Below are 72,089 nucleotides of genomic sequence, written 5' to 3' on the forward strand. Positions count from 1 at the left end.
ACCCAAAATCCTCAACCGCGACTCTTGCAGCTAGCAAGGCTTGTTTGCGGTCTTTCTGTGTGGAAACAACTCTGCATCCTCCAGCACACCGTGGGACATATTCAGACCAAAGGATAAGTTCCTGGCACCTTCCGTTGTTGCACAATCTTTGGCTTCTTCCACCCAGAGACAGCCCTTTTGCACCTTCATCCGGGGTTTAGTGGGCTCCTACCCCCCCTGCACACTTGCATGACTCTTGGACTTGGTCCCCTTCCTTTACAGATCCTCAGGTCCAGGAATCCATCTTCAGTGTTTTGCTGGCAGTTGTTGTTCTTGCAGAATCCACTATCTCAACTTGACTGTCCTTCTGGGGTAGTAGGGTAACTACTTGGACACCCTTAGTGTTTTCTAACAGTCCCAACGACCCTCTACAACCTACACTAGGCCTGGGGTCCATTTGTGGTTCGCATTCCACTTTTGGAGTATATGGTTTGTGTTGCCCCAAGGCCTATTTCTACCTATTGCATCCTATTGTGATTCTACATTGTTTGCACTACTTTTCTTACTGTTACTTACCTGATTTTGGTCTGTGTACATATAATTTGTGTATATTACTTACCTCCTAAGGGAGTGTATCCTCTGAGATACTTTTGCCATATTGTCACTAAAATAAAGTACCTTTATTTTTAGGAACTCTGAGTATTGTGTTTTCTTGTGATATAGTGCTATATGATATAAGTGGTATAGTAGGAGCTTTGCATGTCTCCTAGTTCAGCCTAAACTGCTCTGCTATAGCTACCTCTATCAGCCTAAGCTGCTAGAACACCTCTATTCTACTAATAAGGGATAACTGGACCTGGCACAAGGTGTAAGTACCACAATGTACCCACTATAAGCCAGGCCAGCCTCCTACACAGTGCAAACATAGAAATGTCACACATGCATACAAAACACTGTGTGAATCTACTGGCTATAAAGCAACTTCTGCTTATGTGAAGTAGTGTCTGCTCCACTGAAGGCTAAAACAGTTCATACATACACAAGTCATGTCGAAACTGTTGTGTTTCCCTGAGTAACTTGGGGCCAGGAGCCTTGGCTTTGTTTCTTGTACCACCAGGCCAAAATGAAAACAGTAAACCTTGGATGAACTCAGCATCTGTCTGTAAAGGGCCTCATCAGCTCCCACTTTAGCAGCTTGTATGGGAGGGGTGTTGCCACTGAGCAGTCCTGATTAACAAGAAACGTTTACCCTTTTGTTCATGTGTCCTTAGAAGGATGATCAGGGGGCTGCTATCTCTGAACAGAAGCCCGTAAATAACACAGCAGGACGATGGTATGGTGGAGCGGCAGGGATACACAACAGACAAATGGAAGGAAGAGAAGGAGGGATGAAAGAATGAATGGGGAAATGGATGGGGATGGAGGGATGCAGAGATAGATGGCGAGAAGATGAGGGATGAAGAGAAAGAAGGATGGAGAAAATGAATGAGAGTCGGGTGGGTGGATTAAGAGAAGAATGGATGGAAGAGGGAAGGATGAATGAAGAGATTGATAGGTTGAAGGATTTGAGGAAAGAATGGATAGATTGGGTGAAGGGAGGACAGAAGCATGAATGTATGGATGGCTAGAAAAGGAAGACAAGAGACAGAAAGAATGAGTGAAGGATGAATGATAAAGGAAGAATGACGAGAATGAACGTTGTGTGGGTGAATGGAAACAGAATAGAAAGAAAGAGAGGGAAAAAGACCGAAATAAGGATCGAGAAGTGGAGGTAAGAAAGGAAAAATCAAAGAAGGATGCCGGACTACAAATACATTACGAAACTCCATCGGTGAGAACTCTGCCTTGAATGCCTTCGAGCTCCTAATCCTCACTGACTGACAGCCATTGGAAATATGGGGTGGTGGGGGGAGGGGTGTGTGTGTGTGTTTTTTTTTGTTTTTTTTGGGTGGTGGGGGTGTGGGGGAGAGGGGACTACAGAACTCTATGATGACCCAAGGGAACATTTGCCCACAAAAAGAGTATGTGAATATTGTCCGGCACATGACACACAAAAGAAACCTATAGCCGTGAGGTTTTCAACATGCTCTGTGGCCGACGCGCCCTTGGTTAGCGCCGCTTCCTGTTGCCGTAACAAGTTTCAGTTTCTCTTTGCAGACAGCAGGAGCGGAGACCCGGCGGAGACCCGGCGGAGGAGCGGACGCTTCAGCAGCTGGAGGGGTCCGTCGTGGCGGAAGAATGGACCATCTCGTGGAAACATTTGGGAGGTTATGGAGGACGCTGATGGGGCGAAACGGACCGGAGAATGTTTCACCCGGAGATGTAAGTGCCCCGGCAAGACCTGGGTCCGCAGGGCAGGGGGTGGCACTTCTGCCCAGATGCCACCGGTCCTTTACCCCCTCTGCCACCCTTATATGCTGCCGGGTTCCGGTGCCGGTTGCGCTGTTTCAGACGTACATCCTTATTGCACACGGTTTGCAAAAGGGATGGCTGGAGCTGCCAATGATACGAGGTTTGTTTTTGCTTTCTAATAGCAACAGCAACCACAAGGGGTTCCCAAATGTTGCAGACAATTACTGATTTTCTTGGCGGTTTTCACGTGCCGAGTTGACCAGAAGGGAAGAAGTTTGTTTTGAATGGCTTCCAAGGAATCCCCATGTCATTCATAACATATCGGCCATTACTGGCATCTTAGTCAAGATAGCTTTGCATTCTGGGACTTGTCGTTTCGAAGCTAACATGGCAGCTATTGGGTATAAGTGTCCCGCAATGCCACTGCAGGCCGAAAAATCAGGGCTGGTTGAGAGTTTCATTTTATTAGTAAATTAATGTGAGAGCTACAGTGGAAATCACAATTAGGACAGAATAACCATGACAATTAGTGAAAAGTGGAAATCTTCATTCGTTGCCTTCGTAACCAGTGCGGTATATCCATGTCCTTTATGGAAGGTGACAGTAATAATTATAAAGGGGAATCGGAGCAGACTGGGCTTCGTGATGGGAGCTCTGTGGCTACTGAAATCAGCGCAGAGTGGCCCACACATGCAGCCACTTTAGGAGTACGATTGCAGCTCTCTGCCTCTCTCAGAACAAAAAGTTCTTATCCTTGTTGAAGGGCAACGCTGTGAGTTTCGACCCCGATTGGTCAAGATTTTGTTTTTTCATCAGGCCAGGAACCCAAAGTGGTCTGTGTGAAAAATCAAGTGGTTTTTGCAGCTTATGCTTCACAAGTGGGCTTGTATGAAAACACATGGTGGGACTCCACAGATATCCGTGCAGCTCGATACGTGCAGGCTGTTCAAAAATCAAACAAACATTTGAAGTGTTTTTGTATTGCTTTATTTGCTAAGATTTTGGGACCACATCTAAGTCTCATTGAAACATGTGCAGAGTGGTTTACCTAGACAGGAAATGTATAGGATTGTCAGTGGTTTTAAAAATGATGTATTAGTGCGTGGGTCTCCAACAAATAGTTCGAGAGCTACTGGTAGCTCGCCAATACCTTGAAGTGGGTCTTGAAAGTGAAGATTATCCCAGTACAACATTTAGAGGGTTTATGCACATTAGAGAAGACAGCATTGCTAGTCTCAAGAACCTTCGAGGGGCAGCCAGCCAAACCACTGTGTGGGCCCACAGGACCTGAGGCATGACCATACTTTTCCACTCTGAATCTAAAGGAGTTTGGACGTGCTCTAGGCCCCACTCTATCAGTCACACTATGCATGCATGCATGTATGTATGCATGCATGTTTGTATACAGTATTTCTATAGGGTGAACCTAGCCAAATGGCAGCAGAGTGATGTACAAGGTCTAAGAGAAGCATAAATTAATTGAGCAAGAGAAGAGGAAGCTAGGTTGTGGGTGGTTAATGCATTGTGATGTAGTGTTCTTTAAAGAGGTGAGTCTACAGCGCTTTCAAAAATTGGTGCAACGTTGGGGCGGTCCTGGTGGATACAGGGATGTTGTTCCAGATCTTGGATGCACAGGTTGAAAAGGTCTTCTGTCTTGTTTATTCACTTCTTACACTTCTTAGTCTGCAGTCTGATGGTGTTCTGGCTGCTGGTGTGCCGAGATCCACCAGTTGGTGAGCTCATCGCTATATCTTTGTAAATGATGCAGCTGTTTTTGAAGATGGTGCAGGTCAGCAAGGGATGCCAATGGAGGGCCATCTGTATGGGGGCGGTGTTATCATATTCCTTCAGGCCCTGGATAAGACATGCTGTGCCATTTAGGATGTCCGCAAGGGGGTGACAATGTGAAGTCTGGGAGGCTATGGAGTAGGGCATTACCACCATCCATGTGTACTCCTTCTTGTTGGTTGTTGTCTTCAACATGTACATGGAACATTTGTGAGAACTGCTGGTTGGCTGCGGCACATCCATTTACAAGTATGCTGATTGTGGCCAGTTGTGTCTTGGAGTGGATTCCCGGGCCAACGTCCACAACCTGAAGAGTTGCTTCTCTAAATGTAAGGCTTGGGTGAAAGCTACCGCATTAAAATTTAACTCTGCAAAAAGTTAGCATCTGCTGGTCTTTAAGAAACCAGTTCTACACTCAGGCTTTACTGATGAAACATAAGATTGTGCCATCTGCAGTCTGTCGTTCTAGTCACCGCCAGACTCGTAATGACCCCCATGGTTTATTATTTCCAAATTGCTGAAAGTCCAGAATTATTCTCTAGCTTTTATCTGGCTCCTCAGTGTTGAAATGCCGTACCTTTCCCTCCATGTGTACACTTCTGTATTGCACTCTAGAATACAAAAACATTTTTACTCTATATTTTAGTTGCATCATTTTCTTTGTGGTGTTTTTCTAACTCTTGTAACTATTTCTGTACAGTTTTATTGTTCAGGTTAATTTTAATACTGTTCTGTAATCGTACTGTTTTATCGTTTGGCAAAGTTCATACTATATAAAGAAACTGTAAATAAATAAATGAAGTAAAAGTCTGATGTATCCGTGGGGTTCCTACTTGCTCAAAGGGAAGTATGGTGATACTTTATAAAACACTGACCCGATCTGTACATTTATAAATACTTAGGAGAATTGGGGAGTAAAACACATGAGGGGCAGTTGAGAACTGTGGGCAACTTGCCCCTGAAACGATACATAACGTCTTTAAAACCATTTGCTTGAACCACTTTACTTCAGTTCAACCTTAGAAAGGAGAGAAATGGGTAGAAAAAACTATGACCAGAGTGATTACCAATTGTTATGTTTATTTAAAATATTCCATTTATGAATGTTTGTTTTTGTGAAAAGTGATACTGTCATGCTCAGTTATTGGTCCCAAGGCTCACTGTGACATGGGGACTGTAGCTCCATTTCACTTAAACGTGTCTGGGGATGATCGTGTTCATGGTTGTGGTCCTTGTTAAAGAAGATGTAATCTAGCAGTCTGGCTAGTTTGACCCGGTTGGGGTGGTGCCAAGAGTGATTTACCTAATGATGGTCCCTAACATTGCAGAGTGAGCAAAATAGAGGGAATATAATGCAGCCCAGAAAGAGATTACAGGTCAGTAAGAGTAATTAAAACATTCCATCCATCACCCTTTGTTTTTTTCATCTCTTGAAACTGGCCCCTTAGACATATTTCCCAGGACAATGTATGGTTTGCTGTTGAACGCCTATACCCTGCTGCAGGGTCTGTCTTATGAGCCTCATGGTGCCCAGGACTAAAAGTTAATGGAATGAAGAGAGCCTACTGCACTTGTGGGATCATTTCTATGGCAACTGTGAAAAGCACTGGGTTTGTTGGGACCTTTGGAGGAGATGGAAAAATGATGTGAAAACCTGCCTTCAGTTCCTTTTTACAATTTGAGAAAACGTTCACTTTTGCATCTAAAATGTTACCTATTATGGAAAAAGTAAATTTAGGACAAATACATTAGATTATGTGAACACTTGTTATTTGCAGTGCTTAGAAGCAAATTCACTTTGTCATTTGAGTAAAATTGTTTGGTGCAAGATATGAAAAGCTTCTTCACATATTGGTTGCAGGTTATTTGTAGAACTGAACAGTGAATCTTTTTTGCTGTATGGTTTAGATGTGACCAAATCATAAGGGTTAGGTGACGGTGTTATTTTACACAAAAAATAGTCTACTCTATTGAATGCACTGTATTGTTTGCTGACTGTTATGTTTTTGCTACATTTGAAGGGGATGTTCGTAACCCAAGAGGAGCAACCACCCCAATCACCCCAGGAGGAATCCATTTTGGGTAAGAGACCACCATCTCAACCATTTTTACAAATCAGAGTAGGTAATGTTCCTCAATTTAGGCATGAATGGGTTTTTCTATATTTATGTTAGGTAAGTATTTTTTATATGTTATGTTATTTGATGTATTTTCATATGGGGTGGATGCGTGTGGTTTTGAGATGCAACTGCTTTTTGTGCCTATCTTGATTTCTTTAAAAACGATGTACATTACTTTATAAGCAATGCAAAACAGTAGAGATTGTTAGGTACTGCAAGAGTTTTAAACTTGGGTTTGAAGCATCTTCTGGTGTAGATTTCTGACACGCATCCTGTTGTCTTTACTGTCAGCTGTGGGGTTTAATCCAGTCAAATACAGATTTTGTTTTGGTAAAAAACTCAAACGTCTTGGTAAAACGGTGATACTGTCTGAGATTTCCAAATAGTAGTATTTTACTCTATAATCCTATTTCAAGCAGTACTTGAAGAAGTGTATCTCATTTTCTTCTTGGCTCATGGCGCATTGTTTGGCATATGTTTTCTGGCTTTGCCCGAGTTGCTGATTTTGTACGAGGAAATTAGTTGCCCGTAGTATGAAGCTCCTTTCATGAGCACACCCATTGTGCCATGGCTTAATTCCTGTCCCATAGTTTTTGGCACCTTTTTGTATTTTGTCTGGCTTTCACTGTCCCATCTTGCTATATGTTGTTCAACTTCTTTCAGTGGTTTAGCTAGGATGTTTCCAGCATTCAGTATGTTTTTGAGGCAGTGACCGCCGTTGCATCTGTTGTAGGAAGACCATCTCTTGCAGCAGTATGACTTTTTCGTTTTGTTGATTCTTTTGTGTGCTAGAAGCTGAAATCCTAGTGCTTGTATATAGAATTTGTAGATCCATTTTTCTAGACTAAGCAGTAATTAATATCCTAGTTCTGCTCAACAAGCATTGTTAAGGAAATAGTCTAATTATCTTCTTTGCTTGCGTACAAAATGGCAGGTGCATCTCTTAGTGTCCCACTTGCTCTTGTCCTACATGTTGACAGAGTCAACAGGTGTATTGGTTTACCAATCTTCTTGATAACTGGTTCCACAGTTTTACTGCTGTATTCCCTCATAGGTACATCACACTCCTAACTCAACATTTGACTGCCTAATTACTTCTGGCACAACCGACTTCTGGATGGTGGTGATGCTTCTATCTGTACCTTGGTTACAGTGAATTAGGAGATGCCCCATAAAGTTGAAAAAATGTACCCGATTGATCCATTGAACACTTTCAAATTATTCTTCCCTCCTTAGAGCAGAGTTAAACATAGCATAGCTTCTTTTTGAATGAGAAGGCAGCACACTGCAGTAGATAAGCAGTACCTTTATTTGTATGCGTAGTAGACACAGCACGCAAATGTCACAAATAAAAATTATTTTTAAGAGATAAACAATGGAAAAATGTAGAGTGAGACACAAGCATATGTCTCTAGCTGGAAAGGAGGCACAGGCTATGAAGCCTGGCTAATAATGAAGAAAATAATATAGCATTATATTAACATTAAAGGGAAAATAAGTCAAACACATCTTCTTCCTTTAAAAAATAACAAAGTCTTTCAACCCATGCGGTTCACTTCTAATTCTTCTAGTGAGCTTCACACAAGAAGCAATCGAATCAGTAGCAGAATTGTTATTGAAAACACTGGAGATCTCAGTTACATTACTAAAAACCGAATTTGATTCATCAGGTCTCACCATGGTGTTATCGCATACCAAATTGTCCTGAATACAAATGTTAATCGAACATCCAGAATCAACAGTGAGATCACCTGATTCTTAAGATGGTAACCACAAGCTGCCTTCTTCGGAATGGCACGTTGCCACCCTTGCCTTACTTCACACTACTTTGATGGGCTACAATAGGTAGACTCTCCTTTCTGCGCATGGCAAGGTTTAAGTATGCGGACATTATCACCCACCATCGCGTCAGTCTTGCTCACTTTGTGCTTTTGGCCATGGCAAGCCTTGATAGCTGACTACTTCATTTCCACTCGTATCACAATTTTTTCAAGCAAAAGTTTTAACACCCCAACCACATTTCTTCTTCTGGTTCTAATTTTAAACTACCAAACCCCCAAAGAAATGAATTAACAGCATTTGAGACAAACTGAACACCGTTGTCGATATTTAAGGTGTCAGGTTAACCTTCCCTATGAGAAAGTTCTTTCAAAAACTCAATTACAACTTTAGTAGTAGCATGATTAACAAATGTGACCTCTGGCTATCTTGAGCAATAATTAATAGCTACTAATGCAAATTTCCAGTCTGACTGTAACTGATAAAATGGTCCTGAAATATCAAAAGCTAACTTCTACCAGACGTGTTCAGGGCACAAGACAGGTGCAAGGGGTGCCCTTTTAATCCTTAAGAATGGATCTGTCCTTGTTATAGCACTCCTCACATTTTGTAACCCATCTGTGAGCTAATGTATCAATTTTAGGCCACCAGAAAAAATCCTCAATAGTTTCTCATAGATGACATGCCAGGGTGACCGTAATGGGCCAAATCAAATAGCATTTTCCTTAAGAAAAGGGTAATCTTGCACCCAAACATGTTCTTGAACTTTTCTGCATCCTATATTGACAATTATTTGATCCCTTATCCTCTCGTCTGACATAATTTCAAAATTGCGGGACATAGATAGAGCTCCCAAACTCGATAGGAACTTATCAAAGGATTTGCCCTTTCTTTGAACACAGGTGTAAAAATTGTATCTTTCTGGTAGTTGGCATGAATCTCGTTTCCATTCTTATCATGGCTTCATCAAATTCATTTAGTTCACATTGGCCATCACCTGGCACAATGGGAAGTAAAATCCTCAATACCTCCTGCCCTTAAGAGCCTAAACAATGTTCAAGGATGTTTTTACAACTGTCTACCTTGTCACCTTGTGTTGCATTCTGATATGTCATAAATTCCTTCCTCCATTTGTTCCAGTGGTCTTAGTGGTTCTCCTTATTGCTGTAAGTACGTTGGTGGAGAATCAAATTGCATTGTAGAGTGTGTACAGCACAACATTTACAACCTACAATATACAGATAATACTGCACTATGCAATAATATAGTATTAAGGTGCAAGGATTCTCCTTAGTGTGTGCACTTCACAGTGGTTTTAAAATATTGATATATGTGCATGCATTTTACAGAGAACATGCAGAATGCTTTGTGTACACATCACAGAAGGTCCCATTAATATGGCTTCTATGTGCATATCACAGAATAGGACAACCAAACAGTATTTACACCTTAACTTGAGCGATCGGAGCATGCACCTCTATATCTCAACAATTAATGAAGAGCCAACAGATAATGTTAAGACAACTTATTAAGACATCCACAATTGAATCAATACATTTGATACAATAAATGTGTCCTGTTATTTGGAACACGCACCAGGAAGTCCCTCTTCAATATGTGTGTGTAATTTACTCAGCTCAGCAAAACAACAAATCTCACAATTAAATGGACCTGAAACGTAACACACTAGTGTAGAGGAGATCAAGTGTGAGTCAATCGAGTAACACCCATAGTTGGCGCGCAAGTGTGCATTTTTCCTCTGTTTTCCTCAAGAGAGGAAGTGGTAATTGGTAGAGGAGGCATCTGATGGCCACGCAGACGGATGAAAACGCGGTTGCTGGTAGGTTCGAGTAGACTAAATCGTACACTGGTCAACACACTCCCATCCTTGCTTCGTAGTGTCTATGGTAAGGGGTAGACCAGCCGGCTCGTTCCAAATTTTGAATGAGAAGGCAGTAAACATCAGTACATGAAAGAGACTTTTATTTATTTTGGGTGGCAGACACAGCACCTGAAACCAATTGACATAAATAGAATGCAGGTATAAGAGCTGCAGTGATTAACAACAGAAAAGAGTAACCAATCAGGCACAAGCAGGTCTCTCGAGCCATAATAATAATGAAGAAAAGACTATAGCTTCACACGAATATTAAAGGAAAGACACATGTAACACTTGTGTATCTTGCTAAGCACATCATTCCATCAAATGGGCCCAAGCACCTCTATGTGTCTCCCAGCCATTTAAGAGCATAAAACATACAGTACAGAGTCTGATATTGCATGAGCACAATGTTCTCCTGCCTACTACAAATACTAATACAGGGCAATGACTTGTCAGATAATCCCAGGTGTATTATATATCCAAGCGCCAGGCTCCATCTGGAGGTCAGTTGATCACATGAGAGCACCTTTCACCTATGATCATACTGTAGTATTCACTGATAGAAGGGTCCTGCCCTTACAAATCTTGAGATGCAAAGGATGTAGTCACCTCTCCCCCTTCTGTGTTTGGCCTCACACCATCCTAAAGGCGTGAATTCTGGTATCGGAAGTGTCAGTTATTAGGCACTTACTGTAAAATGTGTGATTTTGGTATACATTTCCTTAGCTGCCCAAATGCCTTATAACATTTCACATTCCATACAAACGTACTATGCTTTTTCACTAAATCCCTTATGGCAGTAATCCTCTAAGAAAAGTTGGGTACCTTTTGGTTCTATATTATTGAACTAAAATTATAACTGCTCTTTATCTTTCAGTGGTAACAAACCTATGATAGTTTCAACCTAGAGTCTGTCTGGCTTTCGTATCCTTTTTGTAGTGATTCCCTTCCTCCAACTTCCTCAAAACCATGAATGTTACGGGTCGTGTTCTTCTATTGTGGTTCCATCTTACAAATATACCAGAAATAACATGTACCTGTCAATTATCAGTTGCATTTATTGAGCTTTGATTTTATTCAGTTACATCCAATTCATATAACCCATCCAGTTCCTTTCTGAGTACCTCTCCGGCACTTACCAGCCTTCCTGTCTTTGTGTACTACCAATTTAGCCCCCTTCCCAGTATGCGTTTGAGACAAAACCTTCTAAAATTGTTAGGTCCTTTCTGTGAAAACATTGGGAAATAGTCCTGCCATGCTCTGTCCATCCATCTTTTGATAAATGAACAAAAGGTGCTCTGTTGCCTCAGTACCTAGGTCTATAATAAGCCAACACAAGGCTCCTGCTCCAATAAGTTTGATTTTCCTAGACCTCATACCTAGTTATAAAAGGCTTTTGAGTAAACTGTATGTTTTTATTAATGCGAATCCCTGGTGATAATTAAGCCCATCTTTACTCCCACACCAGCGTCTGTATGTGGCAGTAATAACTCTAAGAGAATCCTTTACCATTGCTGCCCATAATGAGTGACGACTGTTGAACTTTCTAAGTGTTGGAGTGTCACCGAAATGGACCAAGCAAGAACATTCCCACAGGCATTTAGGTGGTGGTGATACAACTGGTACCTTTTATTCTGAGGTAAATTGGCTACATCTTCTTGGGTTTTACTGATGATGGGGGTTGTATGAAATAGTGGAAATATTTTTATGGCCTGAAACTCCCTAGAGGTTTTTGTGCTGTTGACCCACTAAGAAAACTTTGAACAGACTGGGACAAACTGCATTTTTCAAGACAGTGAAAAGTCAAGAGTTTTTATAGACCGGTAAATGATATGTCCTCTTTTGTGCTGTGACTGATTACTTCATCAACTGCACCGCAAAATAAAGATGAAGTCACACACCAGTTGTCTGCAAAAACACAGATTAGCTAGTAACGTCTTCCTAGTATATTATCAACTAGTAAATACCCATGCTCCTTGTCCGGGCCTCCAAGCTAAACCACCTGGATATTCATTTGAAGATGCACTTTGATAACATCTTTGATCTATTTTAGTTCTGTCCAGATGTGAATGATGGAGATTTAGCTTTTCCAGCTTCTCTTGCAGGATCATTCTGTTTCTGGGTAGCTGGCACCCAGCTTAGTTAGAATCAACACCTTATTAGCATGCTTATGCATATAACACAAAGGATTCACTTTGTGTTGTATGCATGTTAATAACGGCTGTTTACCTTATGTCTGTCTTACATGTGCTCATTTATGTGTTTGCATTCTTGAGTCCTTTGTGTTTTTGTTAGATATGCTTATTGGTAGCTGGATTTTTGGTGAGATTTTCCTTTGCGTATTAACTCCGAACCTTGACCAGATGTACAAAGTATTTTTATAGTCACAAACATTCCGACTCAGAGTATGCAATGACAAAAGTGTTTTTTAATGCACTAATCTCATTTTAGGAGTCAATAAACATTTACCAACTCCAAAAATGGAACTGTGACCCCCATATCATTTAGGTATTTGGAATCGATGCATATTAGGGGTCCATTCAAAATACCGCATTGGTATGACATGTATTAATGTTTCACAACCAAAATCCGGTCGTAAAACATTGAAAAATTACCTCTGAGTTAGGGTGGTAAGCCTTTTGCAGAATGGAAGGGCCCCACTTGGGATCTCTTCCTCTTTGTGAATATTGGGGAAAAAAAAGTTTATTGTGGAGTAGAACTCTAGTACCAGCAACCTGGCCATCAAGAAGCCGCAGGTGGTTTGGATTGTGGATCTTCTTGCATGCCACCCTTTCCATCAAAACACTGTATGATAATACGGGCAATAGTGCTGCTTTGCTATCACCACATGTGCCTTCATGTTAGATTTATTTCCAGAGTATAATGAGGGTTAGAAATGGGGTCTGTAGTTGGCAATCGGTTTGAACCCTGTCCAAGTAAGGACCCTCATTCTAGTCAGGATAATGGAGATACCCGCTTGGATAACCCCTGCTCTCCCCCATGGTAGCTTGGCACGAGCAGTCAGGCTTATCTCAGAAGCAATGTGTAAAGCATCTGCACATAACACACAGTAATACAGTGAAAACACTACAACAGGACACCACACCAGTTTTAGAAAAATAGCCAATATTTAACTGTGTAAAACAAGACCAAAACTATAAAAATCTAACATACAGTGCTAAAGATATGAATTTTGTAAGAGTTATCTTAAAAATACAGTCCCTTGAAGTCGATAGCTTCACCTGGGGCTATCACGGCGTAGTGATCAACAAAACCAACAGTTCAGGCCGGTCGTGGCATTGCGGGACAGCTACGGTGTCGGGAAGACCCACAAACAGTACCTTTGGATTTGCAGGGCGTCGTAATCCTCGTGGTAAGCTCCGGAGAACGGCATCGCTGATGTTGCTGTGTCGGTTCCGGAGTTGGTGCGGGGGTCGTCGGGCCCTTGACATCACACGCGTTACAGATTGAACTCCAGGCTGAGGAAGTCAGGAGTGCTGGCGTGGGTGGTGTCAGGACCGCGGTGTGAACCGGGACAGTGCAACGTGCGGTGCCCACAGGTCACGGTGCAGGTAGCGGCTCGGTGACGGTCATCCAGCGGCATCGGTGAGACCAGGGCTGCGGTGTAAAGCGGGGTGGTGCGACGTGCGGTGTCCACAGGTCACGGTGCAGGCAGCGGCATCGTCGTATCTCAACCGCTGTAGTCGGTAGGCCCAAGCCAGTGGTGCGGGACGGGACGGTGCTTCGTGACCCTCACGAGCGGTGTCCACAGGCCACAGTGCAGGCAGGGATGCCTGGTGACTACACTGGAGTCGATGGGGCTTGCGATGGTGGACTGGGGCTGCGGTGCGGGACAGGATGGTGCTTCATGCTCCTCACGAGCGGTGTCCACAGGCCCGGGGGAGGCAGCAGCACCAGTGTCAGCAGTAGCGTCGTCGTCGGGGAGGCCCAGGCTCCGGTGTGAGCAGGCGATGTCAGCGTGCGGGACCCACAGGTCGCGGTGTGAGCAGTGGCTCGGTGAAGTCGTCCGATGACGGCGTGGGTAAGACCAGGGTCACAGTGCGAAGCTGGGCAGTGCGGCTCTGTGCAGCGTCGGCAGGTCACGGTGCTGGCCGCCGGCTTCGTTGCGGCGTCGCAGTGGTTTTTCCTCTAGAACAGCACAAAACGCACAGTTCCCAGTGTTGCAGGTCAAGGAAACTGAAGTCTTTGGGGTCCCTGAGACTTCCAACAGGAGGCAAGCTGTACACCAAGCCCTTGGAGAACTCTCTCAAGCAGTATACACAGCAAAGTTTACCCTTTGCACTCTTTTCAGGCAGAAGCGGCAAATGCAGGCCAGTCCAGCAAAGCAACACAGCAAAGGGACAGTACTCCTCCTCCAGCTCTTCAGCTCTTCCCCTTGCAGAGGTTCCTCTTGATTCCAGAAAGATTGTACAAGTCTGGGGTTTTGGGTCTTCCCTCTTGTACCCCTTTCTGCCTTTGAAGTTGGCAGACTTCAAAGCAAAGTCTCAAGTGTTTGTGAGATAATTCCTTGTCCAGGCCAGGCCCCAGACACACACCAGGGGGTTCGAGACTGCATTGTGTGAGGACAGGCACACTCCTTTCAGGTGTGAACGACCACTCCTCCCTCCCCTCTAGCTCAGATGGCTCATCAGGATATGCAGGCTACATCCCAGCCCCCTTTGTGTCACTGTCTAGAGAGAGGTGCAAAACAGCCCAACTGTCAAACTGACCCAGACAGACAATCCACAAATAGGCAGTCACAGAATGGTTAAAGCAAGAAAATGCCTGCTTTCTAAAAGTGGCATTTTTTAACAGACAATTTAAAAACCAACTTCACTAAAGGATGCATTTTTAAATTGTGAGTTCACAGACCCTAAACTCCACATTTGTATCTGCTGTCAAAGGGAATCTGCGCGTTAAGGCTATTTAAAGGCAGTCCCCGTGTTAACCTATGAGAGAGATACGCCTTGCACAGTGAAAACCGAATTTGGCAGTATTCACTGTTAGGACATATAAAACACACTAGTATATGTCCTACCTTAAACATACACTGCACCCTGCCCAGGTGGCTACCTAGGGCCTACCTTAGGGGTGCCTTACATGTAGTAAAAGGGAAGGTTTAGGCCTGGCAAGTGGGAACACTTGCCAAGTCGAATTGGCAGTTTAAAACTGCACACACAGACACTGCAGTGGCAGGTCTGAGCCCTTTTTACTGGGCTACTAATGTGGGTGTCACAACCAGTGCTGCAGGCCTACTAGTAGCATTTGATTTACAGGCCACCTCTAGTGCACTTTACTAGGGACTTACTAGAAAATCAAACATGTCAATTATGGATAAACCAATCCACAGTACAATTTACAGAGAGCAAATGCACTTTAGCACTGGTTAGCAGAGGTAAAGTGCCCAGAGTCCTAAAGCCAAACAAAACTGGCCAGAAAAGTTAGGAGGAAGGAGGCAAAAAGATTGTGGATGTCCCTGCAAAAAGGGCCAGGTGCAACAGTGAGCACTTATGCTAACGTGGCCAGGACTGCGATAGGTCGCCAGGCAATTGCCTGGCTCAGGCCTCACAAACGATACTAATGGAGTATCGTTGTATGAAAGCACACACAGGATCTGGAACAACCTCCCCTTATACATCAGGGCGTCTTTTACCCTTCTTTAATTAAGGAAACAGTGGAAGCTATTTCTGAGGGCACAGAGGAAGGTACATCACTTTAAAGAACACTACTCCCGACGCAGTAAATAGTACAAGTGCCTTCCAGATCCCAGCAGCCCCTGTGTAAAATCACTTCATATCTACCTTCCACCCGGTACAGTGCTCCACTGCCTTTTGCCCAGATTTGATTTATACAAATATCGCAAATATACCTACATAATTCTAAAGGTTTTAAGGACAAATTTCTGTAAATTGAGCACTGTTTTCAAAATAAATAGGTCAGAGAGGAGTGTGAACAGTTAAAAGCAGGGGTTATTTTAGGAACACTCAAAATCCTAGGTCAGTGTGTCCTCCAGAGTGCAAAAAGGAGCGCTCATATCAAATTAGGGTGCCTTGGGCTTCGACATGATGTCAGCTCTCTATTTATTTATTTAGTTGCTATTTTATTTTTTCATTATGCATATTTGTATATAGTGCAACATTACCCAAAGGTGTTAGAGCGATTTACAATACAACAGGTTTCACTACAAGATATACAGAGTTACAAAGAGTTGCTAATTATGATCATTACAAAGCACAAAGTGGCGGGTCGAAGCCTAGGCATACTGGTGCTAGATCGCCCATCTGATCAGACAGCTTCTCCTGGCCGCCACCTGGCTGCAGGCACAAGGCTGTGATTGCTGATAAATCAAAGTAAGCTGACTAGGCATCCTCCATCGAAAACACTACAGCTCGATTTACTCTCTTCTGGCACCAGCACGTCTGCAGCTCAAATACCTCCTTGGGAGGCGTTGGGTCTGTTGCTTACCTGAACTGCTGCTTCAGCCCCTTCATGCTTGTGCATCCTATTTAAGACATTGATGTGCCATACATAAAGTTCCAGTTGAAAGTGTTTATCCGACTGACCCATAGTTTCCATATTTTTGAGGTGCCGGGGGGTCACCATCGCCGTGGCTACTGTACTAATCCTCCATTACAGCTTTTTCTACAGCATCATCTTCTGTCTTGTCAGGTCCAGTGCACCCTGGTCACTATGTTGGATTCAGCTCAGTGCCACGTGAAAGAACTGTGTTTGTGAAACTGTTTCCACGTGCAGACATGCTTCACCACTAAGGCACCATCCAGAGTCAGTTTTGTGAGAAAGAAGGGTTTATTGTTTAGGGCTCACTTCATCATTGTGAGACTTTTGTCCCAGGAGCCAAGAAGTCTCATTGCTACATGCCTCTCAGAAGTCTTCCCCACTGAGTTTCTTACTTCTCATGCCACCTTTTCCATTTTCTTTTATGTTCCAGTAGAATAATTCTTTTTTCCATAACGATGATATTGAGTTTTCATTTCAGGACTCTAGTCTAACCTTTGATGAGAATATCAGAATGTATTCTGTGCTTATCTTCTCCATATATATAGATTGCAAAGAAGACAAACATTTTCAATGCAACGGGTCTCGCATTTGCTCGAGTTAAAGCAATTAGCGTTGCAAACTCCTAACCGGACTTTACTTGCCACACAAATTAAAAGGAAAAAAAACACAGTGTGATCGCACTATGTAAAATGCAGCGCGATCGTGCTGAAATTGAAAATTGAAAACCTGTGCGCTTTCGCGCGATGTAAACCCCAGCTCAATCGCGCTGCGTGGAAAATAAACAGATAAAGTAGTCTGGAAACCATGCTGAAAACATCAAGCCTCGTATGTTTTCAGTAGTTTACCGGTGCTGTGTAGGTGGGCTAAACACCAGAAAAGGCATGACGTATGCATGCCTTTCACAAATGAAACAAAGCGGATTTTAAAAGGCAAGCCCACAAGCCAGTGAAATCGACTGACGAGACATGGGCGTGGTTGGAAGCCTATAGAGAGATTACTACAGAGGACGGAGTGCTTTGCGCTCACCCCTGAAAAACTGTGACAGACTAGCTCTAAGTTGGGTGATGGGGCAGGATCCCAATCGTATTTTAGGGCCAGTAAGCGTCCACCTTACATAATAATATTGAAAGCATCAGTTGCCATAAGATACGCCCCAGAGAGTGGTTACGTTATTACCTTATTATTTGTTCTGTAACATGGACTGGATTTGCATTAATATTACCCCTCTTCCGTCCACATCAACATACTGTTTACCTGACCCAGCATGCTTTGCCCCTCCCTAACATAGACAACCCTCCACTGGCCACACCCCATTAGTTACCTAGTTTGGCTGAAAGTGAAGACTCATAAGACTGGCTAGAGGGTTGGGACCAGAGGAAGCACCAAGCAGAAGAAGAGGCATCAGACACTTTGTGACTGGAGAGGCAAGGTTGGGTGAATCTGAGTGGAGGAATGGAGTACCATCGGAATGGGATCCTTTCTGAGCAGCAAGGGACGGACGAAGCATCAGCTAGCCTCGGAAAAATGGGCCAGGAGGAGGACAGGCATGCGATATCCGAAACACCATGATGGTCAAGACACCTTCGAAGACTGGCGGAGAATGAGAGCACATCACTTGAGGATCTCCGTGGCTGCAGGAGATGAACAAGCCATGGCTTCAGGAGAGGAACAAGTGGGTGTGGGGATAACAGGTCACAATAGAGAAAGTATTGTTAAAAACGCTGAAGGAAGGGGGTTGCTAGAGGGTTGTTAGCAGTACTCAAGGATGCTCTGAGCAGGACCATAACGCTGGAAGTCAGGATGGCGTGGCTGGAGACAGCACTGTGTTTATATTCGGAATTACCTAATGCCTGAAGTCCAGAATCTTATAAATGATGATTTGCGTCATAGTCCTATCACACTCCACTTCGCTCATTCTTCAAATATCTGTATAGTTTGGCATACGCCTTCAGGTACAGTGGACATTCCAAAATGATGGCAGCAGGACATTTGACTCATTGACTGTGATGATTACACATTTGTATGATGACTCCCTAAGTTTTAGGCATGATACTTGGCATTTGCAAACTTTTGTTTTGAAAGATGCTCAGTCCCATGATCAATTGTGGACTATCCTATGGAGAAGTGGGAAGATCCTCAGGCAGATCTATGCCACTGAGTAGCAGGAAGGAATGGTCCGGGCAAATCATTTGTCTAATATACCTGACTCATCAACAGCCTGTCAGAAGCATCATTGTGCTTCCAAAAACCAAACTTCCTTAGTGGCTTCCAGCGCTGACTAATTGAAAAGGCATCTACCTTAAGTGCATCTCTCATTGGGAGATGGAGCTGGGTGACAGTGGATCCACTTCTGCAAGCAATCCTAATCCACTAAAAAAGTGGACTGTGACCCCTAGACATAATGAGGGTCTCTGTTTCTCAGGGGCTTTGCTTTTGTTCTTGAATGCTTCAGGTCACCATACACAGTTCTAAACCAATTATACGCATGGTATTTTATAGGAAAATTGTCTGGCTTCATAGCTCATGCCAACCTGCACACTAAAAATATTTTGGGGCAGAATAAGAAGGGAAGCAAATGGAGGAAGTGATCTCTTTGGGTATGAAGAATGAAGTCCATCCTTTCCTCTTCTCCTCCGCTACTCCCAAAATCCTCTTTTCCTATTTGCTCTTTGCTGTGTCCCCTTATGAATATGTGAGACTGATTTGCCTCTTCCACATTGTAAATACTACTGTTCTCATTCTTGCACTCTCGTTATAGGCTGATGTCTACTAGCCAGCTCACTGTAATTGTATTATCTGCTTTAATGAATGCCTCTTCCCTATGTTTCTCAATATAGGCCTCATTCCAACTGCTGTTGTTTTGTAGGGCTTTATTCAGTGTATAAATCAATAAATGTTCTACATTTTCTTTTTTGTCACTGTTCACTCTCTCTATCATGTATGTTGTTCCCTTGGCTATTTTCTAACATATCGTACATCCCACACTAGCTCACTGAATCTATTTCTCCTTCAATAAAACACTTTAAATAATACAAAAAAATGGAGCAAATCTATGTTAAGATAATCATCCATGTCAGAGATGCACATTGAGCCACACAGCTACAAATGCTGTTTGCATTTTTTTATCACAATATAGTATGGAGATGGCTTGTTTACTTTAATGTCAGAAGTTCTGCTTGAATAGAAACTAGACCGATATTGACGAAATGGAGTGGCCGCCCAACATCACAGTAGTTATGCCACACTCTGCACTTCTAAATAAGACTGTTCAGTCTACTAGAATCTCATAGAGCCTATATTTGGCTAGTTCTTTCATTCTTCCCATTACTGATACCCTTGCTGATTTTACACCAGGAACTAGTGGGGCACTGGAAGCTGCACTCAGTCTGTCAAACGTAGAGAGACCTCAGTCTCACTTGGCCAGGGACTCCCGCTCAAGGGTCTCCAACCTTTTTTGTAGTAAAAGCTACTAATGGTGGTGAAAATCATCCAGAGGTACGAATATTATTAGAATTTTAATACTGAATACATCAGAGAAGCTGATATGTTTGTTTTAAATATAAACTTTTCCGTTTTTGTAGGCTGGGCTATACACAGGAGAGCTACTTATGGGTAGTTTGAGAGCTACTAGTAGCTCACGAGCTACCCATTGCAGAAGATAGTAACTTCTTATGCCAGCACTTTAGTTATTTGATAATATCATTTATCAGTGCCTTCCCTGGGAGAAACATAAACTAATAGAAAACTGGAATGAGCAAGTGATTATACTGTCCTTAGAGCCGTAGATCTGTGATCAGTATGGATGGAATATGCATGCTGCATCCCACAATTGCCTTCAGTGGTGAAAGCTTGGAGAGGCAGGCCGCCCGGCTGCCACCGACCCAGACTGGAGGAGAATTAGGCGGAATGCACTGAGGCTTTCAGAGAAAGCATGGCAGAGTATGGGGCTGCCACTGCTTCCAGGCTGAGAATTGCACTGGCCACAAACACCCAATAGCCTGTGGCTAAACAAAAAAAAAAGTACAACCTCCTTTTTTGCAGTTCATGGGGCCCCTCACTTTAGGCACCATGATAAAAATAATGCTCATTAACAAAGCAGCATTGCAGCATATAGGAAATTCTCCTGTGAGCTGAAGCACAATGTGAATGCCACTATCAAGAAGCTGTAGCTGAAGGAGCTGACCTAAAATAATGAGTGGCTGGAGTAGGCTTACACAAAGGCCTTCACTGATATTCTTTTTTTTTTTTCATGAGAAAAGCTTGGGCAGCTGGCAAAGATGCCTATGTTCACACCTTAAAAAGCATCAGCAAAGCCAATAGGTCCGGCGTTGGCCACCAGCCTTTTGACAATTCTTGTGCAGTTTTGTCAGGGTTTTTGCCAAAAACAACATTTGCTAAAGGGAAAAATTGTGTTTTCCTCTCAAAAAAGCACTCATTGCCACAGTTCTCCCTGGCACTGGAAGGAATTACTGTGTGTTTATGTGCTCCTCGTGAAAGGGCAGCAAGCCAAATCTCATAGTAAAGTCAGCCAATAGCTGACGTGGGCTGACACATTGCCCTTTGAAGCATGCTGCAGTGGGTGAAAGGGGAATGTAAATGAGAGACCCACGGACTTACAGGCAAAATCTGGCTGAAAACCTCTATAGGTAACTTATAATTTTAGTACAACCAAAAGGTCTTGGCTAACACAGGCTTAAAAAAGCCTGTCGGCCAGGCATTAGCTGGCAGACTCTTGCCTTTGGGAGAGAAACAAAGAAAGATGAGAGGAAGGCAAGAAAGGAAGAAGCGATGAAGGGAAGAAAGAAAGAAGAGAGGAAGGAAAGAAAGAGGAAGCCAAGACAGAAATAAAGAGTAATACAAGAAAGAGAAAGAAAGAGGAAGGCAAGAAAGAGAAAGAATGAATGAAGAAAGAGGAAAGATAGAAGGAAGGAAGAAAGAAAGAGTAAAAGAAGAAAGGAAAGAACGAGTAAAATAAGAAAGAAAGGCAAGAACGATGAAAAGAGGAAAGTAAGAAGGAAAGAAAGGGAAAGAAGAAAGAAAAGAAATTAAGGCAAAGGGAAAGAGAAGAAAGAAGTGAGGAATGAAATAAAGAAGCAAAGAAAGGATGACATAAATACATGGTTGCAAAGATAGAGCACCGTCATGAGCTTATATTAAGTGAAAAGGAAGCAGTACAGTAAATAAGACCATTCCAAAAGGAAGTTACAACAGCTTTGGCAGAAGATGGGAACTGATAAAGTTGGACTGTGCCCCGTGCTCTCATCTGGTAGAAAGCGTCCTGCGAATACATCAGGCTATGCAAATAAAGGCAACACTAATGTAATAATAATGTAAAAACAAACACATTGACACCGAAGGGAAATATCTTGTGTGTAAATGGGCTCAATGCAGTCACTCACAGTGAAGTTAGCCAGTGTCTGAGGTAGGCTGACCCATTGACTATGTTGTAGTGGGCGGAAGCGCAAATGTGCATGAGAAGGAGAGACCAATGGCTTAACAGCGGTGGCCAAAAGTCCTTTTATGTAACATATTATGCATATAATTTTAGTATAATCACAACAAAGAAGTTTAACGTTAATATGCAGACATTCAGACCAGAATCCATGGTAAAAGACACAATTAGGCACAATCTCCTTCCTAGAGACACACCAATCCCAGAGGCAGCCAAGCCTGCATACTGTACCAACTAGAAACATAGAACAACACCCACGCCCATACCATAGACAAACCTGCCTTCCTTGTCACAATAAACTTTGGTTCAATTGCCTCACTATCCTCACAAGGTGTATTCACAGTAGAAACAGGCAGTGGGAGATGCAGTCTGGTTGCTCTGGAAGTACGTATTGAAGAAGATGTATCTGTACTTTTGACAAGTGGAAATAATCATGTAACTTTGCTAATATGTGCATAGCGGGTAAGGTTTTTGCCTAGGTAAATGATTAAATAGATCCATTTGCATATTGGGAAATTTATATTTATGTGGGAGTGTGGTCTTAGGAAGCAAAACTTGCGATTTCACTTTATGATGTGGAAAGAGGATTTTATTCTCCCTTGCTATTTTGCAGAAACCCCTTTTCGACCAATGGATTACATTTTTTGGTGTGAAAATGTCCTCATGGTTACTTTGAATAAAAATCAACTTAATATAAGAAAGACCATTTGTACTGTGCCTGAGAAAAATGTCCCCTATCAAGTAAAAGCAGGAGTCAATTGTCATTTTGACCCTGACACCTGGCAAGGGGGCAAAACCTTTGTGTGACCCTTTTGGTGGGTGGAGTCCTTTTGTGGACACTTAGAGAGAGAAAAGCCCCTGCGTGGACCATTGGGGCGGGCACAACCCTTGCATAGACCCTTGGAGGAGGGGTGGGACGCTTAGGCTGACCCTTGAGTCAGAAAAGCAGATTCTGGCAGATCACTAGCAAGGGGTGAAGACCTGCTTACCATCCAAGATAGAATCATTGCATTGCTAAGGCCCAGAGAAATCTAAAAGGGAGTTAAATGCATGATGAGTTGTCCTAGATGAAAAGCGAAAATCAGGAGCCCGGCTGCAGGACATCAGAACTGTTCTGTAGGTTCTCATCTGCTAGATCAGCACTGAGTGCACTAAAAAGGGTATTTCAGTAAGGACAGAGAACAGGTGTTTGGAATTATTCTGTCTAACGCTGCTGCCTATACCTGCTGAATTAGAGTATCTCCTAGTTCCTTTTTCTCCAGTACATAGCTGATCCATTTTCCTAATAATTTAACGTGCTAGGTTTCGCAGCTGCATATTGGATTTATTGGTCCTAGTATCCTCATTTGATGGTGTTTATTTATTTCTCATACATTAACAGGTGACCTCCCGGAGGCTGGAGATTCAGCAGAGATGCTCGAAAACAACATCCCTCAGATAGGTAGGTTGAGGGTCCAAGTTTTTCTTGGTAATGTAAGCAACAACACCGGCTTTGTAGAGCCGCTGTACTTTCTCGAGAGCATCAAGACATATTTTTTCACAAGTTACATATTATCCAAACAAATTCAGAAAACCCAAAAAGGACGGCCGTACAGATTTGAGATTTGTGTAAGGTTATGGCATGTGACCCTAGGCAATGACAAAGGTAAGATCCCAGTTTTCCTTGTATAGTGAACAGGCAACAAATTGGGAATTGAGTGTATTCCAACACATTGTGAATAGCGAGTATTCTCGATTTTTATTGTTATTAAACAAAACCACATCATGGAAGATAATATTTGTAGTGATATTTATACAAACAAATCATTCATTAAACTCTTCACAGACCCATATGAGAAGCTTTATTTTACCTGATCCACATGAAGGTTATTTGTATAGTAACATTCCAGCAAATCATTGTACCAAACCATGTGTCAAGATAGATCCTTGTCTTTTTGTTTTTTGAGCGACTGACACCCGGCAAAGACAATTCCAAGAAATAAGTAACCTTTCGTATTATTCACAAAGCTTTTTCAGTCACTAAGGTTGCCATACTCTTCTGTGACTTGTAAGTCAGGTGAAAATCACAACTAGTCAGAGAAAAATATTTGTGAATTGGAGCCTTTGTTGGTGTGCTTCTCAACACCATGACAATTGTGCAAACTAAAGCAGTGCTAGAGTTCTAAATCAATAAATGTTATTAATTTGAATTGGGGTCACAAAACATACCCTTCACACACAAACGTTGCACTGTAATATGCTACCACAGCATGCATTCCAGATCACCAGAAGTACAATTCTCACATGTGCTGTCAGCCTTAAATCCTGCAAACATGTAATGATTTTATGTTGTACTTTATCAAGATTCTTGCTTAAAATATAATTCAGGGAACCATTTTGTTTCAAATTGTAACCTTTTTTGCATTATTTCTAGTTTGTTAAAACATTCATATTCATATTGTACACTATGCACTACACAGCCAAGGTGCTAATTTGAAAATAGAGAGCTTGAGAGATTCCAGAAGCAAGGACCAAGAGTACGTAGCTATCCTCTCTCAGTCGCCTGCTTGTCGAGCTGGGGAGCGACCAGGTTGTTGATGGAGAAGTGGATGCTCCTGTTTGGAAGAAAGATATTAACTATTATCTGGAAAGTTCAGCACGTTCCATGGAGATATGCCTATACAAAGCAGAAAAAGTTCAAGCTAATTCAGGACTCTACTGAAAGCCAAAGTACATTTCTTCTTGATAACTGAATATGGTTTATTTTCCTAAGGTCCCCGGGCCAGTACAGCTGTTTAAGTTGGAAGCTGTAGTAGAACATTGGAATGTTGAGAGCTCCGTTGAAGAGCATGGAGCAGCAGCGGCCTAAATGAACTTGTATAGGCCCGGCTGCTCTCAACATTTCAATGTCCTAGTACATAGCATTTGCCTTTCTCTTTCCCCTGCCTCCTAAAAATATATTATTTAGTCAGAGGAAAGTGAAAGGTAAGTAGCTGCCAAAGATTAGACCTATTGGCTTTGCAAATGCTTGTTTTGAGGTTGAGCGTGCAAGCGCTCTGGCCTGTTGTAACCTATCCTTGCAGGAGGACACATGCAGCATTTTAAGTCCAGCATTCCAATGATTGCCTTTCTGTTTCCCCCTTTTTAATTTAGTGCATTCTACCCTCAGTGGGTGGAATATTCTAATAGCCTTATATGTAATGTAATGTAAAGGGCATTTATATAGTGCTATGTTGGCCAGAAAAAGGTTAGCTGAACGCAGGCGTCTAGATGAGGCATAATAACAGATCCTTGCTCCGGACTGATGGAGAGCTTTATGTACTAGCAGCAGGGTCTTGAGAAATATCCTCTTCCTAAGGGGAAGCCAGTGCAATGCCCTTAAATATGGGGAAATGTGTTCTCACAGGCAGGCTGAGAAGAGTCTGGGCTGCTGCATTTTGGGCCACCTGCAACTTGCAGATCAGGTGGTCAGGCAGGCTGACATACAGTGCATTACCGTAGTCACGCCTAGATGTTATTAAGGCCTGTGCTACCTGTTTCCTCGCCGAGAAAGTGCAGAAACGTTCTTAGCATACGAAGCAGACCTAAACAAGTCCCTACCAATGCATTAACCTGAGGCAGAGAGGAGAGCTTGCCATCAAACTTAATGCCTAGTTTCTTAACCGAGCCAGCCTGGCGTAATGGAGCAGGAGCATCTGGCGGCCAAAAGGACTGCCAGGGCTCTTGTGCCCTTACACCAAAGAAGAGTAACTCCGTCTTTTCAGAATTACATTTAAGCTGGTGGTGTCAGCCATTGAAAGACTGTTGTCAAGCAGGTTCTAATTTTTTCACCAAAGAACAGTTCATCCCGGCCCCAAGAGAATAATAGCTGGGTTTCATCAGCGTAGGAGAGTATTTGTGCTGCCAGGGCCTCTGCCAAGAGAGCATGAGGAGAGAAATAAATATTAAATAGAGTCGGGCTCAGCGCAGAGCCCTGCAGCTCTCCAACTCTCACTTTCAGCTCACTAGACTCAGACAAAAAAGAGGGGCGCCAGACCTCTGACCTCTTCTCTCTAGCAGCAAAGTTATTCAGTCCTATTCAAGGCACCTAATTCCAATTGCTTGAAGATGTGCCAAGAGAGTGGTATGGGGTACCATGTCGAAGACTACTGACAGATCAAGCATAATCAGCACAGCCCTGTCCCGACATCCAGGGCACCCATGATGAATCTACCACTTTCACCAGTGCCCTCTTGGTACTGAAATTGGGGCGGAAGCCAGATTGGCTTGGATGCAATAAATTGTTACTTTCTAAGTACCGGGAAAGCTGGTGGTTAACATGCTTCTCCAGAACTTTCGAGAGGGCTGGAAGCAGAGAAATAGGTCTGTAGTTAAATGGTTCATCGAGGTCCGTCTGTGGTTTCTTCAGAAGAGGCAACATTTTTGCCTGCTTCCAGGTACCTGGCACAATAACTGATGACAGATAAGTATTCAGAAGTTTATTGGCCCAAGGATTAATGGCACCATTGGCCCAAGGATTAATGGCACCATTGGCCCAAGGATTAATGGCACCTGCCCCTAAGGCCAGCAGCCCCAGTTGGGAACGGGTAGGATGGACAGCTGGACATAAGGCAGCAGATTGCTGAGAGAGATTCTTCCAAGGAGATGGGATCAAACCTATTGAGAGTCCTGGTGGGAGTATGCATTGGGCTAGGCTGCAAAATGCCCTCCATAGTCTCCTCCAGCTGCATGGAAGGGAGAAGACTGACTTGGATATTTGCAATCTTGGTCTGGAAACAGTGAGCCGGTTGTTCACATTGTTCCACTGTGGTGTCCTGGTGCCCTGTACTAACCTCCGGAGATTTAGAGGATTCCACTATTTTGAAGATTTCCCTAGACTTGTTACCAGCATTTGCAATTCTGTCCTCAAAATAGGATTTTTTTGCAATTTCAGTCTCTTTAAAATATTTTTTTAAGGCCGCGTCATCCTTGGCTTTAGCAGTCAGGTTATATGATGCAGGTATTGCTCAGGTTATACCTGTTGTTGGGGCTTGCTGTTGTTGTAGGCCCTCTGCTGTGGCTCAGGCCTATAGCTAGGGATAAGGGACTTTAACAACCGGTATAGCCATCAGCCGCAGGCTGTAAGGCCATTGAAAGTTATGCGTGGTCGAACGGAAAGGGGCAGTAAAGAGCCATTTGCCAGATAATGGTTAATACCGCTCCAGTCATTGAGTTTACGTGTGTAGATTGGTGAGGAGCTGCAGAAAGAATATTTTATTTTGTGTATCCATATCACTAATATGTCGAAGAAGCACATTGCAAAGTGACATTTGATAAGGTTGGAATTTTGGACTTTTAAAGATGTACGAGGGGAGTATAAAGAGTCCCGGGAACGAACCATTTACTTCTTTGATGTATGGATGTGAAGATGTAGAAAATGAATTTGTAAACCAAGCAGATGTCCTGAGGAAGGTGCCTGATTGAACGGGGACAACCGAACCACTGTGTTGATGCTGTTGTAACATCCACTATTGACAAATGTATGCCTGTGATAGCACTGGGAAAAACATCCATGGTCCCAGGGTAGGATTTGAAGGGCAAGAACATGAAAATCCTTGTTTAAATCGTGTGGGGGGAGTCAAATGCATTGAGAATTGTAGATACAATCTGTAATTACAAAATATGAATGATTTATTCATTTTATTTAATTCTATGTGTAATGTTAGGGCATTGATGGTTACCTTCATGTAGTTAAATGGTGCAGTTAATGAGAAACCGAATTAAATTGATACCAAAAATGGATAGTAATAACAACATATGTTCTGATAATAAAAACTTTAGAGATGCAACTGTAGACGTCACACGCTTAGAGGTAAAGGGGTTGTTTATGACTATCAAAGACGTAATCCCAAATCTGAAGATATGCACAAACAGGTGTATTATTTTGAGTTTTTGATATAAAAAGAGTACAAGACGGGGGCAAGGTGGAACACATGAAATCGAAATGCATGTTTGACTTTAATTTGTGCAATACTTTTCTTTATGCATTGTGTTTTGTGCAAGACATTAATGTGCAGGTCCTGGTTACTGGGCAGACATTTGGATCAGAGCAGCAGTTCATAAGTCGAATTGATCAGCACCTAAAAGACACTGGAATGCATCTAAGAAGAGAGAATTATGAAAGAAATTCAGACCGGCTTCTGCTGCTGTTCTGCCCTGTTGTCTCTCGTGTTGGAACAGACATCAGCAATGCACTGGAGAACACTTCTGGTAAGTAGCTAATTTAGAATATATCTATTTTCAAATTGAGTGATGTCAAATAGGTGGGTTGTAGTGGTGTAATATACTGATGCATAAATTATCATTTTAAATGTGGAAAACCCATATCAACATGCCATCTTTCTTTTATTAAGGCGTGGGTAATTGATTTGTTTCATATTACTACTAGTTGTGAGTGATAACAGAGAATTCACTCATTTATGGGCCATATTTAAACATTTTCTAAAGAAAAGAATTATGGAAATGATTTACTGCTCATTCTCAATCAGGATGGACTGTGTTTGTTTAAAACAATTTTTTAAATAGCTGTTAATAGGTTTTATGCTATAGATTTGTGAAAAAAGTACAGACGATGGCAAGGCTTCACCCTAGTGCCTCAAAGTTAGAATTTGAAAACCTGCCGAATGTATGTGTTCTGCCGTGCGAGCTGACTGTTTTGAAATGATACATTGTGTGCGATCAGACCATACAATGACCCTACCTTTGCTAGACTGTCTCCAGTGCTCCTATAATTCAGAAAGGATATAAAACATTTGTTTCAGCAATATTTGTTTCTACCCTCAGGCTTATAACCACCTGCGGAAGATCCACCATGCTCTGTAATCTGACCACCACCATTCTTCATTAAATACCACTGGGCATAGCAAATTCACCTGTGTGCATGGTCTCTGCAGAGTTTCCACATTTATATGGTACCTGTTTTGGCAGCATTATGATTCTGTCAATATTTTACTTACATTCAGTGTCTCAGTGTGTGTGCTCTGTCTCTAAACAGTTCTTCTGTAGGGAAGATGGCACAGAAATGTCACCAGTAATGCAGAAGTTAAATGTCATATGTAGGACTGTTGAATTTTATAAAATATCTACTTGTCCATTAGACAAGATGCTTCAGAAATCTACTTGTCCGTACAAAAATCCACTTGTCCCATTCGCTTGCATGCAGAGATGTGATAAGTTATGGAAGCGTTCTGATTACATCAGATTTTCGACAGAAGTTTCTGTAATTATGCCAGGGTTTACATTGCTAGGGTTTGGATCCTGGTAAGGCTCTCAATATTCTACCTTGCTGATTTTACAAGACTATATGCAATGGATCAGTTTATGTCACATATACACCTACTCACAGACTCTGTGTATGCACATACTCTATGAATGGAGTCAGTTTACACCACCTTTTTGATCAAGGTATAGCTGCACTTTCATTATGCCAGAATTCACATTCCTCTGACAAAAAAAGGGGGGGGAGTATCCTATCACCCTCACCTGCTTAGGATACTAATACAACAATGCTCACAAAAAAGATATAGCAGGAAAGGGACAAATTAAACAATTATTACACAAAACCAATAATAACTCTTGGTTCTGAGGAATACAACTATTTTCCATCATTTATTTTATTTGTCAATATACACACACATCTCAGGGTCAGAGGAAGACTTTCTGTCTATAAACAATTGACACTACAGTGAAACTATATACACTTATCTACTTATCTAATCATAGAGGCTATTGCAGCCCGCCCCTTGGTTACCTTTGGTTGGCTTTACTGTCACTCATTTGTCTACTTCTTATTCAATGCCTTGCCTTGGGTTTTTTCCTCCCATGGAGCATAGCCTCTTTAACATCTCTTTGATTGGCTGGCTTTGGTGCTTTTTTTGCCCATTTTTAGGGGCCTACTTTTTCTTTTGTCTAAAGCAGTGTTTCTTAACCTATTGACTGCTATGGACCCCCCACTTAAGCATTACTGGGATCATGAGACCCCCAGTTAAGCATTACTGGAATCCAGGCACCCCCACTGAGACTTTACCAAAAGAATGGGGCCCCTGCCTAAATAATTTCAATGATTTTATCCTCAAAACAAAATACAGAAATATAGAAACATGCATTAATTAAAAAGTTACACAAGTGCTAAAATATTTTACATAATTTCCAAACAAACTTAAACAATAAAAATGTTTATTTTAATCGGAAGGTTTGGGCTTTTTTCTAAATTCAGCTGAGGCCACCCACTTTCCATACTACATTCTATTTGATGCATTTGCACTGTTCTCACAAATCAATATGACTATACCAACTTTATTTTTAGTATCCAATTTCAATTTCTTTCACAAATATGGAACATTTTAAAATTGTCAATGTTTAGTTTTGCTTCTTTATTTTTATACAGTTTATTAATCAGTAAATATTATTTAATTTTCTAACCAGTCCCTGACTCCCTGAGTTGGCTTCGCAGGCTTCGCAGGCTCCCAGGAATCTCTGACTACAGGACAAGAGCACGCCACAAGAGTGCATGTGTTTTTCATCTGTCTCCCTAGTGTTCTTTCCTTCCCCTCTCTGCACTGCGATATCTACCCCTGTGCTTCTCTCCCACCTCCCTCTGTGATGCACTGTCCGTTGTGTGCTTCTCTACTACTTTCCTTTTTCACCAGTGTACTTCAACCCCTTCTCAGTTACTTTCTTTTCTTACCCTGCTTTCTTCATGTGCCCCCACTGCTTCCATCCTCACTACAAAATAGTCACTTGGGCACAATTTTTTTTATTTTTTATCTACCAATCCAACTTCAATTCGAAGTTAAAAAGAAAAAAGGACCCCTTTTAACATGTAGGTGTGTTATATGCATGTGCCTACAAAACGATGCAGGTGGCGCATCACTTATTTTTCCTTTTGCAGTGCCGCACAGCACTGTACAGCATTGCTCAAGACAACTGGGAAAGTGTTTTGCTTTACTGCTGACTGAGCCAAAATACACACACGGAAAGGAGTTGAAAAGATTCTCTGGAATGCACTTCTTAATCCAGAGAAGAGATTTATTATATCTTTTTGCAAGGCTCGTGAAGGAAGGCCTGTATAGCCAAAAGTTGAAAGGATTCTCTGGGATGCACTTTTTAATCTGAAGAAGACATTTATTATATATTTTTGCAAGGCTCGTCAAGGAAGGCATGTACGGCCAAAAGTGTACCTTTAAAATGTGCAACAATGAAGTAAGACCACGTACAAAGAATCTTAAATCTATAAACAATAAATATATACGTGCAAGGATACAAACACTTATATTGATATATCTATTATATATTCATACACAATGCAAAGCAAATAATTAATAAAAATGCATCACCGTAGGGCCTGTCTGGTGCTTCATCTTTCTCTTGCCAGCAAGCCGATGACCCAGTTCGACTGAAATGAGAAAGAGAGCACTCTACCCTCATGGGAAATATATCAGTCATTGGATGTCTAAACTCCTGATTAAGGTCTTTGAATCTCCCACTTCGACCTGGGTCTCATATATGTTAAACAAACAAGGAAGGAGTTTTCTGGAAAAATCCCTCCCGCTGCACAAGAAGTATTAAAAAATGCTGGCTATTTTTAGGTAAGCTTTGAAAGAAACACGTCGGAACTTGGCCAAAATCCCAAGGTGTCTTTCTCAAAACTAACCGTTCTCTGATGTACCATAAACATCAGTCTAGTACATCCTTATCTCGCTAACTGACTCCTCCACCTTATGTTCTAGCTCTTCGGTGAGAAATGAGAAAAGAACACGCAAAATAGAAAACACGTTGCATAACATGTTTTGTACGGAAAACTACTCGCACCTTTAATGTGGCAGTGAAGCTAAGGCTAAGCTGAATACAAAATGGAGTCTGTAACTGGTGACCACTAATGTGATATTGGACAGCTGAGCCAAGTGCAAAGTGGTGCGACACGAAGTCAGTGGTCAAAACACAAATACCACTACATTCCGCCCTTTGACCAATGACTTGTGTAGCCTATAGGTTTAAAATCAACTTTTTTAGTTCTAAATATTGCAAGCAGATTAGGAATACATTGTACACAGCAACATAATGATATAATAGGAGCTAATGCCACAAAACTTCCACCCAAAACTTTGCGTAATTGTGCAAAATCAGGTAAAAACTGAAACACCCAGTCCCACCATCTTTGATCTATATCCTGTTTTACCCCTTTCACTATTGTATGTAGTGTATCAGTGTGGGCCTGGATAGATTTAGAGTGGTCAGAAAGGTTTAAACAACACATGCCTTTAAATTCAGAACAGCCATGATTATGTTTTAGCAAAAGGTAGTCTAAAGCAGCCCTATTGTAATGCAGCTTTTCTTCTACCACGAAAAATTCAGATAAAGCGATAGAAGTATGGTTAATGTTTTTAACTATTAGACAAGCTAATTTGTTAATTACCCTAATATTGTATACAGCTAAACCAGGCCCGCCTACAATAGAAAGGCTTAAGCTTTGATACTCTGATTGGGATAATAATTGAATATCTGAGTCGCAATTTTCATCTAGTTACATAGTATCTCTAGGATAACGAGTATGTATAGAGTTAGATGGAAACATCATGAGTCCCAGGCGTGTGAAAGTACACGGCCCACCTGTTATGTTAGCTGGAATGTAGGCAAAAGTAAGGTTTCCACACGCCAGCCAACTGCCAACTTGACATGTTTAATGTGACTGGCAGCAGTCACTAGATGATGACAAGCCATGTGATTCGTCATGTTTTTACAATGTCTGTCCGTTCGGTAAAAGAACAAAACTCTTTGTTCCGATGGTATGTTTTGAGAGGTTGATGTTTTCTTTTCTAAACGGTATTGAATGCATTTTCCAACGTCACGAGAATTGCATAACATGTAATAACACACTTCACCGGTAGTAATGTTGTATGTCAGTGGTTCCCAACCTGTGGTCTGCGGACCCCCAGGGGTCCGTGACACATTCCCAGGAGGTCCGCAGGCCTGGGCTGGGAGAAAGACATTTCTCCAGTGGAGCCTCTGACAAACACGTGTGTCTTGTTTTTATATTTATTACTTCCTTTGTTCATCAGTTTTAAAAGCACTGCAAAGCTCGTGTACAACAAAAATAAAAGTGTCAAGAGAACTCTTGATTAATTTACCTGCTGGAGAGGAATGAGAGTTTTGGGCAGTGGCAGTTTTGACTCAAAGGTAGCGCAGATGGTTAATAAAGAACGTGTATCATGCAAAGAACAGTATTTTATGAGCATGGCACAGTGGGTTACTGCTTTTGTCACAGGGATTCTTTTATTACTATGCAGTTCATAATAATAATCTAGCACAGTGAGCTATGAACTGCCATTAAAGAGCTACATGCAAACCACATGGCACAAATTAGAAAGTTGTTTTTCCCTAGTCTTTCATTTTCCTTATGCTGCTAAAAAAGTTTTGTTTCTGTAGAAATACACTCTTATTACGAACGTCCTCGCTAATCACTGTGCTGTGTTCTCAATCCTAAGTTTGTGCTGCCCCAGACCAAGCACTCTTAGAAAATGCCTACCAGTGTGGATTACATGTTAATCCTACCCCTTGTAGTCCCCTGTAAAGTGCCCTGACACCCTACAGTGGTATGAGAGGTGCTTTACAACAAATTAAGTACATGTGACGGAGAGGCTAGGCAGAGATGAGAGGGCCCCTATGGTTTACTTCTTTTCCCCATCACTCATTTATGTGAAAAAGCTTTCTCAGATCTTACATACCTAAAAATATCAAAACAGAAACCGCTCCAGAAATGTAGAATCTGACCTGAGGATTCACCTTTCCTAAATAAAACCAAACAATGAATAGGTAGTCGCCGAGATGCAGCAACAACCTTCCCAATAAAATGTTTTGAATTTTGCATATTTTTTTTCAATATAAAAGAATTATATCTTTAGTAATTTGAGTATTTGTTTGGTGTGTACTTGTTATATTTTTTGCAAATTATTATTTTAATGTTTGAAATTTAAATCGTACAAATTGCTGGGGGTCCCCGGCTTCCAGTAATGATTCATTGGGGGTCCTCATGAGTCAAAAGGTTGGGAAACACTGTTGTATGTAATTATCTGATTGAGATTGTCCCAAACACCTGTTTCACACAGTGCTATGTCTTGTAGTTTCAGTCTGTAAGCTTGTAAAGCGTGCAAGTCAAGACCTGCACATTCGGGTGTGGTCCTATAAGGAACTAAGGCTCCAGGTTTTATTTCCCAGTATGTGATGGTATTGGTGGCCACATGTGTTTGTATTTGCAAAGCTGGAGTTAACATTTGCATCAGGGGTGTTTCAGCATTTGTTAATAGTCTGTTATTCAGAATCTGGAGGGCTTCATTTAAATGGTCTCTCCATTTTTTCAAAGTTCCATCAGATAATTTTCGCAATTGAGCTTTCAGTAAGCCATTCGGTCTCTCAATCAGTCCTGAGGCCTGTGGATATTAAGGAATATGATATATCCACTCAATATTGTGCGGAGAACAGTAGTCCTGCACCAATTTGCCTTTGAAGTGTGACCCATTGTCATTCTGGACCTGGAGTGGTACTCCCTAGTATAACATTAACAAGCCCAAAGTTCTGATAGTATTGTGCTGAGTAGCATGTTTGCAAGGGACAGCAATCAGGTACCCAGAGTAAGTGTCCTCTACGGTGCATGCGTATTGACACCCGCAACTAATCGGTAGTGGTCCAATGTAATCAATTTGCCATATCTGTCCTGGTAACTTTCCTCTCCCCAATTGACCTTTGACTGTTTGCGGGGCAGATCTCTGTTGTGTATGCTGACAAATAGGACATTAAAAAAATTACAGTTTTTTATCAAATCAATCTAATCTCTGCCCACCTGTAAGTGGCTTTTCCTCCCAGGTGTCCACATTTTTGGTGCGCCCATTTAGCCATCCCCAACAAGTCAGAATCCTGTGTTGCCACTTCTGTCTCTGAAATGTTGGCTTTGTCCTCTGCAAGGGAATTGAACCAGTGTTCTAGTGAGTCAATGGGACAATGAGCATCCACATGGTATATGGTGAATTTACTCTGTTCTAACATTTCCCAAATTTCCTGCCACAACTCTTTGCCCCACACCTCCTTTGAGCGGATAAACCAGTTATGTGCATGCCATGTGGTAAGCCAAGTGGCCAACCCATTGGCAGTGGACCAAGAATCAGTGTAAAAATGACATGTCCCAGGCAGCTCTTGCTTTGAAGCCTGATACACAGCATACAACTCTGCATATTAGCTACTTTTACCTTCTCCGGTGGTGGTCAGCAACTTTTTGGTAACTGGATTGTATGACACTGCTTTCCAATGTCTTTTGGTACCCACGTATTTGAATGAACCATCAGTAAACCATACATGCTTCCTATCCTCAGGGGACAAGGATTGAAATGGCTCACCTCATCGCACTGGTGACTCTTTTACCTGTGGTACCTCCTGCACTCTCTCCTCATCCTATATAGGGGCTTGTGACACTTGTTCATGTATGGCTGCAGTGCCTGCCGGTCCTACTCGAGCCCTGTATTGTATGTACCATTTCCAGCATATGATACTAGCCTCTTATGCATGTCCTTTACGGTGAGATTTAGGTGAACTCATCACCCACTGCATTGATGGTATTTCAGGTCTCAATTACATTATGACCTAGTGTTATTTGCTCAGTATCCACTAGAGTCCAATAACAGGCCAAAAGCTGTTTTTAAAAAGGAGTTTTGCGCTCCCCAGAGTCAGGTAGTTTTCTATTGCGGAACCCCAGGGGCACCCTCGTCCTTCCTTGTTTTTGCCACATACTCCAATTTGCATATTGTCCCTGAACAGTTACCTGTAACTCAGTGTCTCCCTCCTGCACTGGCCACAAGTCTAAAGCCTGTTGAATTGCTTCCTTTGCCACATCAAAAGCACACTGCTGCTCTTCACCCATTCATACTCGTGTTTCTTCCTTGTCACTTTGTACAGAGGGGCCAGGATCTGACTCAAATGAGGGATGTGCTGTCTCCAAAAACCAAACAATCAAATAAATCTCAGTGTCTCCTGTTTAGTGCGGGTGTGGCAAACACAAGAATCTTTTGCTTTGCTTGCGGTAACCCTTCTCTATGTCCCTGATTTCACTGAATGCCTAGGAACGTCACATTTTGAGATGGTCCTTGTGTCTTATCTGTGTTAATCATCCACCCCTTACTCTTCAAGAGTTCCACTACTCTCGCCAACTGAGTCCGCACCTGTTCTTCTGTCTCTCCCTGAATCATCACATCATCAATGTAATGGGTCAATTGCACACCTGGAATGACAGATACTTCATCCAGGTGCTCTGCCACCAGCCGGTGACAGATAGTGGGACTATGTATGTACCCCTGAGGCAAAGATAACATTATATATTGTCTTCCACATTGGGAGAATGAAAATTGCTCTTGACATTCTGGCGCCAAGGGTATAGAGAAGAATATGTTGGCAATGTCTGTGGTGGCATACCATGTCCCTGTATGTTTCTGTATTCGTTCGATCAAAGTGATAGTGTCTGGGACCGCGGCTGTCAAAGGGGGTGTATGTTTATTCAGCTTGCGGTAATCAACTGTCATTCTGTACCTCCCTTCAGGTCCTTAACCGGCCAGAGGGGTTTGTTCTATTTAGTAGTAGTTGGAGCTAATACACCAGCCTCAGTCACTTCTTTTATGATTTCCCTTATTTCATCATGCCCTCCAGGAATGCAGTACTGTTTCAAATTAATTACTTTAGTTGCCAGGGGCACCTTCACTTGGGGAATTTTTAAACAACCCGCCTTCATGGCTGCCACTGAAATGTATCTTTTTGTTCCAAACTGATAACAACCATCATCCAAATACAAAGTCATTCCTATCAAAATGTCAATTCACCAGTATGTATTCCAAAAGAGGCAAAATCAGCAAGGTATATTTTCTTTTCGCTGTTCTCCCTATTTTAATTTGTACTGTGGTTTGTACAGCAGGGGTCTGCCTTTCCCCCAACCCTGTGTCAGGATACTTCAATTCGATTTCCTCAGAAGCAGAAGATAACTCCTCAGTCCCGACCCGAGCTACTCACAACGAATATTAATCCTTCGTGCTGAGTACCCCGGAGGGGGAAAGGGGAATGGGATGGTAGAGAGACTGCCACAGAGATGATGAACGCCAGTACTCAGTCTGCCTCTTCACATCTAAGATTGGATACAGCACCTGCAAGAGTCACAGTCGCAATTACTAGGGACATACAACATCAGTTTTTCACTTTCTACTCTCAACACTTAATTCTCTTTAATTCTATTATTTCTTCACTCACCTCTCTGTAGCCTTGCTTCTCTCTATAAATGATAGCTCTTCTTAAAAAAATGCTTATTACTGATTCTGGAAGAACTTCTCAACCTTTGTTAGAGATTGGTTTTATATTGCTATATATATATATATATAGTTGGTGATAATGCATTCTTCAAATCAGCTGATGTTATTTAATTTCTCCTGTCTTATTGTGACTTCTGTCAATACTTGTATTTGTAAATGCTTGTTTATTAAAGTTCGTTTCTCCTTCCTTACTTCGACATCTGTCGATAACTTGTAGTTGTAAATGCTTGTTTATTTAAGTTCGTTTCTCTTTTAAACTCTATTTTGGTTTATTACCATTGAATTTGTAAATGCTTATTTGTTAACAGTTCATTTCTCCTTTAAACTTGGCCTTCGTTTATAACCTTGACATTTGTAGATACTTGCTCTTTTAAAGTTCGTTTTTTCTTTGACTTTAATATCTTAAACAAGAACCTTGTAAACATAAGGTTAATTCAAACATTAACTCTGTAGCCTTGCCGACTTCCACGGGAACGGTCTACTATCAAACTCTTCGAATAAACCTTGACAATATTTATCAGTTTTCTGTAATATAATCTTCAAATGTAATTTTACCTCACAGGAGTTTCTGTTCTGAAGCGTGCTCTCTCTCCACACAGCTGATTCCTGTCAGACCTCAGTTGAAGTGCAAGGCTTCCAGCTGGAGAGCTCGTAACCTAGCAACCAACCGATTGCAAGACTAGAACTGTAACTAACCTTCAGGACTCACAGCGGCCATCTTGGATCGTCTCTTCTTGATTTTTCCTTTGAAATAAGCGCACAATTACTCTGCAAACCTTCTTCCAGTTTGGGCTTTGCTGTCTCCACTGAGGATATCTCTTTGCTTTTCTCATGCACTTCTTTGATTTGACTTGCCAAGTTTGTGTGGTCATGACAGTACTCCCCCTCAAGGAACAGTTCTCCAATTTAGGTTTGCTTGGGTAGGTTCTATGAAAGTTTCTCACTAATCTTGAAGCATGTACATACTCGTGCGGCTCCCAGGATCGTTCCTCTGGACCATAACCTTTCCAATCAATTAGATAATAAAGCTGGCCATTACAGATTTTGGAATCTAAGATTTGATTGACCTCATACTCTTCTGCAGAGCTAATCTGGATAGGAATTGGAGGGGAGTTTTGACGTAAATTTGGAGGACTGTTCTTTAACAAGGAGACATGGAAAACAGGATGTATCTTTAGATGAGCTGGCAACTGCAATTTAACTGCCACTGGATTGATCATCTTGTCAACTTTGAATGGGCCTATAAATCGTGGCTGAAATTTGCGATTTCCTTTGAGACGTAAATGACGAGTGGATAACCAAACTTTGTCTCCTTTCGAATAAATGGGTCTCTCTCTTCTTTTTCTATCAGCCTGAGTCTAATATGAGTCTTTTGCTTGAATTATGTTTTTCTAGCCCTAACTAACGTGGTCTGCAAATCCCTCACCATCTCTTCTACTGCAGGCACTGAATCATCTTCTTTACCCAACATTACATTAGGATGTCTACCATGGTTCAGATAAAAGGGGGTGAACCCAGTGGTGGAATGAACAGCATTATTGTAAGCAAATTCAGCTGCCCACATCAACTTGGGCCATTCCTTCTCTTTATCGAATAAATTGAGTCTTAAATACTGTTCTAACTCTTGATTCACTCTCTCTGTTTGCCCATCGGTTTCAGGATGGTAACTGGTAGAGTAACGAGAATCAATTCCTAATCTTTTACTAAAGGCCTTCCAAAAGCGAGAAACAAATTGGGACCCCCTGTCTGAAACTAGAATTTTTGGGATACCATGGGCGCGTACTATGTGTTGTGTAAACAACAGTGCAACCTGTGGGGCTCGAGGGATTTCTTTCAAAGGAATGAAATGCGCCACTTTAGTGAAAGTGTCTACAAAAACTAGGATAGTGTTAAAACCTTGGCTACTAGGGAGGTCCACTATAAGATCCATAGTAACAGTATGCCAGGCATGGGGTGCAGTGGGCAAAGGTCTTAACAGACCTTGTGAAGCTGTTCTATTTGATTTCCCTCTTTGACATTTGTCACAAGTTGACACATATTGTCTTATCTGAGTTTTCATTTTTGGCCACCAAACTTCTCGATTTTGAGTCTTTTGAATTCCTTTGTGTCCAGCCAATTGATCGTCATGATAAGCCTGAAGAATTTTTTCTTGCAGCTCCACAGTCGGAACATACAGTGCACCTTTAAAGTATGGCAAACCTTTTTTGATTTCTCTTCCTTGGCCTTCTTTGGACCACTTCAGCATTCCTTCGAATGTTAAGTTTTCTTGAATTTCTTTGGTTAAATTTTCATACAATATGGCAGATATGAACTTCTCTTGTGGAATAATCAATTCTTTTTCTGGAGGCTCTTTAACTGCACCGGTATCAATTCGAGATAGAGCATCTGCCTTCCCGTTTACTTTTCCTGGTCTGAAAGTGATAACAAAATCAAAGTCTGCAAAATATAGGGACCAACGCAGTTGTCTAGCTGTTAGAGTTCGAGCTGATTTTAAAAACTGTAAATTTCGGTGGTCCGTGTAAACAGTCACTTTATGCTTAGCTCCCAAAATGTAATGCCTCCACTCACGAAAAGTTTCTTTGACTGCCAATAGCTCCTTATCCGCAATTGAATAATTTATCTCTGGTGGTGTTAATTTTCGAGAGAAATAGGCCACTGGATGTAATTGACCTGTATCATTATGACGCTGGGAAAGGATATTCTCCTATGGCAACATCTGAAGCTTGTGCCTCCACATAATATGGCTCATCTGGATTGGGGTGGAGCAAGATTGGAGCTGAGACGAAGGAATTCTTCAAAAAATTAAAAGCATTTTCAGCTTCTTTTGTCCACTCAAACTTCACTCCTTTCTTCAACAATCGAGTAATGGGTGTAACTGTTTGAGAAAAATTGGATATGAATCTTCGATAAAAATTAGCGAACCCCAAGAAACTCTGGATCTCTTTGACATTGCAAGGAGAAGGCCAATATTGCACTGTCTTTATCTTGGCAGGATCCATACTAACTCCTTCTGGTGACAAAATGAATCCTAAGAGCTCAACTCGTTCCACATGAAATGCACACTTCTCCAATTTTACATAGAGATGGTTTTCTTGCAACCTTGTGAGGATGGATCGAACATGGGAAATGTGCTCCTGTAGATTGTCGGAAAAGATTAAAATGTCATCTATATAAACCACGGCAATCCGGTCGAGGAATTCTCGTAATATATCATTAACGAAATGCTGGAAGGCAGCGGGAGCATTGCATAACCCATAAGGCATCACTTGATATTCAAATAATCCGTATTGAGTCCGAAAAGCGGTTTTCCATTCATCCCCTGAAGCCACTCGAATCAAATGATATGCTCCTCGCAGGTCCAATTTGGTGTAGATTGTAGCATTCTTTACTTGATCTAATAAAACTGACACTAAAGGCAGTGGGTATCGATTCTTGATGGTAACCTGATTGAGGGCTCAATAATCAATGCAAGTTCGAAGACTCCCATCCTTCTTTGGTATGAAAAATAGTGGGGATGACACTGGAGATTCAGAAGGACGAATAAAACCATTAGCAAGATATTGATCCAAATACTCCTTTAAATGTTGATTCTCTGCTTCGGTCAATGCGTATATTCTGCTACATGGCAATATCGCACCTGGCTCCAGTTCAATTTTGAAGTTATAGGGTCGATGTGGTGGCAATTTCTCAGCCTCCTTTTCATCAAAAACGGAGACTAAATCCTCATATTCTTTTGGGATTTCTGCTGTCTTTAGTGCACAGATCACTGAAGAGTGTGATGATAAACAGGCCGCTTGGGACTTGGTGGACACTTCCACTCCATCATGAAAGCAATTCTCTTTGCAGTAAGAGGAATTCATCTTGATCGTTCTTTTGCTCCAATCAATTTGTGGATTATGTTCTGTAAGCCAGGGCAGACCCAAAATGAGTTGAAATTGTGGAGCATCTATCAAATTAAAGATTATCTGCTCCTGATGTCCACCAAAACCTTGCATCTGAATTGGTTCGGTCTCATGGGAAATGGGTCCTGAAGAAAGATTGGTTCCATCCACAGCTCTTACTACTTCCAAAGTAGATTTCTTGATAAATCGAATACCCATTTTACGAGCGTATTTGATTTCACAGAAGTTGCCCGTAGCTCCAGAGTCTATCATAACTGAGATCCCTTGAATTTCCTTCTCTAGGGTCTTAACTGATACTGTTTGTACCAAATGTGGCGCTGCGGTTTGTAAGGTATTCGCCACTCGTTGATCTAAAGGAGTTGTCTTGGGTTCTGCTTTCATCAGGGCAACTCCCTCTACTGATGAAGCTGGCCTTTTCCCGACTGAAGAGCTTTGGGTTTCTTGGGACAGTTTTTAACAAAATGCCCAGATGTACCACAATATAAACATAGTTGATTCACTCTTCTTTTCTCTTTTTCTTCCTTAGATAAAGGACCTCGGATGGAACCAATTTGCATTGGTTCTTCTATCGTTATCCCTTCTCCGGCTCTCGTATGATCATTTCTTACACGATCAATTCTCAGGGGAAATGGTCGATACTCTCTTCTCTTTTCTGCTCTTCGTTCAGTTAACCGGTGGTCAATCTGTAACACAAGATCAATTAACTCCGAAATTTCGGTGGGTCTATTTGGAACTTGTGCTAAGGCATCTTTCAATTCATCTCTCAGTCCACGATAAAATATGGCGGCTCTTTTTGACTCCGGCCAGGCAGTCTCTACAATGAGTTTATTGAAATGAGCCATATAGGCTACTAGATCTTTATTACCTTGCCTGATTTCCAGTAGTTCATTGTCAGTGGCTTGAGCTGCAGTTCGCCGATCAAATATTCTTAAGAACTCTTCCTTGAAATTTTGGAAATTATATAAAACAGGATCATTTCTGGAAATTATTGGCATGGACCATGCGGCCGCATCTCCTGTCAGATAAGACATTATAAATGCCACTTTGGACTGGTCTTCGGAAAAAATGACTGGTCTACATAAAAAATGCAATGAGCATTGGGTCAGAAAAATCTGCGCCTTATTTGGATCCCCCCGAAGCGCTCGGGTTGAGCCAAAGGAATAATAGGGGAAACTGCATGAATTACTTAAGTGGATATACCTGCAGACTGTGAAGGGCTAGGGATTTGTGAAAACACAGATTCATTTGATTTAGCGGTGTTCCCTAACTCATTTATTCGCTGTTTTATTTGGACTGTTTCTTCTATGGTGTTATTTAATTGTTTCTGTAACCCTTCCAAAACGGTGGCTAATGCTTTTATATCAATTCCTTCTGCCATTCTGCTCAGGAGGAAATCTGTTTTTTCCCTAAAATTAGGGTGAAGGCACTTCACTCTATCAGGATACTTCAATTCGATTTCCTCAGAAGCAGAAGATAACTCCTCAGTCCCGACCCGAGCTACTCACAACAAATATTAATCCTTCGTGCTGAGTACCCCGGAGGGGGAAAGGGGAATGGGATGGTAGAGAGACTGCCACAGAGATGATGAACGCCAGTACTCAGTCTGCCTCTTCACATCTAAGATTGGATACAGCACCTGCAAGAGTCACAGTCGCAATTACTAGGGACATAAAACATCAGTTTTTCACTTTCTACTCTCAACACTTAATTCTCTTTAATTCTATTATTTCTTCACTCACCCTGAGTTCTCTGTAGCCTTGCTTCTCTCTATAAATGATAGCTCTTCTTAAAAAAATGCTTATTACTGATTCTGGAAGAACTTCTCAACCTTTGTTAGAGATTGGTTTTATGTTGCTATATATATATATATATATATACATATATATATATATATATATATATAGTTGGTGATAATGCGTTCTTCAAATCAGCTGATGTTATTTAATTTCTCCTGTCTTATTGTGACTTCTGTCAATACTTGTATTTGTAAATGCTTGTTTATTACAGTTAGTTTCTCCTTCCTTACTTCGACATCTGTCGATAACTCGTAGTTGTAAATGCTTGTTTATTTAAGTTCGTTTCTCTTTTAAACTCTATTTTGGTTTATTACCATTGAATTTGTAAATGCTTATTTGTTAACAGTTCATATCTCCTTTAAACTTGGCCTTCGTTTATAACCTTCACATTTGTAGATACTTGCTCTTTTAAAGTTCGTTTTTTCTTTGACTTTAATATCTTAAACAGGAACCTTGTAAACATAAGGTTAATTCAAACATTAACTCTGTAGCCTTGCCGACTTCCACGGGAACGGTCTACTATCAAACTCTTCGAATAAACCTTGACAATATTTATCCGTTTTCTGTAATATAATCTTCAAATGTAATTTTACCTCACAGGAGTTTCTGTTCTGAAGCGCGCTCTCTCTCCACACAGCTGATTCCTGTCAGACCTCAGTTGAAGTGCAAGGCTTCCAGCTGGAGAGCTCGTAACCTAGCAACCAACCGATAGCAAGACTAGAACTGTAACTAACCTTCAGGACTCACGGCGGCCATCTTGGATCTTCTCTTCTTGATTCTTCCTTTGAAATAAGCGCAAGATTACTCTGCAAACCTTCTTCCAGTTTGGGCTTTGCTGTCTCCACTGAGGATATCTCTTTGCTTTTCTCATGCACTTCTTTGATTTGACTTGGCAAGTTTGTGTGGTCATGACACCCTGTGATGGTGTAATCAGGCCCATTAAACTTCCTTGGGTTTCCATAAATCAAAGAGGCCTCCACCCCGGTGTCAACTAAGGCTTGAACGTTTTGCACATTTTTGTGTTTCCAATCTATTTCTAAATCAACATGAGGTTTGTTATCTCGACGAGCCCAACTTTGTACCGCAGCTTGGCCAGTTTCCTAGTCTGATTTAAACCTGTCAACTTTTGCCCAAGTGAGATCTGGATATATGCTTTCATATTTGCGAGCAGGCTCGCCCTGCCTGTTCTCAAAAGTTAACCAATCACTGTCCAGGTTTTCCTCTCGCGAGGAAACCTTTCTCTCCCTTTCTTTTCCTTCTCCTGATATCTGTGACTGGCTCTGCGTTTCACGCTCGTTATCTTGCTTGTTTACCTTTCTACTGCCTTCCTTTCGATCCAAACCTCTTTTACAGTACATTTCCCACAAGCTTTTGGTGTCTATCCCATCATCTTTTAGTAGAGCTATAAATATGTCTTACCCGGACACTCTGTTATTATCTGTGCAAACTTCAGACCTTGAAGATCTCTCCGGTTTATCCCATTGTCCTAAATCCCCTAACTCTTTGTCAGCCTCTAGCTCGTCTTTCAAAGCCTGCCCCGTTTGATTAATTAGGAGAGTCATGTTCACTTGTTTCTAGGCTGTTTGAGCAAGGCGAATAATTCGGTTGTGCACTAAGACAGCGAGTGGACCATCTAATAGATGGTGTGCGTTGTTCAGGAAAATGGCAGTCTTCATACTTTCCTCTTTAATTCTCTGCATTGCATCTCTTAAAGTATACCAGGGCTTATCATTAGGCGGCCAATCTGATTCTGTAGGGTACTTATGATTGCAGCCCTCAGAGGCTAACTGCAGCAGAGTAATTTGGCGTGGACCGTGAAAACTTCTAAACTGTTCCTGTATGAGGGGATCTGTGCTTAGAGCGCAGAATTTAGAAGAATTCCCTATATCAAGCATAATGCTTGAGGCGCCATAATCGAACAACCGCATCATCCAAGTAAGTACTGACTCTCCCGCCAGTTGCTTAAATCTATCTATGATATCATTGACTTCTTGCTGTGTGTAATCTTCTAAGAAATTCATTTCAATCCATGCTGGATTTTGTGATATGTGCTGCAATTTTCTTGTAAATATTGGCTGTTCACGTACTACGTTCTGGTCCTATAGGTCCCCCTGCCCCCCACCTTTTTTACTCTCCTCATCACTAGAGTTTGACGGATCACTGCTGGTCCAAACGCTACTATCCCAAGACGAATCTGGGCACCAGTCCAAACCAGCATTAGCAATGACTAAATGAACCTTTTTCTGATTTATCCTTCCTCTACGTTTACGATATTTGTTTTGAGCTACTTTGATTGCAGCACGTTCTGCGATAGTTTGATACATGTCTGTCTTATCTTCCAATAATTTATTTTGACAAGACAACATGGTAACACTATTCTTTGAATCCACAAGCTGCTTTTCCAGTTGTTCATTCACCCTTTCTAACTGTTTAACATTTTTCATGCATTTTTCTGTAGGCAGACAAAAGTATCCATCCCTGTCTGCCAAGAACTGAAAGATCATTCCCTTTAACCAGTACTTTTCTTAAGCAAGGCAAAACTTCTGCTGGTTCGGCTTCATTCAAAATTCATCCAAACTTTCTGATAAACCAGCCAAATGTGACAATTCATTAGCTAATACATTATAGGGTGCCCGGCACCATCCAGGAATTTGAAAAACACTCTGTTCACAAACGTTTATAGAAGTAGATGTTTTCTTTTTCCTGCCAAACATATTTTCACTTTTAAATGTACACTTTCAACCTACAGACCCTTCCCCCTTGCCAATCTACGCCAAGGTGCTTTGCTTTCCTGCACAGAAAAAAGTCGAAAAGATTCTCTGGGATGCACTTCTTAATCTGAAGAAGACATTTATTATATATTTTTGCAAGGCTCGTGAAGGAAGGCCTGTATAGCCAAAAGTGTACCTTTAAAATGTGCAACAATGAAGTAAGACCATGTACAAAGAATCTTCAATCTATGAACAGCAAATATATTCATGCTAGGATACAAACACTTATATTGATATACATATATATATATATATTCATACACAATGCAAAGCAAATAATGAATAAAAATGCATCACTGTAGGGCCTTTCTGGTGCTTTGTCTTTCTCCTACCAGCAAGCCGATTATCCCGTTCGACTGAAACGAGAAAGAGAGAACTCTACCCTAACGGGAAATATATCAGGCATTCAACGTCTAAAATCCTGATTGAGGTCTCTGAATCTCCCAGTGTCGACCTGGGTCTCTTATATATTTGAAACAAACGAGGAAGGAGCTTTCTGTAAAAACCCCTCCCATGCGTAAGCAGTATTAAAAAATGCTGGCTATTTTTAGGTAAGTTTTGAAAGAAACACGTCGGAACTTGGTCAAAATCCAGAGGTGTCTTTCCCAAACTAAACCATTCTCTGCTGTACCATAAACATCAGTCTAGTACATCCTTATCTCGCTAACTGACTCCTCCACGTTATGTCCCAGCTCTTCAGTGAGAAAAAGAACACGCAAATAGAAAACAGGTTGCATATTATGTTTTGTACAGAAAACTACTCGCACCTTTAACGTGGCATTGAAGCTAAGGCTAAGCTGAATACAAAATGGAGTCTGTAACTGGTGACCACTAATGTGACATTGGACAGCTGAGCCAAGTGCAAAGTAGTGTGACACGATGTCAGTGGTAAAAATACAAATATCACTACAGAAAGCCAGTAGCTGCCAAAGATTAGATCTATTGGCTGTGCCAATGCTTGTTTTAGGTCGAGCGTGCACGTGCTCTGGCCTGTTGTAATCTATCTGTGGGCATCAACCACTCCCACTGCACGTCCATCACTATCATTCGTTCATGGGCTTGCCTTTCAAAAGTCCTTTTTTATCATTGGTAAATGATTTACATTTGTCCCTCCTTGGGGCAGTTTTGTTACCGCCTTGGCCATCGACCCTGTTACATGGATAATTGCACTTTTGCAGATACATTTGACTGCGAGTGAACTTCTTTTTCTTTTTATGTCTCTCCTTTGCGCTTATGCTCATGCCGGCCGTGGCGATTTGAATCGGCCCACTTATGTCAACTGTTTTACTTTTCATTTTGAGTTTATGTGGCAAGAAAAGTCAAGTTAGAAATTTACAACGCTAATAGCTCTAACTCGAGCAAACGCGAGACCCATTACATTGCGAATTTCTTTAATAATGCTTTTCGATGTAGTATTTATTTTTGTCAGTCACAAACTGCATGCTAGTTAGCAAAAATGTCTGTAACATTTGTTTGTTTTTTCCAAGTTGTAAATAATCTTTGGGTTTATTTTATTTTGAAAGCAAACCATTGCCAGTTTTGGGTCCGTTCTTCTGCATGTACTTGCATATACTAAAGGAGTATTCTGGGAGCATCATGAATAGCTCCAAATTGTTATATTTTCCAGACGTGCATACATTTTCTTTTAAGAACCACTGTCAATGTAGCTTATAGCTCAGTAGCTTATAGCTAATTCTATCTCCTTAGGCTGCTCACCCATGCACTAAAGACTTTGCACCAGTGACCCATGTATTCCATTTAAACATCTTCTCATCTGAATGCATATCTTCACTTTTGCACGTAGCAAATTATACATTCAGAAACTGTAATGTTGGAGATTTGGCATGTACTTTGCTTGCACCATTCATGGTGCACATAGAGTATCTCATACTTAACCTTAATGGGCTTTAACTTGACCTACTTCAGTCATTGATTTCTTTTGCTTTGGAACCATGAGCCATTGGCTTGAGCATTACTACCAATCACTAGTACTCACATCTTGGATGAGCCCAGAGAAGTGTTTTGGTATCACTGGTTTCCTAATGACGGTTTGTGTGTGTGTGTGTCCATACATCTCCTTTGAAATCTGAGGGACTGTTTGACAGTCTTTTTAGGTCTTACCTAGGACTGCAAATCCTCCTGACCTCTGTTATCCATGTGCTTCCCCATCCCCGTTCCCAGCCCCACCCGTCCACCCTTCATTGTCCATGTCTTCCCCATCTTCCGGCCTCTGTTGTCCATGTGCTTTCCCATTGCCTTTCGCTTCTCTGCCTCTCCACCCACCTGCATCCTTAACTCCCACTCTGTATCCCGCCGTATCCCTCCGTATTGCCTTGCCACCACCCACTTCCCACCGCAGCCTAACTGTATTTTTTTTTTTTTTACAAAGCGCATTAGCACTGCATCAAAGAAAGCACACTAGAGGTAAACATATCGCACACCTGATTTTTTTTTACCAATCCACCTCTGATTGGTATATAGAAAGAAAGTAAATGCTTTCCTCATTTTGTATGCACATGCACCTGTGTTGGAGCCTGCCTATGAAATGACTCAAAAGCCCTATCATAGGGCTGCTGTACAGCATGGCTAAAAACCATTGGCAAAGACAATAGCAGCTGTTTTGCTTGCCTGCACTCGCTCCCCATTACACACAACCCTCGGCAAAGCCAGTAGAATGCAGTACAAACTTTAGACCTATTGGCTTTGGCAATTATTGTTTCTCTGTATTTTTCTAGTTTTGTTCGCATAAACAGGTAATTGTTTCTTTCATGAGCTTCCAGGCTAAGGCTCCATCTGCAGTCTCTCTTTGGAGAATGCCTACTCTCTTCAGATTAAAGGCTGCCCCTGGCCTTAAGGTGAAAGGTGTTACCTGGCCTTAAGATGAAAGGTGTTAACTGGCCTTAAGAAAAAAGGTGTTACCTGGCTTTAAGATTAAATGTGTTACATGGCCTTAAGATTAAAGGTGTTCCCTGGCCTTCAGGCCTTTTGTCTTCGGCTGTTCCTGTGGGAGTTCTTGGACCTTCATTCTTGGCTTTGATTTCCAACTCTTGTTGTGCCATCTGACTCGGGAGCTGCGTTGATGGTGTTTCCTAAAAAGTGCAATTCTTAGAGGCCTTGACCGGAAAGCTTCTTTTCAGTGTCAGCACAGTGCTGTGCCAAATATAAAAAGTCTCTGTGCCCTCTGTTGTGATACCAAGGAGTTCCAGAATCCACAATCTCTAAATTAAAAAAATGTTTTGGTATATTTAAATATCATATGCATGTCATATATGTAGGCGGTGTGTACACTCTGAGTTGTGAGGCACTGTAGCGTCACTAAAACACACATTTTAATTACATTCAGTTGACACATTTGTCACATGGGCTGAACTTGTAAATAAACTTTACCTACCAGAGCTTCTCTTTGGTTACTTAATTCCTTTGTATTAACATTGTAAAATATCTCATTCTAGGAATAAGACATAGTTCAGACTTTGTTTTTTAAAATATTTATTCTTACCGCTTAGTGAGAGCAAATACATTAATTCAACATGCACGTCTAAGTTGGTTGGGCTTGTAGTGTAATTTCATTGAAGCTAATACATTTGTTTTGTTTTTCTGTGTCCCAGTGGGAAGAAGGATCATCTTGATTGTGATGCATCACATCCCGAATGAAAAGCTTCCCCTACACACCGATTCCAGGGGTCAAGTCGAGAGCGCCAGCATCCTCGGCTCGGTGGATTGTCGCTTCTCACAGGCATCTGGTCTCTACAGCTCCGAGATGAACGCCAAGGCTGCCATCTCTGTTGCCTCCATGATACAGAAGCATAAACATTCACTGTCATTCCAAGAAGGACATACACCCTGAGCTGAAGAAAGTAACGTTAGCACTTGGTTGCTCTTTAAACTAACTGTGGAACATCTCTGTTAGCAACATCCTGTCACACTTCAGTGTACTGTCAACCTGCATCAGGAAAAGGACACTTATCCAGTGGCGCGATTGAAGCACACTAAAAGGAGGTTAAGCCAGTAAAGAAGGTGGCCACCAAGCTTTCGCTCCACCATTTTAGTTAGCTGGCATGATGTCGACTGGTAAAGTATGGTACCTTCCCATGTGTTTGAGATGTTCAGACTCGCCTCAAGTGAGGTTGGCGGCAGGTCTGCTTGCATAGTTGGCAAATCGGTGAAGTAGAACTTCAGGGATTTTTACTTTGCAATAAATTGCCACCAAATATATTTAGGTCACCCAATGAAAGGATCTGACCGTAAACAACACTGCTGTTTTGGTCACGCATGCAGCAATAGACAAATAGATCTTGCTGTCCCAGGACAGCTGAAGATCCACACAGGGACCTTCACTAAGTACAATTTATCACATGAAAGTAAGGTAGAGTGAACTTTCAAGTGTTTAACTACATATAATTAGTCTTAGTATTGTATACACCAATGAAATGTCACATTACCTACCAAGTGATGTCATTGTTGTGAAAGTAATCAAGTCACATATTCCGGAACTACACAGAGCACAGTCATTGTGTGAAAATCTAATTATTTGGTTATGTAGGCCACGTTGGCAAGATGGAAAATAAGTACTGGAAACAAGATTTCTATGTTACAAACCCCATCACTGAATCCAAACAATTTAAGGTGGGATGTTGAAGAAATGAACTAAACATATATAAAAGACATAGTGCATATGCAATTATTTATAAAAATCTAACAGTGTGACAAATATATAACCTGTGAATTTGAAAGATCGAATTAGATTTCTTTTAACAACTTCATTTAAAAAAGCATATTTGCTCATTTTATTCTGTCTCAGACCATAAGAAGTCAATTGACATGCTCTAGATTGCACATTGAATAGTCAATCATACTTTCCGCTATAGCAGGACTTCTTTTTTAATATCACACAAGGTGCCTTCAATATGCCTTTATAGCAGTACATTCAGCAATCCTTCGAAGCATATAATCCAGGTTACTTGAGAGATAGGTGCAAAGCTGAGAACAAGCCCAATAGCAGCTTAATTTTCATGCCTTTGTGTCCCAAATCTTTGCGACAGCATGTGCAGCTGGGTATCATTTTTACCCCTCTCTACCTGGGGAGTTAAAGAGTTGGAGGGATGGATGCCACTAATGTAGTAGAGTTTTGGACACTTTGCAGGCAAGTTAGAGTCGGATGAATGCTAGCAGACGATTAGAATGATTTAGTGTTTTCTTGGTGATGCTTCCATCCCCTGAGGTGACAAAGGTTCGCCTTCCACATCTGGGGCAGTAGAAGATCTTTTGCTTTTTTAATTCTCCGCCAAGACGGTTAAACTCAACCTAGCATAGTAGGTTCACCTGTGGGGAAACACTAGTGGAAATGCTGTCATTATCTGTGCTGGACGATGGCATTTCCACCATTAGTGACAGACTTGACTATATCTTCAGTGAAGTTAGCATTGCGCAGTGATAAGTGTGATGCCCAAGACTGGTGATTCTCCACTAATAGGAAGATTGCCATGAAGGTACCTGTTGATCAGGCCATAAGTTTTTAGTGCTAGGGGAGTTCCTCATGATTGAGCCCCCAGATGTGGAAGGCGAACCTTTGTCACATTGAGCCCCCTCTTGTCAATTATTAAGTCTGACTTGTGGCTTCTAAAATCCCACCTTCTCCTTGAGTCTTCCAATCCTCCTTCAACTTAGCCGCTCCACATTGAGACTTATTTTATCAAAACTCTGCATCAGCTGCTGGTCTTGGGGTCTACATTCTCTCCATTCCACCCTGCCATGTTTGATGTCCTCACTCTGTTTTCCTCTAATAAACATAGTTCCATTTTTCTCTTGACAATTCGCTTAGCCATCTGTTGTTCCCTCCTCTAGAGACTGGTTGTTCTACATTGAAATCTTAATTAAAGAAGTTATTTCTAGAACAGTGTGGACTTTTCATGGCCAACTGTATTGCACTTGCTTTAGCATGTAAAGGATTTGACTGAGAAACGTGAATTGTAACAATCTATATAGTGAATTACATTAAACATGTTTATATGAGTGAGCTAGCAAAATATCATTGCCATTGCTTTCCAGATATGGACTTTACACAGACCCCTGCTTACCATTAGCAGTGAATGATAACCAGATGAACTATGATTCATCTCAAGGACCAATTCACCAAAAACGTGTAAACTTCCACGCACAAGGTTTACACCATCTTGTGCCAGTCATTTACAAGTGTTTGTGACAGTCACAAACCTTTGCATCCTGCACATGCATAGTCGAGGGATGGTATAATATACGTATGTACATATATATGAAATTCAAATATTTCACAGATTGATTTGCCAAATCTGTGTGAATATATGATAAGTGTAGAGAGTAAGGAAAAATATCGAATTATCGTTTTATTGTACTTTTTTCTGTTTTGTGCATCATTTTTTACCTCTTCTGATGAGAATGACACTGGTAGCATAATGGCTAGTCTACCAGGACAGCAGAGGTGGGCAGGATGCTCCCACTGTGGCACGGTAGACAACAGAGTTAAGTGATTTTGTTCTATGATGTGGGCCCCTTTGCCCACGGATCCTTTACCGGTATTTCCTTCATCTCACATTATTGTTGCAGATCAGAGATGTGTTTTTTTTAAACTCCTGGCTTCTTATGGATGGTAGGTACTTGTGTTGTCAGGGAGATACCTTAGAAGGCACTGTGCACGATGCACAATTTATTACTTGGCATCTTTAGACCTAACAATAACCAGTAGAGGCTTATCAAAGCTGATGCTGTATGTTCCTGTTTATTCATTTGTAAGCACAATCTGGGCACCTAATTCTCTGTCCTTTGTAATTTGTGGATTTATGACTTATTGCAGAGTATGGAATGGTGCGCTTTTCTGAAGCCAAGAGAGCAGGAGCCATATTACGAATAGTTCCATGCGGGCGCAACATGACTGCACACCCGCCTTTTGCACTCCTGCGGCACTATGGTATTACAGAAGGGGCCTTAGACTTTTATGCAGCCCCTTCTGTATTATTATGCTACATGTACACCAGTGCTATCTTCAGAGGGCGTTTCCTCATTTGCATGGGGGTGTGGCTCCATGCAAATGAGCGAACCACTTTGACTGCACCGTATTATGGGCGTAGGTGCAGAGGCAAACATGCCATTAGGAGGCACACTGACAGTGAAACTCAGAGGTGGTGTGGTCTCCTTGTGCCCTGAGGATAGCCGTCTGCAGAGGCAAAAGGTGATCCCATGGATAATCAGACATCCCCATGCAGGCGGGTGCAGTCACTCACTGCAGACACCTACAAGGGGATCTCTCTCCCCTCTTCAAAGTGCAGGTGGATTACAACCTGTACTGTGAAACACGGAGTGGCTTTGAAGCAGTCACTTTGTACTTCACTGAATGTACTGCCTCCAGGGAAAAGTGAGTTTGCAGCTGCCCTGGGTGCAGTGCTTTCATTGTAACAGGTACATTTTCCCTGTTTGCCCCTAGCGCACTTGCTTAAAGTTGCAAACAAAGACAGTGCACCCCATCATTAATACGGTCCTTGGTTGGTCCATGAGGTGGTTAGATTGAAACAACTGGAACATCTTAGAATGGAGAGTCAAGCTTGCTTTCCCTTATCCATTGTGTTTACGAAGGGCCAAAAGATATCTCAGTATAGAACACAAGACTTTGAATATTCTTTTAATTATTGCACTGGGAGAGGAACCATGCCCAAGAAGGAAGGCCACATAATTCAAAAGCATTACTATTTCTGCCCTAACCAGGAGCAACTTGTTTGCTCTATTCAGGTAGGGTAAGCAGCCTTTCACCAGAAAAAAACACATGGTGTAGACACAGATTGCATCACAGAAATGTTTGTGGGTGTCATGCATACATCTGAAACCAGAGTTGAATTAGCTGAATAAAATGGCTTGACACAACCATGTACACATTGAATAATAACGCAGATAGTAAAGCTGTATGTAATTCTATCTGCCCTATGTTGAAACAAGCCTTCATTGACATTTTGACTTTGGTGTGAGAGACCAGACTTAATCCAATGGAGTGTACCTAAAGGCATGTCCGCCCATTCCTGCTTCGGCTGAAGAAGAAGCCAGTGGGCAGACATGCTGCAGAAAGGTTAGGGAGGGTTTGGTCCTTGTCAAGCTGGTTAGGTGGTCCTAGTGAATATGTTGTTATTCTGTTTCTCTTAACAATCTCAGTCCATTTTGGAGTGCATTGATGTATTTCCTATGCTTCCAAAATGTATTTATTACTTTGTTTTACCTGGCGCTGGTTACACTAGTTTCAGGTCTAGAAGTAGTTGTTGAGGGCATTAGCATTTGGGATATAATTCTTCAAAAGGAATTTGTCACGATCTACACTTCGCTTACTGCCTTTGTGAGGTGGAACTTAAGGGCTACCTCGTTTCTTGCAGGTCCTGCTCTGGCCAAGGTAAGGGCGACCCTTTCCGGTAGCCATGGTGCTGCTGACAATGAGACGTCAAAGCAGTCCGTGCTCTCCAGAAGGAGACCCAGAGGAAAAACCCCTAAGGGGAAAAATCTCTTTGACAGGAACTCCCTGGAAGAGAAGAAAATGACACGTGAAAAAATATCAGACTTCCAAAGTCTAGAAAAAATAACTGTAAGAAAGCTGGAACAAACCGGAACAAAAACTGGAATCGGAAAGAACCAGTCGGAGTGTGATCACCACTAGACAAAGGGGGTGATTCTGACCGCGGCGGACGGCGGTCGCCGCCCGCCAAGCGGTTCCCGCCGAAAGACCGCGGCGGTAAATCTGGCTTTCCCACTGGGCTGGCGGGCGACCGCCGAAAGTCCGCCCGCCAGCCCAGCGGGAAACACCCTTCCCACGAGGAAGCCGGCTCAGAATGGAGCCGGCGGAGTGGGAAGGTGCGACGGGTGCAGTTGCACCCGTCGTGAATTTCAGTGTCTGCAAAGCAGACACTGAAATTCTTTGTGGGTCCCTCTTACGGGGCCCCCTGCAGTGCCCATGCCATTACGATGGGCACTGCAGGGGCCCCCAGGGGCCCCACGGCACCCCATACCGCCATCCTGTTCATGGCGGGCGAACCGCCAGGAACAGGATGGCGGTAAGCGGTGTCAGAATCCCCATGGCGGCGCAGCAAGCTGCGCCGTCATGGCGGATTCCCATGGGCAGCGGAAAGTCGGCGGTACCCCGCCGGCTTTCCGCTTCTGGCCGCGGCTGTACCGCCGCGGTCAGAATGCCCGGCGGTGAACCGCCAGCCTGTTGGCGGTACTACCGCCAACCTCCGCCATGGCGGTAATTACCGCCAGGGTCAGAATGACCCCCAAAGTGTTGCAGCGCAAGGATCTAACCCCTTAAATAACCCTGAGCAGGAAGTGACATGCAGGAAAAAGCAAGAACTCCATCTTAGATTGGCAAAAGACTATAGAACAAGGTAGAACAGGATGCTACATTAGAAAGGGACCAGATGCATGCAGGGAAAAAGACAAGAAGAAAGGCATGCTGGAAGAAAGAGAATATGGCCCCAAAAAGAAGAAGAAAAAAGGAATAAGAAAAGAGCCCTAGAACTGGGCACTAGGTAAGTGAGAGGTCAGGAGGGGGGCACAAACACCTAATGTCAAGGCCACGCGCCGAATGCGGTGAGCCCCGCGGCCGGAAAAACGGACCGCGGTCCGAACCGGGTCCGCTGCCCGGGCCGCAGGAGCCTGCAGCATGACAGAGTTTAATACAACTCATCAAAGAGGTCTGAGGACTGTTCCGTTTTATAGGAATGTCTTTACTAAATTAGCGATGCAAGATGTCGGACTGGAAATAAATTAATTGAGCCAAATCACTGTGTCAAGGTTGGTTGACAGGTTGGATGCCATGATTTGTAGCCTATGGTAACTCTGAATTAGGTCAGATTCTTAAAGGAAGCATAGAATGTGGATATGGACTGGTGGAATGGTGGTGGTTCAAGGTTACTGGTTATTGCCTCATAGATCCTTGTACTATTCATATTGAAAAAGGGAAGGATGTATTTGTGATGCTGTTGGGATTAGATGGGTACATTTTTGCCAGTGTCTAGTTTATGGATTTCCTAGAAGATCTGAAACAGCTTCTTTCCTTTTTTTCAATTTATCATCTGTCTGGCACGTTTGTTTTTTAGTTCTAGTAACATCCCTACTATATACTGTATAGTCTGATATGATTTTTATGACACAGCTTGGGAGCCCTAGTTTAGTATTTCTCCGAATTTGTGAGTGGACTCAAATTATGGATAGAAACTACAACAGACTTCTTTTATATTATCATAGGCCCTCTAGGTTTTAATCTGGCTGTGGTAATTTTCTTTAATAATTATTAATTTATTGGCCACATGTACCTCTGTGAGCCATACTGACCTTCATGCCCGTCTGCACTGTGCTGCCACTGATAATTATGTTATTTTGAGGTCAGTCATTTGTAGACTGACTACTTCACACATTTTTATTGCCACTCTTCCCAGCCCATCGACTGCAATGCCCTTCTGGTATTCTTGCTATTGCCCTTTTTGCTGAAGTTACCCTCTCCCTTGCATATTTGTTTCATATGCACGGCAATGATAATTGTAGTCTTCAGAAAGTCAAAGTTTCTGTTTGATTTTGGGCGTATTTGTTGAACATGAAGAGTTGGATGGAAAAGCACTAAGGTATCAGTAATCTCTTCACAAACAAATGACTACGGTAACACTTCTCATTCTGCTAGTGTCCATTGCATATCCAACCTTTCCTATCTGCTTATTTGCAGCTGGCCCCCTCATTGTTTTTGTAACAACCAAGCTGACTACTGTGTTTAAATATTTTGAAAAGGTATCGAATCCGGGGTCACAAGGTGTAATGAGTCAAGATCACCATCATTTTGCAGCTCTATATGGAGGCCAGAATGTGTGTGGTAGGAGGGAGAAGTCATCAGTATGTGAACCATCATTCTTCATTCACCCACAATTTTTGTTGGGCGTGTCTAAGGAGTCTGAGTATAAACCAAACATCTTCTCCAGTCAGTCAATTCTCTGTGCTCTAGGAAGAGGCTCTTCCAGGGGCTGGTCCGTAAAGAAGGCACTTTTCCTCTCACCATCCAAATATTGTCAGCAGACTTCATTGGCCGAAGTGATGCTGAGAATAGTGCAGGGTGCTGCTTTGGCAATGGTGTCATGGGCAGCAGTGAAAGCTATAGGGTCATCAAGAGCTTCCTAGTAGACAGCACCAAGGCCATTGGAGCCTGTGTAGGCACATACTTGGGTGTTTTTAGCGTCAAAGTCACTAGAATTAGAAAACCTAAAGCACTGGTCCCACAACTGGTGAGTGGTCATCCTGAAATGGTTCATAATGGGCCATTGAAAGGCATTGACCTTGGAAGGGTCAGAAAGAGTCAGGAATTCCATCCTTTGGAATGGGCTCCGACAATGAGGAAGAGACCAGGGTTTGGGAAAGCACCACCAAGTCTCTGAATGCTCCCAGGACCATTTTATCGAGTAAGAAGAGGACTTCTTCCTATGCCATTGTTTTTTGTAGGAGATTTGTTCGGGAGATTACTGTCAGTCCACTTAACCTAAAGGAGGGAAGAGCAACAGATTTGGAGTCCCTATTTCGGCTTTTGCTTCCTTTTCTACTCCAAAATGGCCTTTGGTTACATGACCAAGCAGCAGATTACAGGTCGAGGGGGTCGTGGTCTTATCCCAGCTCAGACACAACATGCTGACATTTTGTGGCTCCTATAAGAAGGTAGTGCAGTTAACCTTAGCAGTGGAAATGATATACCTTAAAAATATCTCTGTTACAAACTCTCTGCGCTGTGGTGTGAAGCATGTGTTCCTGAAACCTAACGGCATTTAAGTAACTATACTTATTAAAGACGTGTTCTTCCCTTGCATCTAGGTAATTACCGTATGCTTTGCTAATAAACACTCTCTGATTAGGTTAGTCTTAGTTAAAGACTGTTTTTTGTGCAAGTGAAAATACAGTAAATGGTTATCAATATTTTCGGTTCTTGTTGGGAGCAATAATCATTTTACACCACATGTACCTTTACACACATTTATACATATCATGGATATTCAACAACCTTTGATGAGAGGATCCTTCCCATTTCCTCTGGAGAATAAGACCCCAAAGTTAATGAGAAAATAGTCTCTAACATACTCAGAAATTCTGATGTGAATGTTCAAATAATTCCATTTTATTTTCGGAAGTACAAATTAATTTTGACAATACTCCTCGGTATTCCTAAACTGTTCTCCAACAAGCTCTTGAGGAAAAACAATTGTTCTCCAACAATTCACAAATTCAAGTAGCAAGGTCTTGGCTGTAGAACCTTAGTAGTATGTCTGCCTAGAAAAGCCACTGTGGACCATGAGTAACTTCATGCCCAATGATTCAAAATGGCAGCCCTCAAAGAATGTGAAAGATCAAGGATTCGCAGAATGTGCATTTCTGGTGTCTGTCGCTATTGTGTAATGCACTCTCCAGGGACGTGAAGCCTTTTGCCAAGTAGAGCCAACATTCTGTAAGCCCACCGTTTCCGCCTTCAAAAAGCACTTAGTGCGAGCTGGTTTGGAATATTGCATCCTCTCTCCTCTCAAACCATGAACAGTGAGCCACAAATGCTCAGTCTGTGAAGCAAAATGAATTCTATTTTCTAGATTGTCTGAGAACGTTTTCTGGCACTCAGTTTTGCAGCTTCAATAGGAAAAATCACATAAATAAGTTCATTTTGAGGCCAGAAAGGCTGCTGGTGGTCACAGAATTTTGGTGCCACTTGGCAAAAGGCTCCATGTCTCTGAGGAATCCAAAAGCAATGGAAAACAAGAATACATGTGCTGTGAATCCTTGAATTCTCAGATTGTTTGGAGATGGTGGCTACCTTTTTGAATCTTTGGGTTTTAGGTTCCTTGTGTTTCACAGTGTCCTTACTATGCAATTGTGCTTCTGTTTTGCTGCAGCCAATGCCTTGCTATTTGGATTCATGAACTGTTGAACAACATTTGCTTTTTTCTACAGAGCTTGCTGGTGAACAGTTTAGAACTACAGAGAAGTATTCTGGAAATTAAGGGCCTGATTTATAATTTGGTGGATGGTGTAATTTACTCCCTCACCTTGTCGGAGGTGCTGCCTGCCAAATTATTTAATGTCCACTGGGGTAGCGAACATTTCAAGCATTGACAGGAGCCACAGTCATGGTGGTTCCTGCGAATGGACTTTGCCGGGTGGGTAATCGAGTGGGAAGACCATAGTGTTGGCAGAGGGGAACTCCATCGCCGCTGCAATAGAGTTCCTTATTCACTAAAAGATAAATCAGGCCCTAGGTAGGGTTAAGGAAAAAGAAAATCAAACTATTCAAGCTTTGACTCCAGAAATTCTGAAAAAGTTGGGGAGTATTTTAGGGTCTTATTCTTGTGAGGAAATGGGAAGGATTCTATCATCAAAGACTGTTAATTAAATGTCGGGCTCATTATTAGATTTGTGAAATTTGTGCCATTAATAACAGACAAAATGATTGAAGAGATTTTTGGGCTCCTTTCTTACCATCAGAACCCAGACGGTCAGCTGTGGCGATTTCAGGGCAGAACAATTCAGCTCCCCTGTGGGGCCCTCCCCAATCCCAGCTTGTTCCATCTATACATGGCCCTGCAGGCAATGCCAGTGTGATAATGTGATTTTCAGGTCCTGTTTCATAGGACAAACAGATTGTAGTCTCGATATCTGATAACCTGCTATTAGTGGCAGAGAAATGTAAACTCTGTATGTTGGAGATCTGTATCTGGATGAAGGAGAACTGTCTGAAACTGAATGCAGAAAAGACAGAGATCCTGCTCCTTGAAGCTCAGCACTTGGTGTGGTCAGAGCTGTGGTGGTCTGAGTTGTGTGGTCCCCTCTAGTGGTCTCTGCGAAGAACCTATGAGTTATCTTTGCAGCACTCTCACCTTTGATACTCAGGTTAATTGGATTTCACAAACTTGCTTCTATATTATCAGAATTTTGAAAAAGATATTTACTCTCCTGCTAGTGGAGCTTAGGACAGCATTAGCTGTTGTATTAATGACATCTCACCTTGACTACTGCACTGTGCTATATTTAAACATTAATAAATCTTCTCTCAATAGACTCCAGGTCATTCAAAATGCGACAGCCCGGTTCATATTGAATATACCTAAACGCCTTTCAGTGTGAGAAGGCTTTCACTCCCTTCATTGATTGCCGGTCAAGAAGCAGGTGACCTCCGAAGCACTTTGGTTGGTTCATAAGTCAGTGCATCTCCAGGGGTCATTACACCAGAGGTCAGTATTTCATTGGTACTCTCCTAGAAGACAACTAAAATCCTCTTCTTTGAGGACGGTGACCATTCCCAGGTTCTGGAAGGCCAGGTGGGGTTGGCCGCACCTTCTCGGTAGCAGAGGCAAAATTGGGGAACACACTGCTGATCCACATTGCCAGCTTAGCCTCTTATATGTCCTTCCTTATGCAACTGAAGACTTGCCGTAATCACATCTTTTTTTGGCAGCTTCTTTTCTGATGGCAGAGCTTTGGCGCCTATGAGCAGGCACTTTATAAATCCTAAATACAATACAAATGGCACTCTTGACAGAAAGCAGGGTGGCACTTACAAAGTAGCAACCCTTGAGTAATTCAGAGTGGCTGATCGATAACTGCATTTTCGAAGGCCAGGCCATGGATAAGGCACTGGGACGCCTAGTAAATTTGATGCTGCTGTCCTCATCTAGGAAATGCAATTGCTAATTCAGTTTCAGCCATTGCTTTTGACTCCGCGCTAGGCTAACACTGCATTGTCTTCGATTTAAAAGTATTTACAAACAAATGTTTTAATCAAGTAAATATTAGTCTAACTTGAATTTTACAATGTATATTGTTTTATGCTGTAGATTGTATATGGACTCTGTTACATGCAAATAAAACAAGGGATTAGCCTGAAAAGAAAATATACCCCACATAGTGAGCCATTGGGGAGAGCAAGCCTGGTACATGTTTGTTGCTTCAGTGAGGCAATTCTGAAAACAATTTGTAGAAATAGTGCCTTTTATACCTCAATTCTCGATACATTTGACCATCCACCTTCTTGTTCTACATTTTTCCTTGTTTATCTCATCCATCCTTTTCTCTTCATCCCTCCATCCATCTCACCATTATTCCATCTACCCATCCTCACATCCTTCTCTCATATATCCTTCCTCTCCACGTATCCATTCCTCTTTCTCGATGTCATCTCTTCATCATGTTTCCCATCCATCTTTCCCTTTGTCCCCCTTCCCTCCCTGTCTTCTTCCCTTTCATGCACTCTTTTGCATTGTAGACTACGAACGTGTGCATCAGATTTGGAGGTGGGTCTGAAGGAAGGGCTACAACTTCTGGTCTTATGCTTGTTGGGAAAAAGCAATTTACTGCACAATCTGTGTAAGGATGGGCATATACCCAATAGATTTGTGATCTTCAATATTATGCCAGCACAGTATGCAGCATCTGTAGCTGAAGTTAGATTTTTTCCCTGATGCTTACATTTATGAATACCAATAAAAAATTGCAATCTTTATTGGCCAATATATTCATATTGGGTGTGGTTGATGGTAGATGTGGTGAAGAGTGGAATGATGTGTCAATCAAACAGGATTTGTTAAACACATTTAATCACCTGTGAAGGTATCCATGTGCCGAGGATTGTGCTGCAGAGGCTCAGTCACATCATTCAAACAGGATTTGTAAAGCGCAATCCCTTTGGATCCATCATAGAAGATTAGTGCATTCTGACACAGACATTGCAAATAAAATTTGAACCATGACTGTTTTGTTTAACTAGAAGTAAAAAGTTTCAATCCGACTGTCAGAAACAAAGTCTCCTGGCTAATAGATGAAATCTTCATTCACGGGAAGATCAATGATAGACCAAACAGTGAATATTGCTAGAGCTACATGTCTTGCTAAACAAAAATCCTCAAGTTGTTTCAGCCATCCACTGATTGAAGCTGTCATCGAAGCACTAATTATTTCCTGTATCGATGAAGGTACCACATTCCAAGTTGGTGTGCCTGAGTTCATTCACCACTCACAGTGGTGACCCAGCACTCAGGATCCAGAGAGCTGCACCGGCTCCCACCAGAAGCCAGACTCATTTTTATTTTAAAATTGGCTGCATTATTGTAAAAGACATCCACCTCTCACAACCTTAATACTTAATTCTTTCTTGAAGATATATGGTCATCAGACACATTTAGGGGAGAAAAGTACTCTTAAGGCTTGAATCAAAAAAGTTCAAAGCTTACTCAAAGGTCTCACAATCCTTCTCTGGAAGAAGAAGTAGCTGAAGCAGTAACATCGCCGGAATTCCCTTCCTGAACAGATGAGATACCAATTAGATTTGCTAGAATAGTTGGATTGAGATCTCTCAAGATACTAAAACCTACATCTTTTTGCACGTTTCCCTTCTTCTTGTTGCACCCAAATTTTTTCCACCTTCTTTTATGCGACCACCTCATCCGCTTTGAGTTTTATCCTCTCTCTAACTGCTGGAGGACAATCATTGACAAAGCCAATGGATCTACCTCTAATGTGGTAAGCTAATGAAAGCCTTTTCCCTAACAGTAACTGTAGGAAAGTACCATCTTGCCTGGCATGTTACCCCCATATTTCACTGTATATATGTTGTTTTAGTTGTATGTGTCACTGGGACCCTACCAGCCAGGGCCCCAGTGCTCATAAGTGTGCCCTGTATGTGTTACCTGTGTTATGACTAACTGTCTCACTGAGGCTCTGCTAATCAGAACCTCAGTGGTTATGCTCTCTCATTGCTTTCCAAATTGTCACTAACAGGCTAGTGACCAATTTCACCAATTCACATTGGCATACTGGAACACCCTTATAATTCCCTAGTATATGGTACTGAGGTACCCAGGGTATTGGGGTTCCAGGAGATCCCTCTGGGCTGCAGCATTTCTTTTGCCACCCATAGGGAGCTCTGACAATTCTTACACAGGCCTGCCACTGCATCCCGAGTGAAATAACGTCCACGTTATTTCACAGCCATTTACCACTGCACTTAAGTCACTTATAAGTCACCTATATGTCTAACCTTTACCTGGTAAAGGTTGGGTGCTAAGTTACTTAGTGTGTGGGCACCCTGGCACTAGCCAAGGTGCCCCCACATCGTTCAGGGCAAATTCCCTGGACTTTGTGAGTGCGGGGACTCCATTACACACGTGCACTATACATAGGTCACTACCTATGTATAGCGTCACAATGGTAACTCCGAACATGGCCATGTAACATGTCTAAGATCATGGAATTGTCACCCCAATGCCATTCTGGCATTGGGGAGACAATTCCATGATCCCCCGAGTCTCTAGCACTGCCAAACTACCTTTCCCGGGGTTTCACTGCAGCTGCTGCTGCTGCCAACCCCTCAGACAGGTTTCTGCCATCCTGGGGTCCAGCCAGGCTTGGCCCAGGAAGGCAAAACAAAGGACTTCCTCAGAGAGAGGGTGTTACACCCTCTCCCTTTGGAAAAAGGTGTCAGGGCTGGGGAGGAGTAGCCTCCCCCAGCCTCTGGAAATGCTTTGATGGGCACAGATGGTGCCCATCTCTGCATAAGCCAGTCTACACCGGTTCAGGGATCCCCCAGCCCTGCTGTGGCGCGAAACTGGACAAAGGAAAGGGGAGTGGCCACTCCCCTGACCTGCACCTCCCCTGGGAGGTGCCCAGAGCTCCTCCAGTGTGCTCCAGACCGCTCCAGACCTCTGCCATCTTGGAAACAGAGGTGCTGCTGGCACACTGGACTGCTCTGAGTGGCCAGGGCCAGCAGGTGACGTCAGAGACTCCTTCTGATAGGCTCTTACCTGTGTTGCTAGCCTATCCTCCTTCCTAAGTAGCCAAACCTCCTTTTCTGGCTATTTAGGGTCTCTGCTTTGGGGAATTCTTTAGATAACGAATGCAAGAGCTCATCAGAGTTCCTCTGCATCTCTCTCTTCACTTTCTGCCAAGGAATCCACAGCTGGCATTTCCTGGGCATCTGCCCACTCCCGACTTGAGTGTGACTCTTGGACTTGGTCCCCTTGTTCCACAGGTACTCTCGTCTGGAAATCCATTGTTGTTGCATTGCTGGTGTTGGTCTTCCTTGCAGGATTCCCCTATCATGACTTCTGTGCTCTCTGGGGAACTTAGGTGCACTTTACATCTACTTTTCAGGGTCTTGTGGTGGGCTATTTTTCTAACCCTCACTGTTTTCTTACAGTCCCAGCGACCCTATACAAGCTCACATAGGTTTGGGGTCCATTCGTGGTTCGCATTCCACTTCTAGAGTATATGGTTTGTGTTGCCCCTATACCTATGTGCTCTCATTGCAATCTATTGTGACTGTACATTGCTTGCATTGCTTTCTATTGCTATTACTGCATATTTTTGGTATTGTGTACATATATCTTGTGTATATTTGCTATCCTCATACTGAGGGCACTCACTGAGATACTTTTGGCATATTGTCATAAAAATAAAGTATCTTTATTTTTAGTATATCTGTGTATTGTGTTTTCTTATGATATTGTGCATATGACCCCAGTGGTATAGTAGGAGCTTTACACGTCTCCTAGTTCAGCCTAAGCTGCTCTGCTAAGCTACCTTTTCTATCAGCCTAAGCTGCTAGACACCTCTTCTACACTAATAAGGGATAACTGGACCTGGTGCAGTGTGTAAGTACCCCTTGGTACCACTACAAACCAGGCCAGCCTCCTACATTGGTTGTGCAGCGGTGGGATAAGTACTTGCAACTACTTACCACTTTGTCATTTTGTACTTTTCATAAGAGAAAAATATACAAAACAAGTTCAGTGTATGTACACCTAACCAAAAAGTTTTGCTTTTCTTCTCTTACTCTATTGCTAAGTGCTGAAAAGTACCTCTAAACTTTCAAAAAGTTTCTGAAAGTTGAAAACGTTTTTTTTCTGTTCCTTAAAAAGTTCTGAAATTTTTTCTTTCTTTTTCTGTGCCTTAAACCTTTTCCTATCATGTCTGGTACAGGTCAAACTCTGGATCTGGCCAGCACAACTTATGACCACCTTAACTGGAAAGGTGTAAGGAGTCTCTGCATTGATAGAGGTTTAGGGGTAGGGAAGAATACCTCTAGAGAATTGTTGGTTAATATGCTCATTGAAAATGATAAGGCCTTAGGTGGCACATCAGGTGAGAGATTAGCAGATGGTTCACACTCTGATTCTGGGGCAGCCCCAGCAAAAGTGTTAGATGGGAACCTTCCCAACCTGCCCCTTAGCAGGCCACCTAGCATGGCTGGTACTAATGTGAGCTCTCATCACAGTAGGGATGTCACTCCTTTAGGTCAGGTTGTTAGAGTGCCATCTGTTAGGGACAGGTCTCCCTCTGTTCATTCACACCATTCTTCTGTGTCTAAGCATGCCCAACCCACCCACCCTGATGACAGAGTGTTAGAAAGGGAACTCAATAGATTGAGAGTGGAAGAGTCCAGGCTGAAGCTTAAAAAGCAACAGCTGGATCTTGACAGGGAATCTTTATACTTAGAAAAAGAAAGACAGAGGTTGGGGTTTGGACCCCATGGTGGCAGCAGCACTATTACAGATAGTAATCCTGTAAAAGAGCATGATTCTAGGAATCTGCACAAGATAGTTCCCCCTTACAAGGAGGGGGATGACATTAACAAGTGGTTTGCTGCACTTGAGAGGGCCTGTATTGTACAGGGGCCCCCTCAAAGGCAGTGGGCTGCTATCCTATGGCTATCTTTCAGTGGAAAGGGTAGGGATAGGCTCCTTACTGTAAAGGAAAGTGATGCCAATAATTTTACAGTTCTAAAGAATGCACTCCTAGATGGTTATGGCTTAACCACTGAACAGTACAGGATCAAGTTCATAGAAACCAAAAAGGAGTCTTCACAAGACTGGGTAGACTTTGTTGACCATTCAGTGAAGGCCTTGGAGGGTTGGTTACATGGCAGTAATGTTTCTGACTATGAAAGCCTGTATAACTTAATCCTGAGAGAGCATATTCTTAATAACTGTGTGTCTGATTTGTTACACCAATATCTAGTGGACTCAGATCTGACCTCTCCCCAAGAATTGGGAAAGAAGGCAGACAAATGGGTCAGAACAAGAGTGAACAGAAAAGTTCATACAGGGGGTGACAAGGATGGCAAGAAGAAGGATGGTAGGTGTAAAGTGCACCTAAGTTCCCCAGAGAGCACAGAAGTCGTGATAGGGGAATTCTGCAAGGAAGACCAACACCAGCAATGCAACAACGATGGATTTCCAGACGAGAGTACCTGTGGAGCAAGGGGACCAAGTCCAAGAGTCACACTCAAGTCGGGAGTGGGCAGATGCCCAGGAAATGCCAGCTGTGGATGCAAAGAAGCTGCCACCGGATGGTAGAAGCTGTGGATTCTGCAAGAACGAAGAGGACTAGGAACTTCCCCTTTGGAGGATGGATGTCCCACGTCGTGAAGAAGCTTTCAGAGGTGTTCCCACGCAGAAAGACCGCAAACAAGCCTTGCTAGCTGCAAGGGTCGCGGTTAGGGTTTTTGGATGCTGCTGTGGCCCAGGAGGGACCAGGATGTCGCCAATTGCGTGAGGAGACAGAGGGGGCGCCCAGCAAGACAAGGGGTCCACTCAGAAGCAAGCAGCACCCTCAGAAGTGCCGGAACAGGCACTACGAAGAAGAGTGAACCAGAGCTCACCCGAAGTCACAAAAGAAGGTCCCACAACGCCAGAGGACAACTCAGGAGGTCGTGCACTGCAGGTTAGAGTGTCGGGGACCCAGGCTTGGCTGTGCACTAAGGAAATCCTGGAATAGTGCGCAGGAGCCGGAGCAGCTGCAAATCACGCGGTACCCAGCAATGCAGTCTAGCGTGGGGAGGCAAGGACTTACCTCCACCAAACTTGGACTGAAGAGTCACTGGACTGTGGGATTCACTTGGACAGAGTTTCTGAGTTCCAGGGACCACGCTCGTTGTGCTGAGAGGGGACCCAGAGGACCGGTGATGCAGTCTTTTGGTGCCTGCGGTTGCAGGGGGACGATTCCGTCGACCCACAGGAGATTTCTTCAGAGCTTCTAGTGCAGAGAGGAGGCAGACTACCCCCACAGCATGCACCACCAGGAAAACAGTCGAGAAGGCGGCAGGATCAGCGATACAAGGTTGCAGTAGTCGTCTTTACTACTTTGTTGCGGTTTTGCAGGCGTCCAGAGCAGTCAGCGGTCGATTCCTTGGCAGAAGGTGAAGAGAGAGATGCAGAGGAACTCTGATGAGCTCTTGCATTCGTTATCTAAAGAAGTCCCCAAAGCAGAGACCCTAAATAGCCAGAAAAGGAGGTTTGGCTACTTAGGAAGGAGGATAGGCTAGCAACACAGGTAAGAGCCTATCAGAAGGAGTCTCTGACGTCACCTGCTGGCCCTGGCCACTCAGAGCAGTCCAGTGTGCCAGCAGCACCTCTTTTTCCAAGATGGCAGAGGTCTGGAGCACACTGGAGGAGCTCTGGGCACCTCCCAGGGGAGGTGCAGGTCAGGGGAGTGGTCACTCCCCTTTCCTTTGTCCAAACTGATGCATCTGAATTAGGGGTAGGGGCAGTCTTATCACAACTTAATTCTGAGGGCCAGGATCAACCTGTTGCTTTTATCAGCAGGAGGTTGACCCCTAGAGAAAAGCGTTGGTCTGCCATAGAGAGGGAGGCCTTTGCTGTGGTCTGGGCACTGAAGAAGTTGAGGCCATACCTGTTTGGCACTCACTTCATTGTTCAGACATACCACAAACCTCTACTTTGGCTAAAACAAATGAAAGGTGAAAACCCTAAATTGTTGAGGGGGTCCATAGTTCTACAGGGAATGGACTATACAGTGGAACATAGACCTGGGAGTACCCACTCCAATGCAGATGGACTCTCCAGATATTTCCACTTAGACAATGAAGACTCATCAGGTCATGGCTAGTCTTATTGTCCTTCGTTTGGGGGGGTGGTTGTGTAGGAAAGTACCATCTTGCCTAGCATGTTACCCCGATATTTCACTGTATATATGTTGTTTTAGTTGTATGTGTCACTAGGGCCCTGCCAGTCAGGGCCCCAGAGCTCATAAGTGTGCCCTGTATGTGTTCCCTGTGTGATGACTAACTGTCTCACTGGGGCTCTGCTAACCAGAACCTCAGTGGTTATGCTCTCTCTTTGCTTTCCAAATTGTCACTAACAGGCTAGTGACCAATTTCACCAATTCACATTGGCATACTGGAACACCCTTATAATTCCCTAGTATATGGTACTGAGGTACCCAGGGTATTGGGGTTCCAGGAGATCCCTATGGGCTGCAGCATTTATTTTGCCACCCATAGGGAGCTCTGACAATTCTTACACAGGCCTGCCACTGCAGCCTGAGTGAAATAACGTCCACGTTATTTCACAGCCATTTACCACTGCACTTAAGTAACTTATAAGTCACCTATATGTCTAACCTTTACCTGGTAAAGGTTGGGTGCTAAGTTACTTAGTGTGTGGGCACCCTGGCACTGGCCAAGGTGCCCCCACGTCGTTCAGGGCAAATTCCCCGGACTTTGTGAGTGCGGGGACTCCATTACAAGCGTGCACTATACATAGATCACTACCTATGTATAGCGTCACAATGGTAACTCCGAACATGGCCATGTAACATGTCTAAGATCATGGAATTGTCACCCCAATGCCATTCTGGCATTGGGGAGACAATTCCATGATCCCCCGAGTCTCTAGCACAGACCCGGGTAATGCCAAACTACCTTTCCCGGGGTTTCACTGCAGCTGCTGCTGCTGCCAACCCCTCAGACAGGTTTCTGCCCTCCTGGGGTCCAGCCAGGCTTGGCCCAGGAAGGCAGAACAAAGGACTTCCTCAGAGAGAGGGTGTTACACCCTCTCCCTTTGGAAAAAGGTGTCAGGGCTGGGGAGGAGTAGCCTCCCCCAGCCTCTGGAAATGCTTTGATGGGCACAGATGGTGCCCATCTCTGCATAAGCCAATCTACACCGGTTCAGGGATCCACCAGCCCTGCTCTGGCGCGAAACTGGACAAAGGAAAGGGGAGTGACCACTCCCCTGACCTGCACCTCCCCTGGGAGGTGCCCAGAGCTCCTCCAGTGTGCTCCAGACCTCTGCCATCTTGGAAACAGAGGTGCTACTGGCACACTGGACTGCTCTGAGTGGCCAGGGCCAGCAGGTGATGTCAGAGACTCCTTCTGATAGGCTCTTACCTGTGTTGCTAGCCTATCCTTCTTCCTAAGTAGCCAAACCTCCTTTTCTGGCTAATTAGGGTCTCTGCTTTGGGAAATTCTTTAGATAACGAATGCAAGAGCTCATCAGAGTTCCTCTGCATCTCTCTCTTCACCTTCTGCCAAGGAATCCACAGCTGGCATTTCCTGGGCATCTGCCCACTCCCGACTTGAGTGTGACTCTTGGACTTGGTCCCCTTGTCCACAGGTACTCTCGTCTGGAAATCCATCGTTGTTGCATTGCTGGTGTTGGTCTTCCTTGCAGAATTCCCCTATCACGACTTCTGTGCTCTCTGGGGAACTTAGGTGCACTTTACACCTACTTTTCAGGGTCTTGGTGTGGGCTATTTTTCTAACCCTCACTGTTTTCTTACAGTCCCAGGGACCCTCTACAAGCTCATATAGGTTTGGGGTCCATTCGTGGTTCGCATTCCACTTCTAGAGTATATGGTTTGTGTTGCCCCTATACCTATGTGCTCTCATTGCAATCTATTGTGACTGTACATTGCTTGCATTGCTTTCTATTGCTATTACTGCATATTTTTGGTATTGTGTACATATATCTTGTGTATATTTGCTATCCTCATACTGAGGGTACTCACTGAGATACTTTTGGCATATTGTCATAAAAATAAAGTACCTTTATTTTTAGTATATCTGTGTATTGTGTTTTCTTATGATATTGTGCATATGACCCCAGTGGTATAGTAGGAGCTTTACACGTCTCCTAGTTCAGCCTAAGCTGCTCTGGTAAGCTACCTTTTCTATCAGCCTAAGCTGCTAGACACCTCTTCTACACTAATAAGGGATAACTGGACTTGGTGCAGAGTGTAAGTACCCCTTGGTACCACTACAAACCAGGCCAGCCTCCTACAGTAACTCTCCAACACATTCAGTTGGCACCACACAGCTTCAACCATGACTCCACTCACCCTGGATGTGACCACATCAAGTTATGTATTGCACGACTAGCATACTTGCATCAGTTTCTGTTTTGACACTGATTAGGGCAAATGTCACCAGGTATCTTTGGGTTTAAGGTCCATTGACAAGGTCTTAAGAGATTGTTATAGCTCCATACAACATCTATGTGTTGTGTTTGGAACTGATCATGAACCTCTCGACCTGTGACTGCTGCTTGTCCACTAATCCCAGGGTAACAGCCTACTTCTATATTACGAAAACATGCATGGGTTGTTTGAACAACATGGTGATACAGACTGCATCCTCGTAGCCGGAAGCAGTGAGATTAACATGCTCAATTCAGGTTCACAGCACAATCTCTGGAGATCCAACAACTACAGCCCTTAACCTCTTCTCCTTCACGTAATTCTCACTAAATGCACACGCCATCAATAGGGGTGTAGCTTCAGGATGGGGATGTGGGGGGTGTTTAGGGTGTTGCACCTCCCTAATGAATGTAATCCGTAGTAGATAGTCGGGTACAGGTGTTTTATGCTGGGCATTGTTAGGTGTTTGAGATTGTTACATACACACACAAACATGCACACTCGTCTCTGTTTCAAAGGTTTTTAAATGGTTTAGTTTACAAACCACTGAGTTTTAAGTACCCCAACAATCCACTCCACTCCCCTCTCCCTTCCTACTGCTCCTTAAGCCCCACTCCTACTCTGCTTCTCGTATAATGTATTTTAACCCACATGATTGTTGGGAAATCTGAAGCTCAACTTCCCCTCGCCCCCCAATCTTAGTGACCAAGCTACACCCGTGGACATCACACGGTACAACAAAATCTCTACAACTAGAGATCATAAATCGCAAAAGTTTCCAGTCCGTATCCTCTACTGGTTACATTTTCATGTGTTTTTCCTTTTCATCTCAGGATATATATCCTTATTTAACAGTGCGAATAATACCCATCAGTAATGATGGCACTGGAGAATTAATATAATTAGGCTCAACATTTCTGTATAAGATGTTGCTTTTCCTGTGATCCTAGCTTTAGGTGAATACTTGAATTATATTTGGGTCTCAGTAAAACAACCACTCTTTGATAGCTGGGTCAGTTAATCTACAGACAAGCTGTCAGCCCATTTCTACAGGTCTTAAGCAGATCGGATCACTAAGGAGAACAAGCATTGGCAAAGGAAATTGGTCTTGCATTGACTGCCAGCATTTTAGGTTTTTGTCAGTGTTTGTTGTTTTTTGTTTCTGATGGTGTTTGTAAAACGTTACTGTTGGGGGTGGGGGTGCTGGGCCATCGACATCATGAATAAACACATTGTCTGAAGCAAAAACAGTTTTGTGGTATCGGAGCCCATTCCCATAGTAGTACCTGCCACTTAAGGCACTTAAGGGAACTACTTTATATGTGGAAGTGCTCCTTGTGAAAGGACCAAATGCCATAATTCACAGTGAATTTAGCTAATGACTGAAGCCGGCAGACTTACTACCCCATGCTGCAGTCGGTGAAAAAAATGGAAATCAAATGAAAACTGACTGGAACTGACTGACTGTTTAAATCAACACTTTGATGAATCCAAGCTAGTTGATAAAATCTTAGAAGTGGCTACAGAAAAATTAAGTCCAGGGAAAATGATATCAAAATACCTTTTCGTCCAAAAGGAAAATAAAGAAATAACTTTCTCAGAGACAGAAGTTAGCAATTCAATAAAAAAAAGTAGAAATGGGGGTGCTCCCGGCCCCAATGGGATCCCGAATGATCTGTTTAAACTAGATTCGACTTACTGGGGTGAAAATCTTGCCCCTACTTTCAATCATTGTATATTGTCAAGAAGTATTCCCAAATCCTCGCGTTTAATGCCTTCTTAACTTTAGCGGTATGAAAATTCGATTTAGCTAACAAACGTGGCACTTTGTAAGCATTAAGGACGGACTTTAACGCTGCCCTTTCCTCTGGGACTGGGTTCAATTTCCACCGGCGCTCCTGTTGCCGATAGTTTCTCTGCAACCTTTTTAGTTCACTAAAGAACCAAGGTTGACTAAACTTTTTCCGGCTGCCGGGCCCCAAGACTTTAGGAGGGGCCAACTGTGCCATGGCCGTTTCTACACCTTGGTAGAAGATGTCAAGCAAGGGCCAGGCCGACTTCTCAGCTCTATCCCAACCTTCTTCTAATGCAGAGATTAGTTCTTCCATTTTAATCTGCTTCCATGGTTTCAGTACCTTATTCTCTGGTACAGGCAGATCTGGAAAATGCGA

At 42.7% G+C, this 72,089-nt stretch overlaps 1 protein-coding gene across 2 annotated transcripts; it reads left to right on the forward strand.

Moving 5' to 3' along the window:
* Positions 1 to 2,098: 2,098 nt before the first annotated feature.
* LOC138295416 (uncharacterized) lies at positions 2,099 to 51,587 on the forward strand. 2 transcript variants are annotated; one of them, XM_069233706.1, is made up of 5 exons: positions 2,099 to 2,301; positions 6,141 to 6,201; positions 23,253 to 23,312; positions 27,893 to 28,099; positions 28,673 to 28,756. In XM_069233706.1, the coding sequence occupies exons 1-5, from the start codon at positions 2,218 to 2,220 to the stop codon at positions 28,678 to 28,680; spliced, it is 420 nt and encodes a 139-aa protein (XP_069089807.1). In that variant the 5' UTR covers positions 2,099 to 2,217; the 3' UTR covers positions 28,681 to 28,756. The 2 variants fall into 2 exon arrangements, with proteins under 2 accessions (XP_069089807.1, XP_069089806.1); XM_069233705.1 differs by lacking the exon at positions 28,673 to 28,756 and adding an exon at positions 49,302 to 51,587 and having other exon boundaries at positions 2,100 to 2,301.
* Positions 51,588 to 72,089: the final 20,502 nt, after the last annotated feature.

This window comes from Pleurodeles waltl, chromosome 5 (assembly GCF_031143425.1).
Source record: "Pleurodeles waltl isolate 20211129_DDA chromosome 5, aPleWal1.hap1.20221129, whole genome shotgun sequence".
NCBI lineage: Eukaryota > Metazoa > Chordata > Amphibia > Caudata > Salamandridae > Pleurodeles > Pleurodeles waltl.

What these genes read in the sequence shown, in the direction of transcription:
- LOC138295416 (XM_069233705.1), top strand. Translation starts at nt 2,218, where the DNA reads ATGGACCATCTCGTGGAAACATTTGGGAGGTTATGGAGGACGCTGATG. An exon ending in AGAATGTTTCACCCGGAGAT is followed by an intron (nt 2,302 to 6,140) that starts GTAAGTGCCCCG and finishes CTACATTTGAAG; the next exon opens with GGGATGTTCGTAACCCAAGA. An exon ending in AAACAACATCCCTCAGATAG is followed by an intron (nt 23,313 to 27,892) that starts GTAGGTTGAGGG and finishes GTTTTGTGCAAG; the next exon opens with ACATTAATGTGCAGGTCCTG.